At 39.0% G+C, this 72,089-nt stretch overlaps 2 protein-coding genes across 2 annotated transcripts; both read left to right on the top strand.

The window, feature by feature from the left end:
- The first annotated feature begins 28,932 nt into the window (after positions 1 to 28,932).
- Positions 28,933 to 30,043, top strand: LOC145004137 (copper-transporting ATPase PAA1, chloroplastic-like). Its single transcript, XM_078963031.1, has 4 exons — positions 28,933 to 29,270; positions 29,427 to 29,480; positions 29,559 to 29,712; positions 29,821 to 30,043. The coding sequence occupies exons 1-4, from the start codon at positions 28,980 to 28,982 to the stop codon at positions 29,826 to 29,828; spliced, it is 507 nt and encodes a 168-aa protein (XP_078819157.1). The 5' UTR covers positions 28,933 to 28,979; the 3' UTR covers positions 29,829 to 30,043.
- A 1,098-nt stretch (positions 30,044 to 31,141) lies between these two features.
- On the top strand, positions 31,142 to 32,343 carry LOC145005889 (uncharacterized). Its single transcript, XM_078965004.1, has 3 exons — positions 31,142 to 31,378; positions 31,897 to 32,053; positions 32,119 to 32,343. The coding sequence occupies exons 1-3, from the start codon at positions 31,199 to 31,201 to the stop codon at positions 32,250 to 32,252; spliced, it is 471 nt and encodes a 156-aa protein (XP_078821130.1). The 5' UTR covers positions 31,142 to 31,198; the 3' UTR covers positions 32,253 to 32,343.
- The last annotated feature ends 39,746 nt before the right edge of the window (positions 32,344 to 72,089 follow it).

Here is a 72,089-nt window from a genome sequence, read left to right as displayed (position 1 = left end):
AACTTAGTCATGTCCGGTTCTAGTCCTTTTCCCTCTTAATGCTCTAGGCATTTGGAAAATTTTAGAACGGTCAATTATTACAGCATATGCGATCGATCCTATACTCGAAGCGTATGGAACACGAAGCATAATGTCTTACATAAAGACGTGATAATTTATCAGTCTTTTTCCATAATAATTCTATTTGCCATGTTCTCAAAACTAGAATTAAGAAAAGGGATGTCGTAATCATAATCGAATTTTGAGAATGCAATTCATATATTTGACTAAATTTGATTAAAATTTCTCGATCTAAGCTCTTAGATTTCGAAACGAAGTACAATATTCTCTCCCTTAATTATAGCAAAACAACTTTTCAACCCTTGCAACTTTTCAAATTAAAACACTTGTTTTTTATAATTAATATTACTAACTTGCAACTTACCATAATTATCATGCTCCCGCTAACATGATGATTATATTCATACCAGCATAACACTTATGCCCCCACTAGCTTTGACATGTATTTAGAAAACAGTTGAACTTCTAGAAAACAATGCTTATTGAGTTTCTTAAGTTTATATTTCTAATACTAAGATGCTTAGATAAGAATTTATCAAAGCTTCTCAACATCATACACCTTTTCTTAGATAACTCATGTGTGTGTCTAAACGATTCTAGAACTTATAAAAAATAAGTCTAAAATGTTCAGACCCATTTGCCATTTCCCACAATTCGAACTATGAAGAGGGATGCCGTAATCATAGTTGAATTTGAGAAACCCAAATTACATAATGCTATTTTCAAAATCTCTTTTAGTGAAAGTGTTTCCTCACAATCATTTTCATGAAAGAGAGAAACCTTATGACATTTAGATTTTATTGTGTATGTGCCCTTATCCATGTGAATTTGTTATAACCATAATCACAAGATAATGTTAGTGACAAATCCAAACTATTATGGATAGAACATGTTCATTCTTAATTTCTTGCCATTAAGCTAGGGTCCCACCATTGCTTCCAAGTTATTGAGCAGCTCAACCCTACAATTCAATGTACTATCCATTGATCAAGGTGCCTAGATCCTATGCAGCCCATTGAGAACTCGTAGAACTCACATGCATAGTTGACTAAACGGGAATGGCATAGAAACAAGTATACGTCAACACAATAGGTTACGAACCTCAAGTCGTGTGCTAGTGATTGTTGATTAGGTTTATTCTGGATTAGTTCTTGAAAGCTTTTCAAGATCATATAGACTCCCACTGACCTCTTGACATATATGATTCTCTTGTCAAGAAACATTCCTTGACAAAACAAATATTCAAGAGTTAGCGCGAGATTCTATCAAGACTAACACCTAATTTAATTTGTTCTAGTTGGTCTTAGTCTTCTTCAAGGCATCACAACTTACAAATTTCAAATGTGTAGGAATAAGAAAACTTTCTCTATTCCACATTTAAGTGTTATAAACCCACTTAAGATGTGTCACTCAATGTCACAATCTTAATTCGATATTGGAATGCAGTATGATTCATCTTAATGTCTTAACCACTATAGCAATTCTTGATTCCTCTTATTAGCCAAACTAGTGTACTAAGGTTTCCTTAGAGGATGAATTGTAATATGGTTCTTATTCGCTCTGCCATTCATTGAAACTTTTCAATAATTCAGGATTATACTTAATTTTGTAACCATAACCATATTTACTAAGCCTTTAGTAAATCATGATGAATAATCTTATTGTTATTTATGGTAGAGTTGACTAGCACACAACATTGTGTACCAGACCTTCTAGTCCTTCACTTGACGCTTTGTCAAGGAATTAGTCTTAAAATTTCTAAGTATCAAGATTTCCATACATCATATGATTCCAATATTTTGTCCAATTGAAACTTGGGCGATGGGAATATTTCCTTACTTAGAAAACTACCATAAATAATATAAACAATAATCTCATCCACTTAATATTGCTTATAATAGAAACACATATACATCAATTCTCATAATTGCCATCGCAAGGAAATATAAATAAGACAAAATCAAAATTTATTTTATTGCGGAAAAATATATCCTTACAACGCAAATGAAAATTATGCTATTACATATCCCTAAACAATCTATCATAACTCTAAGCAACAACATAAAATCCAATCCTTGAATCCATGCGATCATAATCCATTTCTTTGCGATCAGACTTAGCTTGCACCTTCCATTAAGCTTCCTTTCTTTTCTTCGATCCTTTAAAACACCAAATGTTGTCTTATCACATAATGTTATTAAGAATCTCCAAATAAGAACTTAATGGAGTTAGATATTGGATTTTTTCTGAAGCAGAGTCATACATCTTGACTCTCCCATCTTTTAGATCTCTCAGGTAGTCAAGGCAGCTTCGTAACCAATGCCCTTTCCTTTTAGCAGCAGAAACATATGGATTCTTCTGGAATGGTACACGAGACTATCTCATACTCATCCTTCTCTTGCGTAGAGAAAACTTTTCTGGACTTCCAATGTTGCCATTTCCCATAAAAGGTTGGGATATTGATTTATCACACAAACTTTGCTCGACTAGTGCGCAAAATCATTTATGATTCAGCAACAATAAGCAAATGAGTCAAATCAATAAGGGTCATGTCGTGGTCCATCATATAGTACTCTCTAAAGAACTTACCATATGATTCGGGAAGTCACTGAAAAACCAAGTCAACAACCAACTTCCTTGAGACATCGACACCTAACAATCTTGTTAATGTGTGACTTTATCTTTAAGACGTATGTACACACAGACTTTCCATCTTTGTGTCTTATTGCCAACAGGGCTTGAGTGACATTGAACTTTTCAAGTTTTTTTTTAAACACGTGGGTCAGGGAGAATTATTGAGGAGGTGGAGAATGAAGCATGATTTCCATTTCCACAATCCAATCGTGAAACATCATCTTCATGTGGAAAACCTTTTCCAACGTATTTAGGAAGACCATAGTTGTCAGACTTTGACATTTATGAAACGGGAGAAAATTCAAGTTTAGTTGATTGAGTCCTTAATAAAACACCCAAATGAGATATTAAGGCTAGGATCCAACACAACATCCTACGAATTGGAAGAGGGATGTCTTAATCCAACTTACAGAAAATTTGAAGGTAAGTGAATGACGATTCACTAATTTTTCACCATGAAAAACGAAAAAGAAATTTAATTTTTAAATGTATTGAAAACTCCTAGATCTTTTGAGATTCATTGAACTTTTCAATGACATCTTTAAATCTTGATATTCCCCTCGATTTGTGACTGGGATGCCGAGGATCACAAAATAGGGTGTGAATAACCATGCAAATATACATGGTTCCCCCAATGTTATAGTCACCTATTCGATGTGTCAGTTAACCACACACGCTCCATCGAACTATGACAACCATCAAGTCACCCTTTGCCACCTTTGCATAGAACCCAATTAGTGTGCCGATTAACCACACATGCTCCACTAACGTCTTACCAAGGGTACAAAGTGTAATTTCATGGAATTGCATCAATTCACTTTTTCCTAAAGTAACTAAGATTGAGAATTTTGTAAAACATTTAGCTATTTTATTTTTCATTATACTTTAATGAGGAGAGGGTTTGCCCTATCCTACCCGTTCAGCTAACAACCCTCCACCAATCAAGAAAGTAGTGGGTGAGAGTGGACACCCACTAAATGGCCATTTTATAGGCCATAACCTTATACCCCCCTTATAGATCGGGTTCATGAATGGGGCCTACTAACGGTAAGACTAGCATTTAAGTTATACATATATAATATTAGACTTTTAATGTTATATATAGTATAAAGGTGTATTTTACACTTTTAAAATACTATGTGGTTTAATTTTATATATTACACTTTTAATTTTATCAAATATAAACCAAATGATGATGGATTTATTAACTTTCTTTTAATATACTTTTAATTAACTTAATAAAACCAAAAGGGTGAAATTTGAACTTTTCAAAACTAGGGTTTTAGAATTTAACATTTTAAAATTAAACTTTTAATCAAAATTTAAATTCCAAAACTTGTGGGCAAGTTTTGAAACTTTTCAAAACATAAGCAAGAACATTCTACATCAAATTACAAATAATAGTAATTAACCAATTAATTAGTAATTATCTAAATATGACCTAAGTTAATTTCTTGCAAGATAATTTATCAAATAGTTCAAATAAATCAAGTTTATCACATAAGACAATGATTATCTAATTAATTTGACAATTATCTTCTATTTTGGTAAGGAAATCTTTTAAATTAAACAATTAATTTAACCTAATCCCTTGAATCCTCTAAAATTCGAAATTATGGGATGAGATAATTCAAAATCTCGAATTACCAAATTTAAACACTTAAAAGATAATTACAAGATATGGCATTTATCTAAATCCCTAAAAAATAGGATCTTATCTTGGGGAAGGAGGAAAATTTTGAAATTCAAGGTTTGGATAACCCTAGAATTCAAAAACTTGAAAGGGTTTGGGAAACCATAACCAATTTCGAAATCTTGGAGGCTAAGGAAAGGGTTTGGGAAACCCTAACCAAATTTCGTAAATCAGGGTTCAAGAACCCTAATTTCGAAAATTCATGCCTCCTAGGGTTTATTGGCCATACACCCTAATTTTTCAAGTTCATACATTTGTATAATGCTAATTGAAAACAAAAACCAATGGCTCTGATACCACTGATGGACTTTATACAAACAATCATATGTGTGCATGCAACCCTAGAGTTGGATCTATGTTATCACTATTAGTTATACAACATTATGAACATGTGAAGAACCCTAACAAGCTTCTAGGGATTTCGAAATTCACAAAGGAAGATGAAATACATACCTCTTGTTGTTATATTGTAATAGCAACTTAAATCTTGAATCTTCTTGTCTTTGAAAGCAAGTAACACAAGTGTAGTACCTCTAATGGTTCACAAACACCAAGAGCAAATGGAGAGGAAGGAGAGAAAGAGGAGAGGTATGAAATTCAGCTCTAGGAACCCTAGATCAAGGCATGGACGAATTTCGTATGCCAAGGGGTGTTTATATAGGTGTAGAGATTAGGGTTTCAGTCCTTATCCTTATCTGGTTTCTTGCCCACCAAGCAGCCCAAAGGATAACCCTAGAAACCTTATCATGGACTAATTCTAAGGCCTTATCCCCTTGAATTTTCGTCCACCCTATCCTATAGGGCATCCATTTCCCTGCTTTGCAACTATTACATAATTACAGTTCAGCCCTCTAGTTTAGTTAACTTATTTTAATCACAAAATTAATTCTTAATTAATTCTTGACCAATGTTAACTAAATAAATATGATTTCTCCTTTAATATATTATTCATATAATATATTAATAAACCATAACAAACTCTTACTCTATTATTTCTCCAGTCAAGTCGCTTTGGTGAAGGCAACCCAAAAGGACCATGCATAACCGGTTCAAGTACTTACCAAATATGGTTACAGGATTAGACACTAATCCAACACCTAAAACCTCGGGCAATCGACTCTTTTATGGCTGGTCTAGTTACAGTGGAAACAAATCAATCCCTTCTTGGGCAATCCCTGCTCAGGTGGACCAATTGGCCACATGCGTAACATCCTGAGCCAGGTACTCAAAAAACCCCATTGTGCGGCTTACCGCACTTGGCACACCGGCCATGGCCCTGCTAGCCGCTATTAGAAGAATCAGAGGTCTTAGGCTTTTTAGCCTAACCTACATCTGTCTAGACCTGCTCTGGCTTCCACTTGGAGAAAAACTCCAATACCATCTCCCGCTCCCGGGCCTTCTCCACCATCTTATTCAGGGTTTTGCACTCTGAAAATCTCATAAACTCACAAATATCATCCCTCGACATGGAATGCTACCTCTTCCTCCTCATATCCTCATCCGTAGTATACTATGGGATCAATAATGATCGTTCCTGAAACTTGGCGGTGATTTCTGCCACAGTCTCGATGGTCTGTTTTAGCTCCTAGAACTCCCTCACAATCTATTGCACCTCAATGGATGGTGAAAACTCCAACTCAAAGCGCCTAACAAACTCCTCCCATGACATCTCAGCCACTTCAGCTGATCCCACCTGGTGGGTCACCTCCTTTTACTAGTCCCTAGCTCAGTCCCTCAACATACATGAAGCAAACCCCACCTTTTCCGCCTCGAGGCAAGAGATCGTGTGCCAAGCATTCTCCATGTCTGCCACCCAGATTCGACTAACTATGGGGTCCCTGGCCTCAAAGAACTCAAGTGCTCTGCATGCCTTGAACTCCCAGAAGGAAGGAGTCTGGGCACCAACCAAGCCCGCAACAATCTCAGCTCGGAATGACCTGAGCCACTCCTCCATAATCTCCATCATCCCTTCCTTAATGGTCCAGAAAATATCACTGGGGTAGCATCAAGAATACCCCTCGTAACCTCGGCAGCGATAAGCTCGTGCTGCCTCTCGTCAATGGGCTCAATAGCGTAGCCCAACCCATATCCTGATCCTGACCCCCCCCCCCCCCCGCTCCATGAAGTGTCATCACCATATTACACTGAAATACCATAAGACATAATGCTCAGGATATTCAAAAGGGGGATCCTTCCACATCGGTTCTCCTTAGAGTTTCTAGATCTAAAATTAGTTCGGGTACAGGTCCTGTGCTTTTAGGAGTATGGGCCCAATACTACCTTCCACACCTACATGTACCTTTCCCAAGGCTCTACCTGATAAATCTAATTCGTCCTAGTAAAAAACATATCTCACAAACTACTGCATAGCTCAAATCCTAGGCTATCCTAAGATTTGTTCAATCCCATCAAACCAAAACTTAAATAAATCATACCATGTTTCCTTATGCATGCAAATTATACCAAGAACAGGAAGAATTAGACTTTCGAATAACATAATCTACCATAGGACCACAACCAAACAATGAATAGGAAATAAGGCCAAATCAATTATTATGAGGCTGTAAGACCCTAACTGTATACAATTCTGAAAGCATACACATAGCAAGATTCATATGATTATCATATTCCGAATATCAACATAGCATGGCTACATACTAGGGAAAAAAATACTTACTTGAGCTTGGCCGATTACGAACATTGCACTCTCCCTTTTTCTTACGAGGAATTGGTTTAAAATTTTTTAACTTTGATTTTTGAAAACAATTTTAGCATTTCCTCGGTTTGAGTTATGATACACCCGAGTGTGTGCCCGAATCCCTCAAACCAAGGCTCTGATACCAACTTGTGACAACCCAAATTTCCAATAAAAATTCTTCACTTTTAATTAACCAAATCATTTTCATAAAATATAAAATCCCAATCACAGTCGTCTTCAAAAATACATAACATCAATTAAATTATTCATGATATCAGAGTGTCCCAAATAAAACGCTAGAGTGTACACGTTGCACCATCATGCCGGGCTCTTGCCCTTAGATCCTGAAGTACCTGAAACAACCAGCAAATTGTAAGCTAATTCTTAGTGAGTTCCCCAAAGCATAAGTCCCCATAATCCACATAATCATATAATACATATCAATCACATAAGTCGTGCATATAATCATATAAGGATGTCATGGGCTCCTCACATCGTCTTACTTCAGGATGTCGTGGGCTCCTCCCAAGGTCTTACACCTATGTGTTATCGGCTCCCCCATGGTCTTTACCTAGAAAGCCATGGGCTCCCCCACATGGTCTGACAACCAAGTGCCATGGGCTCCCCCCATGGTCTTTACCTGGAAAGCCATGGGCTCCCCCTATGGTACTTTCTGCAAATATCACATAAACAACTAGCATACCACATAGCATATAACCAACTAGTATACCACATATCACTACAACAACTAGTGTACCACATATCACAAAATGGGCCGGTCTTGGTGCCTTCGACCCATTAGTATGGTGAGGAGACTCACCTCTCAAAAAATGTTGAACTGATACGATCAAATCCAGACTCAAAGCTTCAAACTCAACTGCCTACAATCACCATGTGATTAATTTCGTCAAATTCCCAAAATACCAAAGATACCCTTAAAGTCAAACTTGATCAACCATGGTGAGAGTCAAATTCAAATTCAAAGTCAAGGTTAACAGTCCATGTTGACCCAACTCGTCGAGTACACTTGCTAACTCGTCGAATTCCTTCAGTTCTCAAAAAATAGGAAAAATATCAGTCAATTCGTCGAGTTATCACATCAACTTGTCGAGTTCGAACGTTGTCCAAAATATCGGGGAAACCCCGAGCCATCTCGTCGAGTTCCCTTGTGAACTCGTCGAGTTCCTTAGTCTGTCAACCCACTTAATGCATTAAACCCCTTTTTCTTGAGTCCAAAGGTTCCAAACTTCAGATCCCTAACCATAGAGACGTCTAGGAGGTTAAAGTTTCCAACTTTACCCATGGAAATCATCTCATAAGCTTTAGACCGAAACCCTAGCTCCTTTGAAGAGGGTCTTGACCCATTAAGACTCTAACTCTTTTCTTCAATGTTTCATATTGCAGATTTAAGGTCCTAGGGTGGTTTAATCATGTAAATTTTCTAACTTTATGCCTATACATGGCATTAAGGGGCTAAAACACTCCAACATTGCTTATTAAGGGATTTAGGGCATGAGGGATGGCCATGACTTAATAAAAATGGCAACTTTACGTCAAAAGAGGTCATGAGATGTCCAGATCTGAAGTCATAGCTTCAAGTCATGCTCAAATCCAAGAATGACCCAGGATAAGATAAGATGACACAAGACCCTCTAATGGAGATATCTAGCAAATGAATGATCAAGGTGTCAGCTTTATACCTCAATATGACTGCCTCAATAGAGAAGGCATTAGATCTACAACCTCTTCCTTCAGCTATGCATCTCCTCCTTCAAGCCTCTTCAAACAAACACCAAGAATGCACTCTTTAATCTCTTACACACTCATAATGATAGGAAAAGTACAAACTAGGGTTTCTTTAGACAAAGGGAGTGATGAGGGAGGCTAACAAAGGGGTTTAAGGCCTTTAAATAGGGTACGAACCCTGAAAATTAGGGTTTTCATTTCCAAAATCTACTCGTCGAGTTGGGGCTCCCCAACTCGTCGAGTAGAGTCCTTAACCCGCATCTAAATATATCTCTCCGCGACGAGTTGGAGCTCCCCAACTCATCGAGTTCCAGTCCAAAACCCTAAAATATTTAGAAATAAATAATACTTGGAGTAAGCATCACATAAAAGGGTTTTGATGTTCACCTTACTTGTTATGTAGTAATAACAAGAACACCTTGTAGATCATTGACTCTTGAAAGCTTAGTGCCTCAAATGTTACACCTCTAATGGCTTACAAACACCACTAGCAAGAGGATGAGAGGAGAGAGGAGGGAATGCCTTTAGAAAATCGATTCTTCTAGGTTTAGAGGTCTTAGACCGAAAATCCAAAGGGTTACATCCCTTTTATACATGAGGTAGCTTAGTCCCAAAGTTAGGGTTTGCAACTGGAAACCCTAATTCCCTACTTAAGGCCTAAGTAGCCCATGTACTCCTCTTTGGAAGGCCTTGGACAAAAATCTTATACGGCCACCCTATAATTTTCGTACACTCCTATCCAAGGAGTCCAAGAACCCAGTTTCACAACTATCAATGATTTGCAAAATAGCTCATGTACTTTTAATTAATTCATTTAATCCTAAAATTAATTTCTGATTAAATATTAATTAAATAACATGATTTCTAATTAATATATTATTTTCATAATATATTCATAAATAAATTTATTATTCTAAATAATAAATTCAACCACTCTCTCCAAAATTCATCATGTTAAGTTGCTAGAGTGAACGCAACCCAAAAGGAGCATGCTACTATCAAATCAAGTACATACCAATTATAATTATGGGCTTAGACACCTAATTTAACAATAAGCTGATACCATTGAATCTAGGAACTCCAACTCTCATATCTCATCCAAAATGATGTCTAGAAGGGTAAAGTTTCCAACTTTGCCCTTAGGAATCATCCCAAAAGAAGCTAACCCAAACCCTAGGCTCTTTAGAGTGATTCTTAGCCCATTAAGCCCTTGAACTCTCCTAATATACCCCCAAAACACAGATCTAGAGTCCAAAGGTCAAAGAAATCACGTAATGTTTCCAACTTTACGTACATACAAGCTAGAAATACACTTTAAAGCTTAATAAGGGACTTATTGCATGAATTGGACTTAGAACCAATAAAGTTTGCAACTTTCAGCCATGAAAAGTCATGAATGGGGTTAGATTTAACATAATAACCCGTGGAACCTTCAACATCTTGGCTAGCCCAACCAAAATCCCAAAATCATGCTAAAACTTCTGTCACACCCCCAAACCAAGGATGGCGGAAACGTCCGGGGGTGGATGACTTCATGTAGAGTATCACAACAATGAGTATAATAGTGCTCAAAGTAAATACAACCAACACAAATATAATTGAAAACGTTACATCAAAGCACATGTTTACATGATTCACATCAATTACATTATGATACAAAATGAACTGTTTGACGATTTATCGTCCCATCCTCAAAACGTTGTTGATTTCCTGTTTTCACTGAATTCCTGAGAATACAAGTAGTTTTGAAAAGTGTCAACACAAAGGTTGGTGAGTTCATAAGAGATTTCGTTAGAAAAGTAAATCGTTTTCCTTGTAAAAGCGTTAGAATATGTATCCAGAAAATCCGATATTTTCTTTAAAATCTGTGTAATGTAGTCTTATGACTGAAGACCAAAATGTATAAGTAACCTTTCTTATTAATAGAAAATGTTATGTACTTAAATGGACATGGACGCTTTTGAATTAAATGAAATTTCTGTACGTTCTCATGTGTGTTAATACATTATATATATGTAGTCCTAAATTAGAGGACCGAGTAATAACAAGTATTGACCATACTTAAAGGTATAAATGTGGTTTCAAATGATGTGTAGTCGTAACTACCAAAACCAAAAGTGTACAGTAAAATCTGTACTCATAGAGATAAAAAGTGATTTTAAATCGACATAAAACTCATTTAGGTTTTAAAAATAAAATCCCGTAAACTTATGAATTGTTATATCCTATGTGAGTCGCTATAATCATACTATGACTATGTGAACCTGCCACGACGTTCTCAGGCGTCGCGAAAACTGAAATGACATTTGTCACCCGTAGACCTGCAGGTCCAACTGTAGCTAGCAGCAAGGTGTGGGGTGTCAAACCCAATATAGATCTATATACAAGTATCACGTTCTCCCTCAAGGAGATTCTGATTATAACTACCAGGAATTATATCCCGCACTCGGACGTACGGGGAGAGAGAGAGAGAGAGAGAGAGAGAGAGAGAGAGAGTCTCACAATATAGGATAACAAGTTTACGTGAAATGTGTGAATATAAATCTTTCTTGTATGAATGTACCCTTTTTGTACGAGTGTGTTGAGTGATGTATCATAAACTATACCTATTATAGTTTATCTAAAATGTTTGTAATATGTATGAACTCTTCTATGGAAATGTATTAGTGTTATGAATTTATCAAACTATAGGTTAACAAGTTTACGTGAAATGTGTGTGAATATAAATCTTTCTTGTATGAATGTACCCTTTTTGTACGAGTGTGTTGAGTGATGTATCATAAACTATACCTATTATAGTTTATCTAAAATGTATGTAATATGTATGAACTCTTTTATGAAAATGTATCAGTGTTATGAATTTGTCAAACTATACCTTTATAGTTTAATATACGTGTTCTAAAATGAATGATTAATATTTATTATGAATTACTTAGTTTCAGTTCATGATGACAAACTAACAAGGAAACACATTCAATAATTAGAACTTATGATTATACACTTTGCTCAACATAATACAAAGTGTTATGATATTTACATGCTATTGGCTAACTTTAGCCATTCTGCCCTGTTTTGGAAAAATCATAGAAAAATCATACGAAGTCAAAAACTAGATCCGTAAATTCTGAGAGTTCACAAAATGTGTCTAGTTTACTCATAATTTTTATCACGATTTTTAACGACCTCCAACTTGGGTGAAAAAGTCCATAATCACAGACTGGTCCGGATTGTTGTTTGAAATGATAGGCAGTTTTGTAAAAATCACCATAAATTGTAGAAAAATCTTATGGAGATGTGAAAGTAGTCATTTTAAAGCTAAAAACTTGAACTATTTGTGCCTTGTACAGGTTTGTAAACAAAAATGTTTAAGATGCCCAAAACAGTCTGTGAATGGAGTTGAACTTTTCTGATGAAGGCTATTAGAAAATTTTAGTTATGTTCTTAGTGTTTTATCTTTTATTCCCCCCTGAAAACTTGAGAAAACATGAAAATGTAGGGGTATGAACTCATCTTGAGTGATTTCAGTGGATGGATGATGGAGAGAAGGGGTGTTCAACTCAAGAACACTAGGGAAGATTGCTTGAAGATTTGAAGATCTAACACAAATATGATGGAGTTTGTGTAAGATATCCATGATTTGAGTGGAAATAAGTGAGATAATCATAAGGAGAATAGATTATGCTTACCAAATGTGGAAGAACACTTGATAATCAGCCTTGAATCTCGAGTTTGGTGGAGAAAAAGTTTGAGAGAAAAGTGGTGTTTGATACTTAGTGAAATGAGAGAAAATGAGAGAAATGAGGAGAGAGGATGTTTGTTCCAGCTCTAAAAACGTAGGAATGGGTGGAAAATGAGTGCAAGGGGCATTGATGTGACTTAGGTAAGGTGGGGAGGTATGGCTGGTCATAGAGTGGGTGTGGGGTGGTTGCTTGTGACATTGGATAAGGCAAAGTCAACACTCCACATTTAATAATTCACACATTTGATTTTTATTATTTAGATAATGATTTTCATCAAAATATGTTTAAATTATGAATATTTAGGGTTTATTACGTTAAAATATAATTTCTGGAGAAAATCCCGCTTTAAAATCATGAAAAACGGGCTTAAAATGTTAAAAATATCAAAAATGGGCTAAAAGTGACAATTTTCCGAATTCTGGCCGAGGTTCGGCCTTCTGATGCTGAAACCGAGAGGAGGGAGGGTAGAAACCGAGAGGGGAGAAGGGAGAGAGCAGGAATCGAGAGTGGAGAAGAGAGAGGAGAGGAACCGAGAGGGAAAAAGAGAACAAAGAGGCGGGTAGAGGCAGAGAGGAGAGAAGGAGCAGAGACCGAGAGGAGGGAAGAGAGAGCAGAGACCGAGAGGCGGGTAGAGACAGAGAGGAGAGAAGGGGCAGAGACCGAGAGGAGGGAAGAGAGAGTAGAGACCGAGAGGCGGGTAGAGACAGAGAGGAGAGAAGGAGCAGAGACCGAGAGAGGCAGAGACCGAGGCTCGGTCTCGCATGCGTCAGCCAACAGAGGCTCGGTTCTGGTCCTAAGAGGCCTCTCTTCTTGGTTTCGGTTCCTAAAGCCTATTTTTCTCGTTTTTACCCCGTTTTAAGCCGTTTTTGACCCGGTTAAGGGCCGGAATGACCCGAATGATTCTAAAAAGTTACGGGAACTATTTGAGGGAGATTTGGGAGAGATTTCTCATACTTGGAGAGATTTAGGAGAGATTTGACATTCTTGGAGAGATTCCTCATACAAAGAGATATTTGAGAGAGGTTTCACATACTTGGAGAGATTTGGGAGAGATTTGATATTCTTGGAGAGATTTCTCATACAGAGAGATATTTGAGAGAGATTTCACATACTTGGAGAGATTTGGAAGAGATTTGACATTCTTGGAGAGATTTCTCATACAGAGAGATATTTGAGAGAGATTTCACATACTTAGAGAGATTTGGGAGAGATTTGACATTCTTGGAGCGATTTCTCATATAGAGAGATATTTGAGAGATATTTCACATACTTGGAGAGATTTGGGAGAGATTTGACATAGAGAGAGAGAGATAGAGTGAAAACGATTGAGAGAGGTTCCATGTGTGACAATTGTGAGTGTCCGGCATCGCAATGCATGGTTCGTAAACCCTGTTAAGCCTTGTTTAAGGATCTTACACACTCCCGATGAGTATGCAACATTGTTTTATCGATTTGGCTCGCCACGTACCACAGTTTTAGGTTAAGGAGATCTAGGTGTTCGCACTTTTATATTTATGATCTCTCATTAGAATAGAGAGTTATATAGAAATTTCATAATGTAAATTCTAGTACCCAAGGGCAAATTGAGTCAAATGGTTTGACTTGTTGACTTTAGTTGACTTTGACTTGACCGAAATTTGACAGTTGTCACATCATCCCCCCGTTAGAGGGAATTTCGTCCCGAAATTTGAATTTAGGAAAGGAGTAGGCATGAATAATCAAGCCGAGAAGTGAGGATACTTCCTAATCGACTGACTCACGCGCTCCCATGTGACTCTAGGTCCTTGGTTAGTATTCCAGCGAACTTTCACTAATGGGAAGTGGCGTTGTTTCATCCGCTTGACCTCGGTCCATGGTCGCCATGGTTCTTCCAAGAAGGTGAGGCTCTTGTGGAACTCGATCTCGTCGAGGGGAATTGCTAGAGTCTCGTCGGATAGATACTTCCTGTAAATTTTGGGACGTGTTGGGTAGGGTGTACTTTACCAAGCTCGCGGGAGTAGATTGAAGTAGTGAGTTACAAGGCTGATTCTGACACGAATCTCGAAAGACACAATTATTTGGGTATTGGCTTTCCATGCTTTCCGAAGCGTACTAAGCCTTCCCAGAGTGAGTGTTTCTAGAGGAATTTGGTCGGTTATACCGGCGTTCTAAAGGTTTCTTCTTCTTGCTTCTCTTCCTGTCAAGGGTTGCTCCCTTTAGGGTCAAAGTTGGGAGGGGGTCCGTATTTTTCGAGAAGTTCCAAAGGAACTAAGACGGTAGATCAGCGAGACCCAGAATTTTGGCGTATTTCTGCTAACGCCTTCGGTGCTGACTGTTTCTCAACGGTTTTGATCAATTGAAAGGGTCCTTATGAATTTCCACCTTGGTAACGATGTGTCTTGCGAATTGAACTCCTCAATTCCAAAACTCGTATCTAGAGAACTTCGGGTAATACTTCTCTGATCGTATTTCTTCCGTGGTTTGTTGTAGCTGCTCTCCTTGGTTTCCTTCTTACTACGAGGGTAGATAAATAAGTCATTTGTAATGACGATGATGAACTGATCCTAGCAAGAATGGTATATCCTATTTGTTACTTTCATGAATCCTACGAGTGGGTTTGATCCTATCCGAGGGTATCACTACGAACTTTCATCGTCCGCATCGAAATTGGAGGATTGTTCTCGGACATCCTTCTTCAATACTCATGATTGGTGATATTCAGATCTCAGGTTCAATTTCTGAGGGGTACCTCGTTCCTTGCGGTTTGTCGGCCTATTCGCCTATGTGAGGCAGATAGTAAAGGTTTCTATTGGAGATGTTGTCGGGGCCTCTAAAATTGATGGAATTATGAGCAATTTGCTTTTCTATTTGACGAATAAGACCAGAGCTTTTCAGGGTGAGAAGCTTGGTTCTTCAATTTCATTGTTGAGTAGTTCGACAGGTTTTCCCTGACAGCTCTTGTAGTTCGGTAGGAAGTATGTGGGTTTGGTTCACGCGACTAGGACTTTTTGAATGGTAGGACATTTACTCGTCCTTCTGGGCAACCTTAGCCCGAAGCTCATGGCAGGACTCGTACCATATCTGTCCCAAACTTCTATGCTTGAATCTTGTCTGATACATGCGTGACATTCCCGAAGGTCTCCTGTATATACATGTGATAAGGCTTCAGGAAGTATAACACTCCTCTGGTGCGTGTTTTGGAGTTCCACAGCGAGAGATGACCCAAAGGTCCGTGCTGGATGTTTATGAGAGACGATGGTTTCGATATTCAGGGGTTAGGCAAAAGGCCCTTTTGTAGTCGTTTAATCAGGAAGACGAGGGCAATATCAATCAAAATTGGAATACGACAACACTATCTTTTTAGATAACATGAGATAAGTTGTATTCGAAGGAAGAGATCACTAGAGTGATACAGTGTCCTGTATTTCTTTTCTGTGTGTTCCGTTTTGTTAAATGTTATGATTATTGTAGATGATTCATACCACAGTGCCTAGCACTGGTAGTGGGTGTGTTTTCGATAGCCAGTAATGATACTTGATATCATGATTCCTGACAGGTCTCCTTACGATAGAGCGGTATATGATCGTCGTATGTAAATCGACATCGTGAAATTGTCGAGTGGGTGACCCCACTCAACCCCTAATACTAGACATGGAATCGGAGCCAGGATGGAATTATCTATTTCAAGACTTAAGTATTTTGATTTTAAACTAACCCCAATGTATGGACAAGGTCATCACAACTTACAGGTAATGCTCCTAAGGTCACACATGAATGTCTTTGGTTTGATTTGTAGGAGAGAGAACGTTTTAGCTACTTTTTAGAGGGAAGGTTACTTTAGTAAGCGTACCAAATTTATTACAAACATATAGTACTTAAACGTTTTGTCGTTGGGAACATTACAAAAGTCCTAACATGGTTCCCTTGCTGCTCCTGTTGGTGTGTTCATCACATTCCTCCTGTTCCTTCGTCGTTCTTCTCAGTTGGACATTCTCTCTTGAAGTGTCCCGTTTCACCTCATAGGTAGCATACTGGGCCTACCTTGGTGCAGGTGATTGAAGGGAGGTGATGGACCGAGGCCCTACAGAAACGGACGGTATGCCCTTTCCTGTTGCGGTTTTTACAGTGCATCTCCGGGCAAGCCCCATGGTGATGGAAGCCACATTTGTTTCACTTTGGGAGTGATCCCTCATATGGTCTGGCAGGCATTTGGGTGGCAGACCATGTGGCTAGTGTCGAGGCATGCGTCATGACTGCTGTTGTAATGGTAGGGGCGGCCCTAGGTTGTTGTCTTTTAGTGTATCCTTTAGATTGGTGGCGCTCTTTCATGTCCCAAAACTTTCTCTTCTTGTTCGTAGGTTCGTAGCCTGAGGTATTTTTGTTGGTAGGTACCCATTGGTTTCCCTGATTGTTACCACAATTTGTATTGTTAGTACCGCTTCCACCCTTGCTGACGTTGTTAGTATTGAAATGCACCATGACGGCTGCCACGGCTGCCGTGACTGCAGCTTGAAAAGTAGTAGCATCTATCTGAAGTGTTGGCGCCTTGCTAGTTGGTTTGTTGCCTCTTGGTGAAGACATAGCTCTGTTTCATGACGAAAAACGACTTCGTTAGTGGAAATGATTGTCTTAAGTGCATCCTTACAATTTATATTTACGCATATAAATTTTTGCACATTACTGTACTATTCTTAGTGTTTCTGCTAACGCTCCCGAGATGGAGTTATGGCAGTAGGTAGGAGTAGGTTTCATATAGACGTTAAGCTTTACTCCTCTTAGAATCATGTTTGTCCGAACACCTTGGCTGAGGAATTTTGATGGGATCCGGTGCATTAGTGCTGGTATGATTGCACCCATAGGTCTATGAAGAAGAAACTTCTCAATAAATGTTTAAAGGTGAGACGATAATGAGTTTCTAGAATGGCTATATGTCGCGAGTTTTCTAACTAAGTTTATCTCATATCGATTTGTATCAAAGTTCGGTTGTTTAGGGTGTTCTGAAAACAATTTATAACGAGATTCTTTGTATAATAAACTCATGTATTTTAGTAGCTCTGTATCCAAGTGAAACCTTATACTTGACCCAAGCTAGGTCCTTATCACGACCTATTGATGTATGCTTAGTTATATAATTAAGGCTAGATAGACATTCGAGTCTGTTAGGTACATCCTAAGCCCATCTTGTTAATATGACTCTAGAAATCATGGTTTCAGTGAAAATTTTGACCTCGATGCAGGTCTACTTCACATTTGTGCATGGGCGGGTTTTAATAGAGGATAGATTTCTCGATTAGTATGACCACTTAATTTGTTGTGTCGTGATTTTACTTACAATAGAGTAGCACCAGCGCATACTTATGAAGCTAATTTACCAGGTCTGGTGAGCGGTACGAACTCTACTTACGATGATCCATCCCTTGTGATGCCTGAGGCAACGTCGATGTAGTTTTGTAGCTTTGCCAATCAACGCTTGGCTACAATCATCCTTTCTTTGAATGCTGTGTGACCTACCCTTTTACTCTCTTTCCTCTTCACGAGTGGCGATAAGGTCCTGAAAAGAGAGTTGGTCTCGGGAATAGTAGTATAATTCTGAGTCACCGGTACATGAGATGGTGGGATTTATAGTAGCGCGCAGTTTTCTGAACTCAGATTGTAGTCTTCCTGTTTTGATCCCCAATGATCGCGATCCGCCGGGTCTTTGTCGGGAGGGCTCAGTCCGTCAGTTCCCCCATGGTTGAGGTCATAGCACCCTCGTTGGTCTCCACATGGTGGTTGTTGTCATTGTTGTCGACATTCAACTCTCGATCACGATTGCCCAACGGGTCACAGGTTCGTTGTGACAACCGTCAAATTTCGATCAAGTCAAAGTCAACTAAAGTCAGCAAGTCAAACCGTTTGACTCAATCTGCCCATGAGTACTAAAATTCACACTATGAAACTTCTACATAACTTCTATTCTAATGAGAAATCATAAAGCAAAAAGTGCGAACATCTAGATCTCCTTAACCTAAAACGGTAGTACGTGGCGAGCCAAACCGATAAAACAATGTTGCATACTCATCGGGAGTGTGTAAGATCCTTAAACAAGGCTTAACAGGGTTTACAAACCATGCATTGCGATGCCGGACACTCACAATTGTCACACATGGATCCTCTCTCAATCGTTTTCACTCTATCTCTCTCTATGTCAAATCTCTCCCAAATCTCTCCAAGTATGTGAAATCTCTCTCAAATATCTCTCTGTATTAGAAATCTCTCCAAGAATGTCGAATCTCTCCCAAATCCCTCTAAGTATGTGAAATCTCTCTCAAATATCTCTCTGTATGAGAAATCTCTCCAAGAATGTCAAATCTCTCCCAAATCTCTCCAAGTATGTGAAATCTCTCTCAAATATCTCTCTGTATGAGAAATCTCTCCAAGAATGTCAAATCTCTCCCAAATCTCTCCAAGTATGTGAAAACTCTCGCAAATATCTCTGTGTATGAGAAATCTCTCCAAGAATGTCAAATCTCTCCCAAATCTCTCCAAGTGTGAGAAATCTCTCCCAAATCTCTCTCAAAAGTTTCCCGTAACTTTTTGGAATCCTTCGGGTCATTCCGACCCTTAACCGGGTCAAAAACGGCCTAAAACGGGGTAAAAACGAGAAAACGGGACCTTAGGATCCGAAACCCTTCTTAAGGAGCCGAAGCTCCTTAAGGCCGAGACTAAGAACCAAAAAGGCCCTAGGACCGAAGACCGAGCCTCTGTTGGCTAAGACACCGAGGATCGAGCCTCTGTTGGCTAAGACACGCGAGGACCGAGCCTCTGTTGGCTAAGGCACGCGAGGACCGAGCCTCTGCCTCTGTTCGCTTCTCGCACTCTCTGTTCGCCTTCCGCCTCTCTGTCGCTTGTCCACTTTCGGTCTCTACTCCGCCTCTCTGTCTCTTCTCTTCTCTCGGTCTCTGCTCCTTCTCTCCTCTCTGTCTCTTCACGCCCCTCTGTTCTCTCCTCCCCCTCTCGGTTCCTTCCCTCTCTCTTCTTCCCTCTCGGTTTCTGCCTCCCTCTCTCTCGGTTCAGCATCAGAAGACCGAACCTCGGCCAGAATTCGGAAATTTGTCACTTTTAGCCCATTTTTGATATTTTTAACATTTTAACCCCGTTTTTCGTGATTTTAAAGCGAGATTTTCTCCAGAAATTATATTTTAACATAATAAACTCTAAATATTCATAATTTAAACATATTTTGATGAAAATCATTATCTAAATAATAAAAATCAAATGGATGAATTATTAAAGGTGGAGTGTTGACTTTGCCTTATCCAATATCACAAGCAACCACCCCACACCCACTCTTTGACTAACCACACCTCCCCACCTTACCTAGGTCACTTCAATGTCCCTTACACTCAATTTACACTCATTCCCACGTTTTTAGAGCTGGAACAAACATCCTCTCTCCTCATTTCTCTCATTTGCCCTCATTTCACTAAGTATCAAACACCACTTTTCTCTCAAACTTTTCCCACTCCAATTTCGAGATTCAAGGCTGATTTTCAAGTGTTCTTCCACTATTAGTAAGTATAATTCATCCTCCTTATGATTATTTCACTTCATTCTACTCAAATCATGAATATCTTACACAAACTCCATCATATTAGCGTTAGAGCTTCGAATCTTCAAGTGATTCTTCAAGTGTTCTTGGGTCGAACACTTCTCTTCTTCAACACTTATCTACTGAAATCACTCAAGGTGAGTTCATACCCCTACATTTTCATGTTTTCTCAAGTTTTCAGGGGGGGAATACAAGTTAAAACACTAAGAACATAACTAAATTTCTCTAACAGCCTTCATCAGAAAAGTTCAACTCCATTCACGGACTGTTTTGGGCATCTTAAACATTTTCGTTTTCAAAACTGTACAAGGTGCAAATAGTTCAAGTTTTTAGCTTTAAAATGACTACTTGCACATCTCCATACGATTTTTCTACAATTTATGGTGATTTTTACAAAACTGCCTATCATTTCAAACAACAATCCGGACCAGTCTGTGATTATGGACTTTTTCACCCAAGTTGGAGGTCATTAAAAATCGTGATAAAAATTATGAGTAAACTAGACACATTTTTTGAACTCTCAGAATTTACGGATCTAGTTTTCGACTTCGTATGATTTTTCTATGATTTTTCCAAAAAGGGCAGAATGGCTAAATTTAGCCAACAGCATGTAAATATCATAACACTTTGTAATATGTTGAGCAAAGTGTATAATCATAAGCTCTAATTATTGAATGTGTTTCTTTGTTAGTTTATCATCATGAACTGAAACTAAGTCATTCATAATAAATATTATTCATTCATTTTAGAACACGTATATTAAACTATAAAAAGTATGGTTTGATAAATTCATAACACTAATACATTTCTATAAAAGAGTTCATACATATTACATACATTTTAGATAAATTATAATAGGTATAGTTTATGATACATCACTCAACACACTCGTACAAAAAGGGTACATTCATACAAGAAAGATTTATATTCACACATATTTCACGTAAATTTGTTTACCTATAGTTTGATAAATTCATAACACTAATACATTTCCATAAAAGAGTTCATACATATTACATACATTTTAGATAAACTATAATAGGTATAGTTTATGATACATCACTCAACACACTCGTACAAGAAGGGTACATCCATACAAGAAACATCTATATTCACACACATTTCACGTAAACTTGTTAACCTATATTGTGAGACTCTCTCTCTCTCTCTCCCCGTACGTCCGAGTGCGGGATATAATTCCTGGTAGTTATAATCAGAATCTCCTTGAGGGAGAACGTGATACTTGTATATAGATCTATATTGGGTTTGACACCCCACACCTTGCTGCTAGCTACAGTTGGACCTGCAGGTCTACGGGTGACAAATGTCATTTTATTTTTCGCGACACCTGAGAATGTTGTGGCAGGTTCACATAGCCATAGTATGATTATAGCGACTCACATAGGGATATAACAATCCATAAGTTTACGGGATTTTATTTTTAAAACCTAAATGAGTTTTATGTCGATTTAAAATCACTTTTTATCTCTATGAGTACAGATATTACTGTACACTTTTGGTTTTGGTAGTTACGACTACACATCATTTGAAACCACATTTATACTTTTAAGTATGGTCAATACTTGTTATTTCTCGGTCCTCTAATTTAGGACTACATATATATAAAGTATTAACAAACATGAGAACATACAGAAATTTCATTTAATTCAAACGCGTCCATGTCCATTTAAGTACATAACATTTTCTATTAATAAGAAAGGTTACTTATACATTTTGGTCTTCAGTCATAAGACTACATTACGCAGATTTTAAAGAAAATATCGGATTTTCTGGATACATATTCTAACGCTTTTACAAGGAAAACGATTTACTTTTCCAACGAAATCTCGTATGAACTCACCAACCTTTGTGTTGACACTTTTCAAAACTACTTGTATTCTCAGGAATTCAGTGAAAACAGGAAATCAACAACGTTTTGAGGATGGGACGATAAATCGTCAAACAGTTCATTTTGTATTATAATGTAATTGATGTGAATCATGTAAACATGTGCTTTGATGTAACATTTTCAATTATATTTGTGTTGGTTGTATTTACTTTGAGCACTATTATACTCATTGTTGTGATACTCTACATGAAGTCCTCCACCCCCGGACGTTTCCGCCATCCTTGGTTTGGGGGTGTGACATTCGTTATAGTCGAAACGGTTCGCGGAACCCTTGCTATGCATGGAGGATCGATTTCCTCCGGTCCCGCTTATAATTCTTCTCATAACCATTCACCATTCCTCGAGTTCGGATTAGGAAAGTAAGGGTCGTCCGGTAAGTAGCATTTTTGCTATGCCGTATTTGCGAGAATAGAAGTGGAGGAGATAAGTACGATGCGTCTAACTCTATTATCACTTACTTATATGGGGTGATCCTTATTAGTTACTCCTATAATGACATAGTGCATACTAATTACATATAACAAGATACGATAGACCTTTGAATAAGTGACCCCACTCTAGGTCCACATCCAAACAAGGAAAAGGAAGTAAAGTAATGACCACAAATTCTAAGTCTATAATTTCTAAGTTGTATATAACCTTAAAGTATCCTCTTAGGGACTATAAACCTATTATTAAGGATCTATTTAGTTTTCATATAAGTTATGATATTACAAAATACTCCTATAGTATTCTAAACTCATATTCTGTACTAATGTTCTCATTGTGGTAGTGTCGGTAAGTTTTAGACTTGTTGCCATATCACAACTATGCTTGGGCATGTGCTAATCACTCCTCGGACCAGCATAGTTGATCAGGCTATACCACTCCTAGGACTGACCATACATCCCCGAGCTTACCTGTGATATTCAACAATCATTACTTTTGTTTTGTTCTAGAGTGGTGCTGACCTTAATATGTATGTATGCATGTATACCTTTAATAAGAAACTATTTATTTCTAAAAGTATAGTTGTTTTGAAACTTTAATTCAGAGACTTAGTCCCAATGCATTTATAGTTTGTATATCTTATGTGGTTTGATATACTGAGTTCACTATAAACAATGCTCTGATACCAATCTGTCACACCCCCAAACCAAGGATGGCGGAAACGTCCGGGGGTGGATGACTTCATGTAGAGTATCACAACAATGAGTATAATAGTGCTCAAAGTAAATACAACCAACACAAATATAATTGAAAACGTTACATCAAAGCACATGTTTACATGATTCACATCAATTACATTATGATACAAAATGAACTGTTTGACGATTTATCGTCCCATCCTCAAAACGTTGTTGATTTCCTGTTTTCACTGAATTCCTGAGAATACAAGTAGTTTTGAAAAGTGTCAACACAAAGGTTGGTGAGTTCATAAGAGATTTCGTTAGAAAAGTAAATCGTTTTCCTTGTAAAAGCGTTAGAATATGTATCCAGAAAATCCGATATTTTCTTTAAAATCTGTGTAATGTAGTCTTATGACTGAAGACCAAAATGTATAAGTAACCTTTCTTATTAATAGAAAATGTTATGTACTTAAATGGACATGGACGCGTTTGAATTAAATGAAATTTCTGTACGTTCTCATGTGTGTTAATACATTATATATATGTAGTCCTAAATTAGAGGACTGAGTAATAACAAGTATTGACCATACTTAAAGGTATAAATGTTGTTTCAAATGATGTGTAGTCGTAACTACCAAAACCAAAAGTGTACAGTAAAATCTGTACTCATAGAGATAAAAAGTGATTTTAAATCGACATAAAACTCATTTAGGTTTTAAAAATAAAATCCCGTAAACTTATGGATTGTTATATCCTATGTGAGTCGCTATAATCATACTATGACTATGTGAACCTGCCACGACGTTCTCAGGCGTCGCGAAAACTGAAATGACATTTGTCACCCGTAGACCTGCAGGTCCAACTGTAGCTAGCAGCAAGGTGTGGGGTGTCAAACCCAATATAGATCTATATACAAGTATCACGTTCTCCCTCAAGGAGATTCTGATTATAACTACCAGGAATTATATCCCGCACTCGGACGTACGGGGAGAGAGAGAGAGAGTCTCACAATATAGGATAACAAGTTTACGTGAAATGTGTGTGAATATAAATCTTTCTTGTATGAATGTACCCTTTTTGTACGAGTGTGTTGAGTGATGTATCATAAACTATACCTATTATAGTTTATCTAAAATGTATGTAATATGTATGAACTCTTCTATGGAAATGTATTAGTGTTATGAATTTATCAAACTATAGGTTAACAAGTTTACGTGAAATGTGTGTGAATATAAATCTTTCTTGTATGAATGTACCCTTTTTGTACGAGTGTGTTGAGTGATGTATCATAAACTATACCTATTATAGTTTATCTAAAATATATGTAATATGTATGAACTCTTTTATGAAAATGTATTAGTGTTATGAATTTGTCAAACTATACCTTTATAGTTTAATATACGTGTTCTAAAATGAATGATTAATATTTATTATGAATTACTTAGTTTCAGTTCATGATGACAAACTAACAAGGAAACACATTCAATAATTAGAACTTATGATTATACACTTTGCTCAACATAATACAAAGTGTTATGATATTTACATGCTGTTGGCTAACTTTAGCCATTCTGCCCTGTTTTGGAAAAATCATAGAAAAATCATACGAAGTCGAAAACTAGATCCGTAAATTCTGAGAGTTCAAAAAATGTGTCTAGTTTACTTATAATTTTTATCACGATTTTTAACGACCTCCAACTTGGGTGAAAAAGTCCATAATCACAGACTGGTCCGGATTGTTGTTTGAAATGATAGGCAGTTTTGTAAAAATCACCATAAATTGTAGAAAAATCTTATGGAGATGTGCAAGTAGTCATTTTAAAGCAAAAAACTTGAACTATTTGCACCTTGTACAGTTTTGTAAACAAAAATGTTTAAGAAGCCCAAAACAGTCCGTGAATGGAGTTGAACTTTTCTGATGAAGGCTGTTAGAAAATTTTAGTTATGTTCTTAGTGTTTTATCTTGTATTCCCCCCATGAAAACTTGAGAAAACATGAAAATGTAGGGGTATGAACTCACCTTGAGTGATTTCAGTGGATGGATGATGGAGAGAAGGGGTGTTCAACTCAAGAACACTACGGAAGATTGCTTGAAGATTTGAAGATCTAACACAAATATGATGGAGTTTGTGTAAGATATCCATGATTTGAGTGGAAATAAGTGAGATAATCATAAGGAGAATAGATTATGCTTACCAAATGTGGAAGAACACTTGATAATCAGCCTTGAATCTTGAGTTTGGTGGAGAAAAAGTTTGAGAGAAAAGTGGTGTTTGATACTTAGTGAAATAAGAGAAAATGAGAGAAATGAGGAGAGAGGATGTTTGTTCCAGCTCTAAAAACGTGGGAATGGGTGGAAAATGAGTGCAAGGGGCATTGATGTGACTTAGGTAAGGTGGGGAGGTATGGTTGGTCATAGAGTGGGTGTGGGGTGGTTGCTTGTGACATTGGATAAGGCAAAGTCAACACTCCACATTTAATAATTCACACATTTGATTTTTATTATTTAGATAATGATTTTCATCAAAATATGTTTAAATTATGAATATTTAGGGTTTATTACGTTAAAATATAATTTCTGGAGAAAATCCCGCTTTAAAATCACGAAAAACGGGCTTAAAATGTTAAAAATATCAAAAATGGGCTAAAAGTGACAATTTTCCGAATTCTGGCCGAGGTTCGGCCTTCTGATGCTGAAACCGAGAGGAAGGAGGGTAGAAACCGAGAGGGGAGAAGGGAGAGAGCAGGAACCGAGAGTGGAGAAGAGAGAGGAGAGGAACCGAGAGGGAAGAAGAGAACAGAGAGGCGGGTAGAGGCAGAGAGGAGAGAAGGAGCAGAGACCGAGAGGAGGGAAGAGAGAGCAGAGACCGAGAGGCGGGTAGAGACAGAGAGGAGAGAAGGAGCAGAGACCGAGAGGAGGGAAGAGAGAGCAGAGACCAAGAGGCGGGTAGAGACAGAGAGGAGAGAAGGAGCAGAGACCGAGAGGAGGGAAGAGAGAGCAGAGACCGAGAGGCGGGTAGAGACAGAGAGGAGAGAAGGAGCAGAGACCGAGAAAGGCAGAGACCGAGGCTCGGTCTCGCATGCCTCAGCCAACAGAGGCTCGGTTCTGGTCCTAAGAGGCCTCTCTTCTTGGTTTCGGTTCCTAAAGCCTATTTTTCTCGTTTTTACCCCGTTTTAAGCCGTTTTTGACCCGGTTAAGGGCCGGAATGACCCGAATGATTCTAAAAAGTTACGGGAACTATTTGAGGGAGATTTGGGAGAGATTTCTCATACTTGGAGAGATTTGGGAGAGATTTGACATTCTTGGAGAGATTCCTCATACAAAGAGATATTTGAGAGAGGTTTCACATACTTGGAGAAATTTGGGAGAGATTTGACATTCTTGGAGAGATTTCTCATACAGAGAGATATTTGAGAGAGATTTCACATACTTGGAGAGATTTGGAAGAGATTTGACATTCTTGGAGAGATTTCTCATACAGAGAGATATTTGAGAGAGATTTCACATACTTAGAGAGATTTGGGAGAGATTTGACATTCTTGGAGAGATTTCTCATACAGAGAGATATTTGAGAGATATTTCACATACTTGGAGAGATTTGGGAGAGATTTGACATAGAGAGAGATAGAGTGAAAACGATTGAGAGAGGTTCCATGTGTGACAATTGTGAGTGTCCGGCATCGCAATGCATGGTTCGTAAATCCTGTTAACCCTTGTTTAAGGATCTTACACACTCTCGATGAGTATGCAACATTGTTTTATCGGTTTGGCTCGCCACGTACCACAGTTTTAGGTTGAGGAGATCTAGGTGTTCGCACTTTTTGATTTATGATCTCTCATTAGAATAGAGAGTTATGTAGAAATTTCATAATGTAAATTCTAGTACCCAAGGGCAAATTGAGTCAAATGGTTTGACTTGTTGACTTTAGTTGACTTTGACTTGACCGAAATTTGACAGTTGTCACAACTTCCATTAAAGAGATCTAGATGACTTTGACAAAAATACCCTTTGTTTTTTTGCACAAATGGTCCTTTCTCTCTCCCCCTATCTCTCTCTCTCTCTCTCTCAAGAAACAATAAATCCGTCTGAAACCCTAGATTTTCTTTATTTCACCCTCATTGAAACGCACCACCTCTATATTGTCCTTACTAGAATCAACTCATATACATCACCAACAATGATTAGAGTAAAATGCAAATGCAGTAATCGAATATGGTGATTGTTTCATAGATCTGACTGAAGTGCGGCGGATCTTCCTGTGCTTCTCCTCCGACAAACCACCGCCACCACTTACTCTTCTTCATAAAGACAGTCGCCAAATAGGTAGATCGGAAGTCGGATCTATGATTCCATCATCGTTCTCCACCTCCATCCATCACTGCAAGGAAAACCTAACCCTCATAAATGAAAACCCTAGCCCTCATAAATGTAGATCAGAACCATCGATGAATGAAGAAGGTTAGGTCCAATGAATCAGAGAAAAAAATCCAGGAATCGATTTTCACATCTTTTACTCTACCTCTCTTTGAAACTAAAATCAAAGCCAACACCCGCCTCCCATCCCTCATTTCCACTTCTCCCATTAATCTAGAGTCGACATAGACTAAATCGATGTCCCCATTGAAGAACTTCAAGTGAGATATTTTTAGAATATTTTGTTGTTGTTGTTGCAGGTTGGTTCTTGAGAGATCGACAGTGGGTGAATCTTAACAGATTCAAAAATCGATTTCGTCCCTTGGAACAGAGAGATACGGAGAAGACTAACAGTCGTTTCCACCGATTGAAATAGAGTTGTAGTGTATGCGATGAGTAGAGTTTGTCCAGAAAGATGTGTAGATCTGGTAGTGTGAAGAAGTTATGAATGCGATGAATGGGTAAGTGAAGTAGAGGGTTTAATGATGTGGTTGGATTTAAATCCATTGTGTTCAATCTGCGACAAGGAAAGAAGCATCCGATCAACCACTTTTGAGTTCTCCGGTTACATAGAGAGAGAAGCGTCGGAAGAAGATAATGAAGAAGAGAGAGAGAGAGAGACACTTTTTTAATTTCTAATTAACAAAATATTAAAAAGAAATAAATAAATAAAAATAAAGGGAATTTTTGTCTTTTCACACACACTTAATAGAATCTATTAAGAATGTTAGTCATAAGAATCATTTGTGTGCAACATTTGCTCCGTAGGTACCTTCTGAGCGAAAAAAAGTTTCGTAACAACTACTTTAGGGGAAAAAAAGCAAAACCTTAAGGACCATTCGTGTAATTTGTTCCTTTTTAACTTATGACTTTTTTTCAAAAGAAGTTTTTAAAATATATTTGGATTAACTTTTAAAAGATAAAAACCAAAAGTTAAAAGTCATCAAAAGTTACAAATTCCTTACTTCTAAAACAATTTTATTTTTCTTACCAAAAATCAATATAAAATGACTTTTGGAATTTCAAAACATCTTTTTAAACTTTCGGCTTTTTGAACAAGACAAAAATCCAAAAATTAGTTTGAAAACTAATTTCAAACAAGCATAAAATCAAAAACTTAATTAACCAAATCAAAAGTTAAACGATTAAATAAGAACAAAATAAAAATTGGATGACATTTTAAGTGACTAGATGAATAGAAAAACAAAAATCAAGTAAACCCTAAAACAAACCGTTTAAATAAATAACCACAAACAACCTTTACTTCATTATTGTCGAAATTTTAAAAATACTTAAAAAAATCGGCTAAATTGATAGTAATATTTTCCATGGATAAAATTATAAAATAGATTTATAAGCAGTGGATAGATAGTTTTCTCAAACCACTACCCTCTCCTTGCCAAAAATGGAGGTGACCTTGTCTGCAGCCATCTCCAATACCCTCGATTGCTCCGGCCAAACGTTCCGAAATCAATTACCTCTCCTCCACCCTCGACGAATCAACCCCAACCCGAGCGCTGCGATTCGGAGATCATCAGTCAAGTTCGGCATAAGGAATGCTGGAGCTGCGGTGTCTTCCGCTACTTCCTTCGCCTCTCCTTCTGCTAATGGTCGCAAGGTCAAGGCGAATCCCATCGCTGCTGCAGCTGATGATGTTTCTCCCTTATCACCCGATGTGATAGTTCTTGATGTTAGTGTAAGTAATTTTCTCCCAAATCACTTTTGTATACTCCCGTTTTTGACAATCCATCGATAAAAAAAAAACACACATTTTCTCTTTAATCTCTACAAAAGTTGGAAATCGCAAACAATATTGATCAATTTGTCAACTTATGAGCTTCATCTCTGACAGGGAATGACTTGTGGAGGATGTTCATCAAGTGTACAAAGAATTTTGGAGAATCAAGTATCTACTTCTTCATTCATTCATTCCTGTTTTAATCTTCTCGAATTGTTTGATTTAAAAAGTTCTATACATGAATAGGCACAAGTGGCTTCTGCCAATGTGAATCTTGAATCAGCGACAGCCATTATATTGCCTGTATCTGAAGCTACAGCTACACCAAATTGGAAGAAAGTAATTGGGGAAGATCTTGCAAAGCATTTGACAACTTGTGGATTTACCTCTACCCTTAAAGGTAAAAATTAAAATTCCTTTTCACTTTAATTAAAGAAATCGACTTTCATATTGCAAATTTGCAATCTGCTAAATCTTGAATTTTGTCTCCTTTTTCTATTGTTTACAGAAGGATAGCCATCTTAGAAATGCAAGAGAGTCTTGTAAGAAGCAAACTTTTTTTAGTCTTTTTATAAACTTTTAAAAAGATATGTTGTTATAAATACTGTTAAGATGTGTTGGCATATCTATTGGTGATTTAATTGGATGGGTGCAATTCTGTTAAGGGGGTAATCTTAAAATGGAATATTTGGTGTAAGTTTTATGTTGTGTAGGATTTCATTTCTTTACAACTATTTGTCTACATTTGTAGTTGTTGTTGATGATATTTAATTGAAGAATGTTGTAGATTCTATCATTTGTTGGTTTGTGTTAAGATTTTTATTTTTTGTTTATATTTGGTAAAAACTAAAAACAACTGCCTTTTGTTGTAATATCAAATGGGATGTGTGTGTTTCTGTCTATTATATATAGGGTTTTATGTAGAAAAGTTTTTATTATTTTGAGAAAGTTTTAAATATAAGGTTTTATGTGAAAAGTCTTATTATTTTGAGAAACTTTTTAATAAAGTCCTAAAAAAAATTTAAATAGAAAAATCCCGATTATTTAACATTTTGCCCAAATTAATGAAAGAATCATTTTTTTTTTTAATTTTAATAGGAAATACCATATTATGAACTTTTAGAACTTTATCAAAAAATTTCAAAAAATAACAGAGACATTTCCCCATAAAACCCATTATATAGCACTTTCGGTGAGAACATCTTATTTATCAAAATGAATGTGTATATGTTGCATCATATTTTCTACATATTCTATAAAAATATAACACTTTCTTCAAAAATCTAGCCTCTAGAAATGAACAAATACTTCTTCAACAATGCTAATTTGCATGAAAAATTAGTCTCCAACACACTTTCTTAAATTTTAAACATTTTATATCTCAGGTCTTCAATCTACCACGCTTGTAATTAAAACAAACATCAATGCTTAATTATTACATCTCATTAAATGTTTTGGAGTGTTTGTTTTGGGTTGAAGTTAATCATTTCTTAAATCATTTTTGGCTAATAGAAACAATTAAATTGTTTCTTGACATCTCTACTATTCTTCAAGCTCCATGCCTTTTCTTGTTGTTTGATGGCAATTCGGTGGCAACTTAACAATTAAGTTGTTTCTTGGTCTTTGTCATCTTCCAACTACATGCCACTTAATCGTTAAGACAGAGGTACATTGACCTACAAGTCGATGTTTAGGAAACTATAAAAAAAAAATACATATAAATAGATCCAACATAATCAAGTTTGAATTTGGAACATATTTCCTCTAAATAATAATAATAATAATAATAATAATAATAATAATAAAAATAAAGCAAACTCGAAATCAAGCTTTTGTAACAAGACGAAAAGCCGGCAGTTGTTTTCATTCATTGTTGAGGAGCAACAATGGAGGACACAGAGAAAGGCAAAGGAAACCAGAGATGGAATTCCGCCATCGCCAATCTCAACGACTTATCTCACAATCTCACCTCCATTGAAACGCTACTCCTCAAGAGCTCTGTCTACGTCGATCCCAATACATACAACAGAGCCTCCTTAACCTCCGAACAAGCCCGTACAATCAAGGTTCCGTTTCCGTTTCCCATTACCTGATTTCAACGATTTTTACAACTTCGCTTGTCAAATTAAGAGATTCAACCACATTTCTCTGCCGATATATGATTTGATTGATAAATGATAATCGGTAGTCCACATGTTGATGATCTCTTATTGCAATTGAATTGTTTGAGTTTCAATCGTTGGATTTCACAATCTGTTCAAATCAGAGAAAACTCGTATGATTTTCGATATCAGTTTCTGTGGCTGATTTGATTGGTGTTGTATGTTTGAAATTAACATGATTCCATCAGTTTTTGAGCTAAAATTCGACTTAATAACAAATCCAGCAAGGCTTCTTATCAATGTTTGATTATGTATGATTGAAATTCAACAGTTAAGAGGTTCAATTTCTACATCGTCATTCTACTTCTGATTGAATTCAATTCCTCGGGGATCAACTGCTCTTTTTGTATTTCATTTCAAAAACATTGTGAGAAAATAACTTAATAAATCCTCTTTTTCACATGACTTTTTTTCGGGTGCAGATTCTTGAGCAAAGAGTAGAGACATTAGAACGAGAGGTAGATGCTGCCATTTCAGCTTCAGCTCATGCTCGTATAGAGAAAAGAGAAGCTGAAGCAGGACAAAAGGCTGCTGAATTACAAGCAAAAGAGATGATAAAAGAGCTCGAAAACACCACAAGTATGCACACTCTATAACTTTTTTAATTTCTTGTTTTTATAATATTGTATTCTTCTTCATTGTAGAGGTGTTTGAATTGCACATGGAAGAATTAAGAACAAAACAAGAAGAAATTTCAAAGAAGGACAAAGAGATTAAACTTCTGAAAACTGTTGTTAAGACACTTGGAGGAAACGATTTGCTTGAATCAAAGTTTTGATATTTAGTTTATGTTTTATAAATAGTAACACGAATTGAAAGGTGTACAATATTGATTAAACTAATTTTAAAAGCTTTAATTATTGGAAGAATGACTTACAAGCGTAACAAAGTATCATAAATGACATTTTATTGGGAGAATGACTTACATTTTTTTATTGAATACCTATCACTTCTACAAATCAAACAAATTGGTATCGTAACGTTTGATGATGAATTCGAATAGTGATTCAAATGCGAGGTTTTTGGTTGGTTTTCTCAAGTGGGCAAAACGAAGCAATTGAGTGATAATGATTGCCATTTCACAAGTGATTCTTGATTAAGAAAATTATAGAGTCTGATGAAATATAATGTGTGACTCCATCGCTTTATCAAAATTCAGTTCTTGTAATTAAAGGCAATGCCGATTTTTTGCTTGCTCATTGTGAATTTCTATGTTTTCGATTTGTTTCGGTATGTGGAATGTGTCTATGAAACAGTTTTATATAGAGGTGGATTTTTGTGTCGCATACCAAGTATTTGATTAAAATCTTCAAAGAAATTAAATGTTTTATTGGATAAATAGTAGAGGCTAATGAGCATTTTGTACACAAAGTTGTATTTGGAAAACCCTAAGCCTTAGTATAAAGAAAGAATATTACTTTTTTTTTTCAATATTTCATACAACATTGGGGAGAAACATATGGTTTAGGTATGAGTTATCCAAGATATGATAAAGCCTCGGTAGGAAGATTAGTTTTGTTAGCAATGATTGTTAGCAATGATTGAAATTTTGGCCCCACGGATTGTGATATTAAAAAAAATGTATGTGGCTTTCTCATCTCTCGTACCCTATGATACCGTTTTTTTTTGGGTTGAAAGAAGTGAATTTTCAATCAAAAAAATTGGCATCTAATATATTAGACCAATGAGGTAGGTTATTTGGATGAGGAAGGTAAAAGTTTTTGACCAATAATTGGTATTCAAACAAAATAATTGTCATAAGAAACACTTTATCAGTCAGTAAAAATACATATTACATTAAAATATATGTATTTTTGAATAAATTATGTAAGATTAATGTTAAATGTATACATAAAAGTTTAATGATATAATGTGTACAAAAAACATTTAATTGTACAATATATACATCATCAACACTAAAATCTATGTTAGTTGTCACATGGGATGCCACGGGTCATGCCACATGGCTGGTAACATGTTGTGCTAATAACACTAATGATATTTTTTGAGCAAAAGATCAACTTTAATGGTCATACATGTAGAAATCCTATAGTTTGCGAGTAATAAGTATACAAAGAAAAGTTCATTGGTATTGTTTTGTTCTTTTTTTTAATACTTTGTTACCTTTGTAAATCATTTTCCAAAAAATGTATGTATATTTTTAAGATGTGATTTTTTAATAGAGACCTTAAATGAACCATTAATGATGTGACATATGTGTGTTTGGGGGGGGGGGGGGGGGGGGGGGGGGTTCTACGCATCCATGTAGCATTGTACCATAAATACAAGTTTATTTACCAACACCTTTTTTGAAATATATTTTGAAGTATATTGAAAAATTATGTAACATACCAAAAATTGAAAGTAAAAATTTTCTTTTAAGTCGACGAAAACAACCTTTCATTCGGTTGGAAAACTCATCATAACATAAAATGTGTCATACAATCATCAGAGTACAAAATCAATCAAAATTCAAATCATGCGGAATACTGGTGGATGTGGTACAATCATGACGAATCCTTCTCCTTGGAACCGAAAGTAACTGAAACTATAAACATAAAACTGTAAACAAAAAACTCACGCAGTTCCCTAAAATACCTTATATCATACATACATATCAATACGAAGTTGTACCGAGTCTATTTCACCCCCAAGCCTATTTCATCCCCGAATCTATTTCAATTTAATCGGTATTTTTCAATCGAACAAATCTATTTCACCCCCGGACCTATTTCATCCCCGGGTCTATTTCAACTCAATCGGTATTTTTCAACCGAACGGGTCTATTTCACCTCCGAATCTATTTCACCCCACATACAATCAGCATATAGTCATACCAACAAAAGTTACAAAGATAACAACCATATGCAGACATATCAACAAGTGTCACAGAGACATATATCATCCTACAAACATAATCCAGTGGTTCGGCATTGGAGCCTTCGACCCATGAGTACAGTGAAGAGACTCACTTCTCAGTCGATACTCAGTCGCTACTGCTCTCATTGCCAAAAATACTGATGTTATGCACCACCTATATTGTTACACAAGGTAAGCCCTTAACTCTTCTTCCAAAACTACTAGTTTGACCAAAAGTAAACTTAAGTCAAAAAGTCAACGGTCAACATTGACTTCAGTCAACTGCCACATCGTGGGCATCTATGACCATGTCGTGGCCTCATACAACAATACAGACAACTATTTCCTATTCGTCACGTCGTAGCGACCTAAGGTCACACCGTGTGCACTAGGTTTATAACAACTTAATATGTTAAGCCATTTTTTTCGATTCTAAGAGCTCCAAAGCTGAGTTCTGGTCCATTCTATGGTCTAAATGGATAAAGCTTCCAACTTTATCCATTAAGACACCTAAATAGATCATGATCCCAAACCCTAGGTCCAAATAAGGAAAAATACAATAAGGACTTAACAATTAGTCCCTCGATCTGAAAAGTCCTTAACCCAACCACTCCAGTAGAGTTTCCAATACCAAATCTAGCATAAAGGTGGGTGCTATATAGACATGCATGTCCAATGCATGTCTAAAATCCATTTTAGGTCAAAATGATCTGAAAGTGACTAAAAAGTCATGCAAGGTCAAGAACCCCAACAAAAGTCTAGATCCATAAGATATATTGTTTATGAGCCTTAGGAGAGTCATAAAGTTGCAATATTTATCACTTCAAACCAACCAAACATTTCTTATGGACCAAAATATGATAAGAAACTAGATCTACAACCAAAGAATCATCAAGATAGAAACTTGAGGACTTATAAATGGTCCAGAGAGTGATTCCAAAGATGGAGAGGAGTTTGTTGCTTGATCTTTAGGCTAACACCTTCTTCTTTTTCCTTCAAAATGAAACAAAACACCACAAAGAGCTCAGCACTAAAGAAAGGAGGCTAGGGTCAGGGTTTCTGATCTTGAGAGGGTAATGGAAGCTGAATGGTCCTAAAACCCTAGCCATAAGGTCCTTTAAATAGGACCCAAAGCCTAAGGATTATGTAACACCCAAAAAATTCATGCCAAATTAAAAACTTTTTCAAAACATTTAAAACCATTCATCATTACAAAGTTTGTCTTCAAAATAGTAATTATCAGAGTATCCCAGTATCAATTCATACAAATCATGATAGATATTAGTTTTTCCCCAGAAACATAAACAAATCATGAGGAGTGGTACGATCAAGCATTTGCCTTCCCTCGACCACCAGAAGTACCTGAAACAACAAACTAGAATTGTAAGCCCGAAAGCTTAGTGAGCTACCCCAAAATACCAACTCCATACCAATATAATCATAGCATATAACTGATGGGTTTTGGTCATAAGACATCCTATGTGCTCATACAAACCCTAATGCTTGGATCTAGGTTTCTCTAGAGCCTTGGGGTCTTTATATAGGCGTAGAGATAGGGTTTCAGTCATTATCCTTATCTAGTTGCTTGTCCACAAAGCAACCCATAAGATAATCCTTGAATCCTTATCATAGTCGAATTCTAAGGCCTTATCACCTTAAATTCGTTCACCCTATATTTAAGATAATCCTTACCTTATTTTGTAACTATCACATAATTACAAATCAGCCCCTCTAGTTTAATTAATTACACTTGATCACAAAATTAATTCCTAATTAATTATTGACCAATATTAATTAAACAAATATGATTTCTCCTTTAATATATTATTCTTATAACATATTAATAAATCATAATAACCTCTCTCTCTCTCTTTATTTATTTCTCCAATCAAGTTGCTTTGGTGAAGGCAACCCAAAAGGACCATGCACCATTGGGTCAAGTACATACCAAAATAGTTATGGACTTAGACACTAATCCAACAGTCTCCCACTTGGATAAGTCTAATAACTATTATGCGTATGACTTCAAATCCTGATCTGCAATCGTAGCTTTCCAAAGCCGCTGTCAACTCTGATCCTATCAGATACGTGTGTCCTTAGATAAGGGATCATATATTCCTCCATTCTAGATATCATATGAGATATGATTTCAAACCATTCTCTTTGTACTACTTCTCGATTTCTGATTTATGACAACAGACTAATTGAACAAATCAAATTAGCCCTAGCCCGGCCGAGCATTTACGTTTGTCATCACTAAACCATCGAGGGGCCCAAAAGATATCGCTTTTATTCTTTGAATAAAAGGAACAGATAAACTTTGATACAATGCTTGCTTTCACTCACTCACCGAATCACACACAACAATATGTTTTATAACACCAAGTTACTAGTGCATTTACATATTATCAATGTGCAACCGATTCGCAAGATACAACTCACACATCTCAGTTTCAAGAATATAAGATGTTATCGTCTCACCAATCACTCGTAATACAATTCATGGAGTGATCCAAGCAAGCGTGGGTTTAATCCAATGCTCAAACATTATTCATAAGCACTCATGAACGTTTCAGCAAACATTTGCTTATGTCTAATACTCTTCTAGACAATCCACACACCGATTTACGACAGTCTTCATTCATATCTACTTCCAACATATGAACGACTGTGGCCCGTTTGAATAATTCGATTATTCTTAATAAACTCAATTATTCTGGAAGTCAAAACATGCAAGGTGAAACACAAGAATAATACTAATCCCATATGGCCTCAAACCTTTGAGTATAAATAAAACTTCTTTTATTTATCACCATACCGATTACTCATTATTTGTCGTTTCGGGTAATCAACTTCTTACTTGAATTGCAACACTTGTCCCATGCTCCTAGCATGCACACAATGTTTAACTATGGTTCTTACTTTTGTGAAATAGACAAATTGAACACATTTCCAATCATTCTCATTTTACAACTCCAAATCCTTTTTCATAAGTGTAAGAATATCAAATTCTTGCTACTTATAGAATATGCTAGATTCTAACACTTTATGCAACGATCCTTTCGTAATGTCACTGCACCAAAGTCACAAAGACTATTGCCAATGATATTACAAAGTCCTCTATCGGAGATTGTTACAAGACAATTCCTTAGATATTATGTCTTTCACTCAAAGTACATTCCTTTGAACATCCTTTTGCATAAAAGTTTCTAATCTAGTCATAGATTTACTTCCCAATATGGACACGCTTCCATATTTTCCATATGACAACTTATTCTTAATAGAATCTTATCTATTCATAATAATGTCAATATGGTCCATCCAATACCATGCTTTCAACTACTCACAAGCAACCAATCCTCGTCGAACTTTGGATTGTTCTTTGATAGTTGTTTAATTATTTTAGTCAAAACCGATTCTAGTCCCTTTTCCCTCTAAATGCGCTAGACATTGGAAAATTTTAGAATGGTCAAACATTAAAGCATTTACAATCGATCCTATACCCGAAGCATATGGGACACGATGCACAATGTTTTATTTGCTATGTTCTCAAAATTCGAATTGTGAAAAGGAATTCCGTAATCATAATCGAAATTTTAAGAACACACTATGTACCTTTGACTAAATTTATTAACATTTCTCAACCTAAGCCTTTAGATTTGAAATGAAGCATAATATTCTCTCCCTTAATTATAGCAAAACAACTATACAACCCTTACGACTTTGCAAGGTATTATACTTGTTTTCTATAATTAATATTGCCAACTTGCAAAACTTTCCATAATAATCATACACTCATAACATTTATGCTCCCACTATTATGATGATTACTATAAAACATAACACTTATGCTCCCACTAGCTTTGACATGTATTCATAAACATCTTAACTTTCAGAAAGATAATACCTATTGAATTTCTTAAGTCCATGTTTCTAATACTTAGTGCTTTGATAATCTTTTATCAAGGCTTCTTGAACTTATACACTTTTGCCTTAGATAGTGCATATGTGTGTCTTAACAATTAAGACTAATTGCCAAATGTAACAGCCCGGAATTTCAGGTATTTCTTTAAATTATTTTTGGGGCACATTTAGGAGGGGACTCGGCGAGTTGGTGCATGACTCGCCGAGTAGGGCCATGGTCTTGGTCGCAGTCGCAGATACGCGACTGGACTCGACGAGTCCAAATAGGGACTCGGCGAGTCGACGCTGATTCTGCTGAACCCTAGCCGTTTCATTTCTGAATCGTATATAATGATCTTATGGCCGTCATGTCGCGTCTTTTGGCCGATTGAAGATACCTTGGGAGTTTGTGGGCATCTGGAGCAAGAGTGAGGGCTAGAGGAAGCTTGAAGAGATTTTTAGACAAGGAGGGGCAAGGTGGTGATCAAAGGAATCGAGTACTGGAAGGTTGGGGACACAGGGAACACGTTTCCAGGTAATCTTCGGATCAAAATCTGTAGCTTTTACGTTGTATGCGAATTTAGGGTTTAGGAAACCCATTTAAGGAATTGTTAGATTGTAGTGTTGTTATAAGTGTTTAAAAACCCCTGTAATAGTATATGTGAAAGTCCAGGAAGCCCCATATCTATATACTTCGAAATCATGTGAAATACAGGAGGCAGCGGATTGACTGCATGGCGAGGACTCGCCGAGTCCAATGATCAGACTCGGCGAGTAGCTTGAAGTTTCACTAGGACTCGCCGAGTTGTTCTTCAGACTCGGCGAGTAGCTTGAAGATTCACTAGGACTCGCCGAGTTGTTCTTCAGACTCGGCGAGTAGCTTGAAGATCTACTAGGACTCGTCGAGTCGTTCTTCAGACTCGGCGAGTGGAGTCAGGGTGTCTATACTCGCCGAGTTGCCCTTTGCACTCGACGAGTCCGGTCAAGATTGACCGTTGACCTGTATGTAACTTAGTAGGGTCAGTTGTCTTGTTTGATAAGATCATTAATAAAGGTATGTGGTATTATAGGGAACCTGCGGATTAGCGGATCGAGTGCGAGTAGCTCGAAGGGTTTATAGCTTGCATACTACGAGGTGAGTCTTCTCACTATACTTCACCCGGAAGGGTTTGACTGTGAGACCGGAAGGTCGTATGTGTTATATTTATGCTATGTCTAGAGAGGTAGATGCTTTATATGTGATGTATGCTTATATGTGATGTATGCTTATACGGGCCGGAAGGCGAGACCTTATGTGACAGAAAGAACGGTATGATGTATGACTTATGTGTTATGTGCATTATGTTACATGTGTTATGTTTTATACTATTATGGGCCGGAAGGCAAAATACTATGGGCCGGAAGGCAATCTAATACGGGCCGGAAGGCGATATGTTATGGGCCGGAAGGCGATTATATTACGGGCCGGAAGGCAATGTTATGTGGACCGAAAGGTCCGGGCCGGAAGGCGTATGTGGGTAAGTCGTATACTGGGGAACTCACTAAGCATTTATGCTTACTAGTTGTGTTTATGTTTTTCAGGTACTAGTGATGACCGTGGGAAGGCGCCGACGTGACACGTACACACTGCCACTGTTGAGGATCCTGGAGATTTATTATTTATACTTTTGAAATAAACTTGGAATAAACCCTTTTGTCGAATAATGATGTTTTGTTTAAAATGAAAATTTTATTTGAAAATTTGAGCTGTTACAATTGGTATCAGAGCCTTGGTTTGAGGGATTCGGGTGTACTTTTGGGTGCAACTGAACTCAGACCGGGGATTTGAGGAAAAACTTTTTTTTAAATAATAAGGACACAACATTTTATAAATGGTAAGGCGGTTAAACAAGGATGGAACAGTGTGTACGTGCAGCCAGCGTCCGAACGGTAAAGATCCCCAGAATACCTTACGATATTATGTTATGCACTGAATTATGAATTGTTATGCATGCTAGAAGACTAGGTATACATGATAGGACTAGAATTGCCTGTTTTGTGATGCCTTAGTCTAGGGAGATTGCTTATATGAGATAATTGGTAGCGTGCAAGTAGATAGTGCATACTAGAGGTAGAGTACTCATTATTCGGGATTTGGGGAGGAAGATTTGGGACGAATACTGATACGGTGTGGTCGGTAGTATTGGGCCCGTACTACCGAAGGCACCGGATCAGTGGAAGACTCAAGTAAGAATCCTTGGAAATCGGAGACTGGGTAGGGCGCGTATCGAGTACAATTGTACTTGGTGGAGTCTCTGATGATTTTATGTTGTATTTCAGAGACATCATGGTTATCACACGCAATGGGGCGAGTTCGAGCGGTGCGAGTGACGAGGAGATTCGTCAGATTATTCAGGAAGAGGTAGCTGCGGCGGTTCGGGCTGAGATCCCGGAGATGTTTGAGTCTATTAAGACCACGCTGATGGAGGAGTTTGAGGAGCGGTACGCCACACTTACTGAAGCTGCAGTTGCTGCCGCTACCGCAGCTGTGGCTGCTGCCAGGCCGCAAGGGGGTGATTCATTACTATTCAGGGAATTCAGCAACACGAAACCCCCTGAATTTGATGGGACGCAGGATCCGATTGTAGCTATGAGGTGGATCGCCGACATCGAGGGGTGCTTCTATACTTGCTCATGCCCGGAGCACTTGAGGGTACGGTTCGCCTTGAACCAGCTCCGTCTGGGAGCGAAGGATTGGTGGAAGTTCGTGACGGCGAACTTCACTCAGGCATAGATTTCGGCGGTGACATGGGAGAGGTTTACGGAGATGTTCAGGGACGAGTACGTTCCCCCGGTAGAGAGGGAGCGATTGATTCAGGAGTTCTTGACCCTTAAGTAGGGTACTGATTCCGTGGCAGTGATCACACGGAAGTTTCATGAGAGGGCAATGTTCTGCCCCGAGCTGGTATCTACGAAGCAGTCGCGGATGAGCCGCTATTTGGGTGTTTTGAAGAGGGAGATCCGGGAGTTTGTGTCAAACTCCACCTATCGTACTTTCACTGAGCTTCAGGCGAACGCCAGGAAGCGCGAGATCGAGTTGGAGACTCAAGCGAGGGAGGAGGCTGAGTCTCGGCAGGTGGATCGACGGCTGGCCCAGTCTCAGCCGGCAGCCAAGCGGACTAAGTTCGCTGATTCGAGGATGGGAGGTTCGAAGGGTCGCACTTGCGCGAAGTGCGGCAAGAGTCACGAGGGGACGTGTCGAGCTGGTGGTTGCTACAAGTGTGGCAAGGAGGGACATATTGCCAGGGATTGCCCTAAGGGGTTTATGGTTTGCTTTCACTGCAACCAGACAGGCCATCAGAAGGCCGAGTGCCCGCAACTTCGTCAGGGAGCTACACCTACTACCCGGACTACTGAGACCCGACCGGCGAAGGTCGAGGCCCCGAGGGCTCGCGGGAGAGCCTTTCAGCTGACTGCGGAGGAGGTCCGCGCTGCGCCCGATGTTGTGGCAGGTATGTTATCATTCACGTATTTACTTAAAGGTCGAAATGCTATGCTTATGTTAATGTATGTGTAGGTACTTTTCTTGTGAACTCTATGCCTGCTCTAGTGTTATTTGATTCGGGTGCGAGTAGATCGTTTGTATCGTTAGCTTTTAGTCAGCACATCGGCATTAGTCGTGAGCCGTTAAGTCGGCCTTTGAGCGTTTCTATTGCGGCTGAGAGGGTGATTTGTGCTACGGAGGTTATTCGGGGATGTGTGCTAGAGATCTTCGGGGTCGCGTTTCCGATTGACCTAATTCCTATTGCGATGGGTGATGTCTGTGTCATCGTAGGCATGGACTGGTTGAGCCGATTCAGCGCTGTCATCGACTGCGAGCGTCAGCTGGTGACTATACGAGACCCTAGTGGGGGAGTTCTTACGGTATACGGCGAGGGTACCCGTTCGAGATCAGCTTTTTGTTCGGCCGCTAGGGCGAGGCAATGCCTACAGCGGGGATGTAACGGCTTTGTGGCATATGTGATGGATACGCGGGAGAGTTCCGAGAGACCGAAGACATTGAAGGAGGTTCCAGTGGTGCGCGAGTTTCCAGATGTTTTTCCCGAGGATTTGCCGGGAATACCTCCTGCGAGGCAAGTGGAGTTTGGTATCGATCTAGTTCCAGGGGCTGCGCCTATTGCGAAGGTGCCTTATCGTCTTGCACCTCCAGAGATGCAAGAATTGTCCTCGCAACTTCAAGAGTTGTTGGGGAAGGGATTTATTCGGCCGAGTAGCTCGCCGTGGGGAGCACCGATTATGTTCGTCAAGAAGAAGGATGGTTCACACCGGATGTGTATCGATTACCGGGAGCTGAACAAGGTGACAGTTAAGAACCGCTATCCGTTACCGAGGATCGATGATCTATTTGATCAGTTGCAAGGGGCATCTTGGTTTTCCAAGATTGATTTGAGATCAGGGTACCATCAGGTAAGAGTGCGGGATGAGGACGTCCAGAAGACAGCCTTTAGGACGCGGTATGGGCATTACGAGTTTGTGGTGATGCCTTTTGGGCTCACCAATGCCCCAGCAGTGTTCATGGATCTCATGAACAGGGTATGCAGGCCGATGCTGGATCGGTCTGTGATTGTGTTCATCGACGACATTCTGGTGTATTCGCGGTCTAGGGAGCAGCATGAGGGACATTTGAGGGAGGTCCTTGAGGTACTGAGGTCGGAGAAGCTATATGCAAAATTCTCCAAATGTGACTTCTGGTTACGGGAAGTTCAATTTCTGGGGCACGTTGTAAATCAGGCAGGGATATTGGTCGATCCGGCCAAGGTGGAAGCGGTGATGAGTTGGGAGGCACCGAAGTCACCTTCGGAGATCAGGAGTTTCCTTGGGTTGGCGGGGTACTATCGAAGGTTCATTAGGGACTTCTCCAAGATCGCGGTGCCGCTTACCAAATTGACCCGAAAGGGTGTTACATTTTCATGGGGACCCGAACAGCAGACTTCCTTCGAGACACTTCGTCAGAGACTGTGCGAAGCACCAGTATTAGCTCTTCCGGAAGGGATGGAGGACTTTGTCGTATATTGCGACGCATCGATTTCAGGACTGGGTGCAGTGTTGATGCAGAGGGGCCATGTGATAGCCTATGCATCGAGGCAGCTGAAGCCTCACGAAGCGAGATATCCCACGCATGACTTAGAGTTGGGGGCAGTAGTGTTCGCCCTCAAAATTTGGCGTCACTACCTGTACGGGGTTCGTTGTACCATATACACGGACCATAAGAGTTTGAAGTATTTGATGGATCAACCCAACCTAAACATGCGTCAGAGGAGATGGTTAGACGTGGTTAAGGATTATGACTGTGAGATCCTATACCACCCAGGCAAGGTTAATGTGGTAGCTGATGCATTGAGTCGTAGGGCGGAGAGTACTCCATTGCGGGACGTATGTTTGAGAATGACGGTGATGACTCCAGTAGTAGATGCTATTCGTGGGGCACAGGCCGAGGTTGTGAAGTCTGGGATGCAGAAACAGGAGCGGGTCGTCGGATTGATTTCAGAGTTCGTTACGGATGGGCGGGGACTTCTGACATTTCAGGGTCGGATCTGGGTGCCATTCGTGGGCGGTACGCGTGTTACTTTGATGGAGGAGGCACACAGATCGAAATTCTCGATCCATCCCGGTGCTACAAAAATGTATCTGGATTTGAAAAAGGAGTACTGGTGGCCTTGTATGAAGAGAGACGTTGCCTGGTTCGTTGAGAGGTGTTTGACCTGCCGTAGGGTTAAGGCCGAGCACCAGAGACCGCACGGTAAGTTGCAACCCTTGGAGATTCCTGAGTGGAAGTGGGATCAGATCACGATGGATTTCATCACCAAATTGCCGAAAACTGCCAGGGGAGTCGATGCGATTTGGGTGATTGTGGATAGGCTAACAAAGAGTGCACACTTCCTTGCCATTAGCGAAAGTTCATCAGCAGAGAAGTTGGCAGAGTTATACGTGAGAGAGATAGTATCTAGGCATGGAGTGCCGACCTCGATTGTTTCGGACCGCGATGTACGTTTCACTTCCAGGTTCTGGAAGAAATTCCATGAGGAGTTGGGTACTAAGCTGCATTTTAGTACCGCATACCATCCCCAGACCGACGGTCAGAGCGAGCGGACGATTCAGACATTGGAAGACATGCTTAGAGCGTGTGTGTTAGACTTCAGGGGTAGCTGGGATGCGCATCTGCCGTTGGCTGAGTTTTCCTACAACAACAGCCATCATTCGAGCATTGGTATGCCACCGTTTGAGTTGTTGTATGGTAGGAGGTGTCGGACTCCCATTTGCTGGGGAGAAGTGGGACAGAGAGTGATGGGCAGTACAGAGATTGTACTTCAGACGACCGAAACGATTCAGGGAGTGAGGCAGAGGTTATTGACCGCCCAGAGCCGACAGAAGAGTTATGCGGACAGATGCCGGTCCGAGCTCGAATTCCAGGTCGGCGACTTCGTTCTCCTAAAGGTTTCTCCTTGGAAAGGGGTGATCCGGTTCAGGAAGAGGGGTAAATTGGGGCCCCGGTTCATAGGCCCATTCCGGGTAATTGCAAGGGTAGGTCGGGTAGCTTATCGGTTGGAGTTGCCAGCGGAGCTGAGTCAGATTCACAATACCTTCCATGTATCCCAGTTGAGGAAGTGTATAGCCGATGAGGCAGCAGTGGTTCCGTTAGAAGATATTCAGGTGGATGCGAGCCTGAATTACGCCGAAAGACCAGTAGCTATCAGGGATCGGAAGATCAAGGTTCTACGGAACAAGGAGATACCTCTGGTGTTGGTTCAGTGGCAACATCGGAAGGGATCGGAGATGACTTGGGAGCCAGAAAGAGAAGTGCGGGAGCAACATCCGGAATTATTCGCAGAATGAGACTTCGAGGGCGAAGTCTAGTTCTAGTGGGGGAGAGTTGTAACAGCCCGGAATTTCAGGTATTTCTTTAAATTATTTTTGGGGCACATTTAGGAGGGGACTCGGCGAGTTGGTGCATGACTCACCGAGTAGGGCCATGGTCTTGGTCGCAGTCGCAGATACGCGACTGGACTCGACGAGTCCAAATAGGGACTCGGCGAGTCGACGCTGATTCTGCTGAACCCTAGCCGTTTCATTTCTGAATCGTATATAATGATCTTATGGCTGTCATGTCGCGTCTTTTGGCCGATTGAAGATACCTTGGGAGTTTGTGGGCATCTGGAGCAAGAGTGAGGGCTAGAGGAAGCTTGAAGAGATTTTTAGACAAGGAGGGGCAAGGTGGTGATCAAAGGAATCGAGTACTGGAAGGTTGGGGACACAGGGAACACGTTTCCAGGTAATCTTCGGATCAAAATCTGTAGCTTTTACGTTGTATGCGAATTTAGGGTTTAGGAAACCCATTTAAGGAATTGTTAGATTGTAGTGTTGTTATAAGTGTTTAAAAACCCCTGTAATAGTATATGTGAAAGTCCAGGAAGCCCCATATCTATATACTTCGAAATCATGTGAAATACAGGAGGCAGCGGATTGACTGCATGGCGAGGACTCGCCGAGTCCAATGATCAGACTCGGCGAGTAGCTTAAAGTTTCACTAGGACTCGCCGAGTTGTTCTTCAGACTCGGCGAGTAGCTTGAAGATTCACTAGGACTCGCCGAGTTGTTCTTCAGACTCGGCGAGTAGCTTGAAGATCTACTAGGACTCGTCGAGTCGTTCTTCAGACTCGGTGAGTGGAGTCAGGGTGTCTATACTCGCCGAGTTGCCCTTTGCACTCGACGAGTCCGGTCAAGATTGACCGTTGACCTGTATGTAACTTAGTAGGGTCAGTTGTCTTGTTTGATAAGATCATTAATAAAGGTATGTGGTATTATAGGGAACCTGCGGATTAGCGGATCGAGTGCGAGTAGCTCGAAGGGTTTATAGCTTGCATACTACGAGGTGAGTCTTCTCACTATACTTCACCCGGAAGGGTTTGACTGTGAGACCGGAAGGTCGTATGTGTTATATTTATGCTATGTCTAGAGAGGTAGATGCTTTATATGTGATGTATGCTTATATGTGATGTATGCTTATACGGGCCGGAAGGCGAGACCTTATGTGACAGAAAGAACGGTATGATGTATGACTTATGTGTTATGTGCGTTATGTTACATGTGTTATGTTTTATACTATTATGGGCCGGAAGGCAAAATACTATGGGCCGGAAGGCGATATGTTATGGGCCGGAAGGCGATTATATTACGGGCCGGAAGGCAATGTTATGTGGACCGAAAGGTCCGGGCCGGAAGGCGTATGTGGGTAAGTCGTATACTGGGGAACTCACTAAGCATTTATGCTTACTAGTTGTGTTTATGTTTTTCAGGTACTAGTGATGACCGTGGGAAGGCGCCGACGTGACACGTACACACTGCCACTGTTGAGGATCCTGGAGATTTATTATTTATACTTTTGAAATAAACTTGGAATAAACCCTTTTGTCGAATAATGATGTTTTGTTTAAAATGAAAATTTTATTTGAAAATTTGAGCTGTTACACCAAACCTCACAATTCAAATTATGGAAAGGGATACCGTAACCATGATTGAATTCGAGAATGCAACTTTACAATCACTATCTTCTTAAAATCTTTCTTAGTGAAAGCATTTCCTCACAATCATTTTCATGAAGGAGGAAATCTTATGACACTTAGATTTTAAATGGTGTATGTGTTTCTATCCATGTGAATTTGTTGAAACCAAAGTTTACGACAAATTCAAACTCATATGGACCGAACTTTCTTAATCTTGATTTCTTGCCTTTATGGTAGCACCGCTGCCCACCATGTCTTCCAAGTAGTTAAGCAGCTCACCCTTTCCTATCAATGTACCTTTCATCGATTAAGGTGCTTTGCCATTTATGCGTTTAAAATGAGAACTCATAGAGCTCACATGCATAATTAACTCAATTTGGAACAGCATAGAATCAAAATATTCTCAACACGATATGTTGTAAACCTCAACTCGTGTGCTAGTGATGATCGATAAGGTTTATTTGATTTGTTCTTGAAACCTTTCAAGACCATTAAGACTCCCACTGACTCCTTGACATATAAGATTCTCTTGTCAATAAACATTTGTTGACAACCAAATATTCAAGAGTTAGTGTAGCTTTTATCAAAACACTTCATAAATTGGTCCAAGTTGGTCTTTGTCTTATTCAAGACATCACAACTTTCCACATTTTATGAATGTTATAAACCTTTAATGCTTTTCACTCATTGCCACAATCTTAACTTTAAGACTTGTTATTGGAACGAAGTATGATAGACTTCTTGATTTTTCCATTTCTTCAATTCTTGATTCCTCTTCTCAAACATACAATTGTACTAAGACTTACTTAGAGGATCAATTGAGATATGGTTCTTAATCATTAAGACCTATCATAAAGCATAAAAGGTACTCTCCCTTCTTCTTCAAAATGGAGAAACTTTTATCTTTCTGCCTACTTGACTCTTCTTATTCGTTCTGCTATTGATTTAAACATTTTCAATCAATTCAGAATTACACTTAATCATATTTACTAAACCTTTAGTAAATCATGACGAATGTCTTTGTTACTCTTATGGTGGACTTTGATCAACACGCAACTTTGTGTACTTGATCTCCTAGTCCTTCACTTGAGACTTTGTCAATGAATTAGTCTAATTTCCAAAATATGAAATTTCTAATTCATCGTGCAACCAAGTTGCATGATTCCAAGTTTCTGTCCAATTGAAACTTGGGCGATGAGAAACTCTCCCTATTTGGTAAATTCTTGACTTTCCATAACACAATAAGAAACAAATCCATTATTGCTAATAATTTTAACATCAATTTTTCATACACGCCATTGTAAGGATAAATAAATAAAATTTAAAATCAAAATTTATTTTATTGCGGAAAAATTTGTCCTTCACAATGCAACTCATTGAAAAGCTTATGCTAATACATATTTCTTAGCAATCTAATTCTAACTCTAAGTAGTAGCTCAAGAATCTAATCTTCGAGAAGCGTGATCGAAATCCATTCCTTTACGGTTAGATTCTGCTCACTTCTTCCCTTAATCTTCCTTTCTTTTCTTCGATCTTACAAGACATCAATTGTAATCTTATCACTTTATGTATTAAGAATCTAGAATAGAAGCTTAAAAGAGTTAGTTAATGGATTTTACCTATATTAGAGCCATACGTTTCGACTCTCCCATCTCTTAGATCTCTTTGGTAAATAGGGCAGCTTCGTCTCCAATGCCCCTTCTCTTGGCAATAAAAGCAAATTGACTCTTTTTGGAACAGGACATGGAACTACTTCAGACATCACCTTTCTCTTATGATCAATCTTTTCAATCATAGCAAGTATTTCATTTCCATTGTCTATATCCATAGAGGTCTCGAAGGCAGATTCACCAATCAACTTTGCTTTTCTATTGCGCCAAACCATTGTTGATTCAGCAGCAATAAGCATATAGGTGAGATCTATAAGGGTCACGTCGCGGTTCATCATATAGTACTCTCTTACGAACTCACTATATGAGTTAGGAAGTGACTAAAGAACCCAATCAACAACTATTTCCTCACAGACAACGGATCCCAACATTCTTAACCTATCAATGTGTGACTTCATCCCTAGGACGTGTGCACACACCGACTTTCCTTCTTTATGTTCACTTGCCAAAAGGGGTTGAGTGATGTTGAAATTTTCAAGCCTTTGAACTTGTGGGTTAGGGAGAATAATTGGAGGAGGAGGAGGAAGTGAAGCATGATCTCTTGTTCCTCGATCGAATCGTGGAATATCATCTTCATGTGGAATGCTTATTCCACGGGATTTGGGAAGACCATAGTTGTCGAACTTTGACATCTACAAAACGGGAGAAAAACAAATTCAAGTTAGTTGATAGATTGAGTCCTTAGTAAATCACCCAAATGAAATACTAAGGCTAGGACCCAACACAATATTCTACAACTCGGGAGAGGGATGTCGTAACCCTAATTGCAGAATATTTGAAGGTAAGTGAATGACGATTCACTAATTTCCACCACGAAAAACGAAAAAGAAATTTAAGTTTTAAATCTATGAAAACTCCTAGATCCTTTGAGATTCATTGAACTTTCAATGGCATGTTTAAATCTCGATATGCCCCTCTTGTTTGTGACTGGGATGCCGAGGATCACAAAGCGGGTGTGAATAACCATGCAAACTTACATGGTGCCCTCACATGTTACAGTCACCTATTCGATGTGCCGGTAAACCACACACGCTCCACCGAACTATGGCAAACATTGAATCACCCTTTGCTACCTTTGCTTAGAACCATTTAGTGTGTCGGTTAACCACACACGCTCCACTAATGTCTTCGCAAGGGCACAAAGTGTAATTTCATGGAATTGCATCAATTCACGTTTGCCTAAGTAACTAAGATTGGGAATTAGAAAAACATTTAGTTACTTCAGTAATTCATTATACTTATAATGGAAGGTTTCGTCCTATCCTACCCGTTCGGCTAACGACCCTCCACTAGTCAAGAGTGCGGTGGGTAAGAGTGGATACCCATTCAATCGCCATATTATAGGCAATTTCCTTAAACACCCCTTATAGACCAGCTTCGTGAATGAGGCCTACTAACGGTAAGACTGAATTTTACTTATACATATATATAATGTTAGACCTTTAATGTTATATATAGTATAGGGTGCATTTTACACTTTTAAAATACTATGTGGTTAACTTTAACAATTACACTTTTAATTCAATTAAATGGTTAACCTAAACTTTTATGGATTTATTAAATCGCTTTTAATTATACTCCTTAATTAATTAATAAAACCATAAGGGTGTATTTGAACTTTTCAAAATATTACTAGGGTTTTAGAATTTAACATTCCTAATTAAACTTTTAATCAAAAATTAAATCCCAAAACTTGAGGGCAAGTTTTGAAACCTTTTTCAAAACATTAGGGTTTTAACTATTTAAATTTCAAAACAACAAAACTTTTGGGTTCAAATTTAAACTATAAAACCTAAAGGGGAAAATATGAAACTTTTCATAACAACAAGGATCAAATAACAAATAATTTTAAATTAACATTTAATCACATAATTATCCATATTTGATTTATTTAATGATTTCTTGCAAAACAATTTATCAATTTACTCAAAATAATTAATCAATTATATTATAAGGAAACAATTATCTTATTAATTGATAAATATCTTCATTTAGATCAAAAATATAGTCAAATATATCATATAATCGGATTAATATTGATCTAACATGATAAGGTAACTATCCATATGCAAAAACAGCAAGAAATCCCGAGATAAGCACTATCCGACGAGTTGACTCGTCGAGTCAAGCCTGGACTCGTCGAGTCACCCTGGACTCGGCGAGTTCAGCTATGGACTCGGCGAGTCCAGCCTCTAGAACATCAAAAATCGAATTTTTTAGATATACAGTGCATCAATACAATTGAAACCATCCTAGGCTCTGATACCACTGATGGGTTTTGGTCATAAGACATCATATCTGCTCATACAAACCCTAATGCTTGGATCTAGGTTTCTCTATTGTACATGCTTTGAATCCAAGACTATAAACCCTAATTCTAGCATATGGAAATCAATATTAACATATAATTAGGTTTAAGATATTACCTTGATTGTTATGTAGTAATAACAATCCCAATTCCTCCTTGAATTGACTTTGGAAGGCTTAGAGTCACAAGTGTCACTCCTCTAATGGCTTACAAACACCAAGAGAAAATGGAGAAGGTATAAAGAGAGAGGAGAGAGGTTAGAATTCGTCCTTAGGACTTCTTGGGAAGGGATACACGAATTCATGAGCCTTGGGGTCTTTATATAGGTGTAGAGATAGGGTTTCAGTCATTATCCTTATCTAGTTGCTTGTCCACAAAGCAACCCATAAGATAGTCCTTGAATCCTTATCATAGTCGAATTCTAAGGCCTTATCACCTTAAATTCGTTCACCCTATATTTAAGATAATCCTTACCTTATTTTGTAACTATCACATAATTACAAATCAGCCCCTCTAGTTTAATTAATTACACTTGATCACAAAATTAATTCCTAATTAATTATTGACCAATATTAATTAAACAAATATGATTTCTCCTTTAATATATTATTCTTATAACATATTAATAATTCATAATAACCTCTCTCTCTTTATTTATTTCTCCAATCAAGTTGCTTTGGTGAAGGCAACCCAAAAGGACCATGCACCATCGGGTCAAGTACATACCAAAATAGTTATGGACTTAGACACTAATCCAACAATAACAATACAGAACAACTTGCTTAATGAGCCTTCAGCCTGACTGGACCGCCTCGCAGGGCCTACATCCTATCTGGACCACTCTCGAGCCTTTGGCATGACTGAAGCACCTTGCAGGGCCTACAGCCTATTCAGACCGCTCACCGGGTATGTTGGCCTACAACACAAAGCAGGACCGCCTCAATCCAATCCCCAATCAACAAACAAACATGTGCACATAAATATTATACGCTAGCTCATATCATATAACAGTCAACCCGATCTATCAGATCACTAATTATATCAACATCCCCAATAACCGAGGTATAGACCTAACCGGTCACTTACATAGCATCATCCTATAACCAGAACATTGACCTAAACAGGTCACTACGCATAAGCATATCACCATCCTAACTACCAGGATGTAAACAATAAACATATCATGCCATAACCAAATACAATCCATAAAGGGCCGACATTGGTGCCTTAGACCCTGTTAATATAGTGAAGATAACTCACCTCGCAACTATCCACTCGTAAGATAAGCTCAAACTCTCGGATCACTGCCACGAACTCCGCCACCTATATTCATCGTAAACCATACTTGTAAATTTCCAATCTTACCAAAATGTCCTCCAAAAGTCAACTGGCTAACCCATGGTCAAAGTCAAAGTCAACTGTCAAGGTCACAGTCCATGTTGACCTCAACTCGTCGAGTACCGCCAGCTACTCACCGAGTTCCTTGTAATAATCGTCTGCCCACCGAGTCACCGGAGTGACTCATCGAGTTCCTAAGGCTCGCGGTCGAAGCTCCATGGCCACTCGTCAAGTTTTTCCCCCTTGCAACTCGACAAGTTCACACGCATCCAACGGTTGGGAAAAACCCTAACCGACTCGCCAAGTCACTTTACTCACTCGCCGAGTCTTCGACAATCTTCATCGGAATCACCGAGTTGTTCATCCAACTCGTCGAGTTCTGGACCATCTTCATACGACTTGCCGAGTTGACCATGCGACTCGCCAAGTCCCTTCTATCCTTCATCCATACAGATGTTTTTTAAGCCATGCAAAGGTTCCAGGTTGCAGATCCAACCTCCTTAGGCATGCTTATCACATAAAGTTGCAAACTTTACGTGCATGCAAGGCTTTAAAGCCCTTAAATGACAAAACTAAGCTTTCAATGAAGTCTCACACTTGAGGAAAGGTTCATACTACGCAAGGCTGATAACTTTATGGATCTAGAGTCCAGATCTGAAGTTACAACTTCATATCTTAGATCAATCATAAGAAGCCTTTCATGAAACCCATCTAAAAGAGATTTTTGATGAAAATGAGACAAGGAAAATAGTCTAATACCTTCAAGAGAATGTTCACTGATGTAGATCTTGAATCCCACGAGTTCTTGCTTCTACTTGCTTGTTTTCCCTAGGTGCTTCCTCTTACAAAATTCCACCTCCAAGGTTGAACATACCAAAAGAACACACACACTCGATTTAGGGTTTGAGAGGGACAAGAAGCAGTAAAGGTGAGGCTGGGGGAGGCTAATGATCCTTTAAATAGGGTGAAATGCCCCAAAATCTAGGGTTTCATCTGCCAGCTCCTACTCTTCGAGTCCGTTCTTGGACTCGGCGAGTAGATCACTAAAACACGCGGACCAACCCGCTACTACTTGATGAGTAGGGCGGCCAACTCCGTCGAGTAGACCCAAAAACCAAAAATATTCATACATAAATCAATACCTGAGAATCGGGGCGTTACAGATTAGGGTTTCCTCCAAAAACAACTGCCATGTTGTGGCACATATGAACACATCGTGGCGGGTCATTTAATTCCCGCGATCATAAAAATATTACCACGTCGTGGTGAAGCTCCACCACCGTGTGGCCACCTAAAAATGAAAGTTTAACATTAATAAATTATCTCATACCTGGAACGGGTGTTACAACTCTCCCCCAATTGAATCATGTTTCATCCTCGAAGTTCTCTACTGTAAATAACTTGGGGTAGTGCTCCCCCATATCCTCCTTAGGTTCCCATGTCCATTCGGACCCCTTCCGGTGTTGGCATTACACCTTAATCAACTCCACTACATTGTTGTGCGAGGTCTTGGTCTTCTTGTCAAGATTTTCCACAGGTCTCTCCACATAGTTCAGGCACTCATTTATTTGAATATCATCCACCGATACCACTAAGGACCCATCGGCTAGGAACTTCCGCAGCAGAGACATGGAATGTGTTGTAGGGCATAGCTTTCCCAGCTCTTAAACTCGGATGAGGATCCTAAAAGGACCAATGAATATGGGGCATAGATTTCCACGCTTCCTAAAGTGAATGGCGACTTTCCAAGGTGGCACCTTTAGTAGCACAAAATCCCTGACCTGGAACTCAGGGTCTGAACATCGTTTGTCTACATAGCTCTTCTGACGGATCTATAGGGTCTAGAGTCTCCCGTACACCTGCTGAATCAGCTCGGTGGTATTGAGTACCATCTTGGTACTCCCCATGACTCGTTATCCCACCTCGCCCTAGAAAATCGGGGTACAACAGTTCCTCCCATAAAGCATCTCAAAAGGAGCTCGGTCGATGTTGGCGTGATAACTGTTATTGTAGGAGAACTCGGCCAATGAAAGATACATATCCCAACTCCAACCAAAATCAGTACACATGTCCAGAACTCCCTGAAGGTTAGTGAATGTCTCCCATTCAAATCCATCGTCTTAGAACGGAAAGATCCCAAACGCTCCTCCAACACCTCCATAATGCCCTCCTTGATCATACCATAGATCACAGGAGTCTGCTCAAGTATGCTACGGGTAATCTTAGACAAAATGAACTTCTGAGTCTGATCATCCAACTGCCCAGCTCCAGAACCTGAGCTCGAGCCCTCACCTGCACCAGAACCACCAACGGTCTGCCTCGAAGAGTCCCCATACTAAAAATAGACCATATAAACCATCAGAATAAGCATCAATATATATATATATATATATGTGTGTGTGTGTGTGTGTGTGTGTGTGTGGAGGAGTCTCATACTCTACAAGCTCCTTGAATTCTTCACAGTCCTCCTTGACTCGAGTATGGATCCTCTGATTCCAGTAGTACAGGCTCATACTACCTTCCACATAAATTCATACTTTCCTCAAGGGTCTTTTGAATCCTCCAAGTCACTCCTTATCCACACAAATAGTTCTTCACAAGACAAGTCTCCTAGCACTAAATCTCTTCCTATGTTTTCCTAAGGCAACCACCACGCCACTCTATGCCATCAGCTGCAGAAGAAACTCCTATTAGTACCCTCTAACTAGCTTATGAATACAATTACATATCAGTGACACCAGATAACTCTTCGAATGAAAGGTCTCACACTACAACGGTTGGACTCAAACAAGAGCAGCGTAATAGAGTTAAAACCTAACCTTCTAAAATTATTTAGTTTCCATAATATGTAACTTAACATATTCGATTACTAGTTATCTGAAGTTAGTGAGAACTCCTAAAAAGCACAAAGCAAGCAACATTCGAGCATCGAGTAATCGGAATCAAGCACAACCTAATCAGGTCATCCTATCACTAACTAATCATTACTAGTATGTAAGTATACAATCTCATACAATAAGCATAAGAAGGCATTCCTCCTAGCATTCTATCATGCAAATCCTGAGCAGATCCTTAGCCCTACACCCTTTTCTTTTATTAGAAACTCTTTTTATAAAACATTTCTGTTTGAAAATTTTTACCAAACCCTCAGTTTGAGTTCAGACATACCCGAGAGTACATCCAAATCCCTCAAACTAAGGCTCTGATACCAACTTGAAACGACCCAAAAATTAAGACCAAAAAGTTTTATTTTTAAATTAAGTAAAGCTGTAATCCAAAACATCATCATAAAACCAAAGTGGAACAAAGTGAATCAAATATATCATGAAACATCAGAGTAATCATAAAATGATAAAATGCAGAACAAGGTGGTATGTGCACTGCAATAATCTCGGGCTCTTCCCTTTCGAACCAGAAGTATTTGACTCATAAACTGAAAACCATAAGCATACAGCTTAGTGAGTTCCCCAAAACACCACATGCCATATATAATAAACACATAATAACCCCGCCCAACATCGAGCTCTGCTCGGTATAGAGATCTGTCAAACATCAGGCCCTGTCTAGCATTGGTCCCCACCCAGTATACATATAAACATATAATCATACAACACATGTGATAATTACAAAGATAATAACATACATAATAGTCACTGGGCCCCGCCCGGTAAGCATACAAACACATAACACATGCAAGAGTCATGCAAACATCTATCACCCAAACATAATAAACCATGGGACGGCATTGGTGCATTCGACCCACTAAACACAGTGAGGAAACTCACCTCTAGCTGTTGAATCACTCAAATGAATCTCGAACTGTTGACCTGGAAAATCCTTGTGCTATCAAAATCAATAGCATCCAGTTATTATCTGGGTTTTGACCCAACACCCAAATTCTAAGCTATTTGGCCCATAACCAGGGTAAAAGACCATTTTATCCTTTATCTAACTATGCCCAAAGCCAAGGCCTAATTCAACTATCCAAAAGGCCCAAATCCTAAAGCCCAATTTATGTCCTAATCTTCCAAATTGGGCCCAAAACCCATCATGGGCTTAATATCCAAGGAAGCCCAACATGCTAGCCCCAAGCTCAAAATAGAGGTTTAATGGCCCAACCAGGACAAAACTTACAAACTCAAACTATGGTCCAATACCGAGGATGTCAAGCCCAAAATCCCATCTGCTAAGTACGCCTGGCGTACTCAGCTCGTATGCTTAGCGTACTCCATCTGGGGCTAGTATTCACATCGTACCAGTTGGGTACACCTAGCGTACTCCCCGGTGTGCCAACTTACTCCATTAAGCACTTAAAATGTTAAGACCTTTCTCCAAACTCTCAGATCTGGTCCCTAAGGATGAATTATCATATAAAGTTGGCAACTTTACACTCATACATGGCTTAATGGGACTCAAAAGCTTAAAAAGAGCTTAATAAAGATCTTAATACATGCATGGATCAAAATAATCCATAAAGTTAACATTTTTATGAACATGGGGACTGAATGGAGCTAAGATCTAGCATACATTGCTTCTAGAGTAGATCAAAAGCTCACCTTTAACAAAAAAGACTCAAAAGTACACACAATAAACTAGATCTAACATATATGATCATCAAGGTGTGAGATCTTTACCTCAAAAAGCTTGAAAATGAGAAGTTGATCATGGATCTACAAACCCAAGCTACTCCTCCAAACGTTCCTTTTCTTTTTCTCCTTCACAAACCACCAACAAACACTTTTTCAAGCTCAAAACTCACCAAATCACTCTAGGGTATCGATTTTAGGGTAAGGGGCAGTGGAGCTGGTCTAAAATATCCAAGAGATGATTTTAAGTTGTTTAAATAGGGCACAAACCCTAAAAATTGGGGTTTGTCCTAGCCTTGCGTACACCATGTGTACTCTACGTACGCCATACGTACGTGGGTGGAACCTGCGATCATCGAGATGACTAGTACGTTAAGCGTACTCATGGAGTACGCCCCGCGTACTAACCAAGGGACCAAATTAACAGGAATTTGCATCAAAGGTTTAAAAATACACTTACCAAAACTTGAGTGTTACACATGGTTATAAGTTCAATAGTGAAAACATAGTTCCTTTTAGGTTGCATGTGAACTTAAGGGTTTTAAGTTTTTTTTTTTTACTTAAATCCCATCAAGAATAATAGTAATGATTATTTAATATAAAAATGGTTATTGAAATAAAAGTCCTTAAATTTTTCAAGTTTTGTCGGTTTTGTTCTTTTGACGATTTTATGTGTGTTAATGCCTAATAATTAGGAAAACTTGTTCATATTTACAATTCAACCATTTTTTACCTTCTATAGAAGGTGATCACCACCACAATCGATTACCTTCTACCTCCATATTCCCTTCCCCCCTCTATCATTTATTTCGTTCTCTCTCTCTCTCTCTCTCTCTCTCTCTATATATATATATATATATATATATATATATATATATCAGAAAATCGTTACTACCGATGCCGAAGCTACTTACACCACGATCCTCCATCCACCGGAAAACTGAAAACTCAACCTTGCACTGTTACTGTCATCAAAACCCATCAACAACCACTATTGTTCGACCATCGAAGCTACATACGTCACCCTCCTCCCTCCACTGGAAAACCGAAAACTCGACCTTGCACTGTTACCGTGAACCTTAACTGTTGTTGTAACACTCGAATTTTTCAACCAATTTTTGTATTTTAAAAATTCCCAAAAACATAGTTTTAATACCATCTCATGTCAAACATAATTTTTAAATACATAACACCACAAAACAAAGTCATAATATCCCAGAATCCACAAATATCCCCATCAGCAGATGAGTGTGTACAATCATGTCGGTGCCTTCCCGCGATCCTGAGATGTACCTGAAACATATTTACACCAACATTGTAAGCACGAAGCTTAGTGAGTTCTCCAAAATACCACATACACAAAATAATTATCCTTTCATGGTTGTATCACGATAAGGACCCTCCGGTCATGTGTCTCAGTGAAGACCCTTCGGTCTCACATCTCGGTATGGACCCTCTGGTCATAACTCAATATATACACATAATAATATAACAACATAAGTCACAAAGATAGAATACATAAAACACATATCTCAGTATAAGCAAATAAGACCCTCCGATCAATAATACAAATAAGAGCCTTCGGTCAATACATGCATCAACACACAGGTAAGTATAGTAAGAAGACTCACCTCTCCTAGAAAAGCAATTAACCTCACACCCGAACTGCCGGTCTAGACTCCTCCCAAATGTGTCACATGTAACTCTAATTAATAATAATATCATTAACCTCGAATTACTAGACCAAGCCTCCCAACTAAATCTCAGGAGGGTAAAAGACCATTTTTCCCATCCTTAGTCAAAAGTCCATAACTTGACCTAAAACTTAAAAGTCAACAAAATTCAGCACCTAGCGCGTACATCTGGATAAGCATGCGATGGGGATTCTCCACCCTACGTTGCACGTAGCTGGGAGTACACACATCGTACTCCTCGGTCTCCCTCTTCTCACTTCTTTTGGTCTTAACTCGTTAAGACAAACATTTCAACCATAGATTTGGGCTAAATAAGACTTATTCCTTCATAAAGTTACTGACTTTAAGCCTTTGCATGGCTAGTGAAGACCCAATTTCAAAAACTCTATTTTTCTCAACACAAAAGGTAATACAACTCATTCATGAAGAAATTAAGATGTCCAAGTACTCATTTTTATGAACTAAATCACTCTAATACACCTAAAAGGATAGAAGAATGCCTCTGGAGTTCACCAAACTCACAAAGTTCCAAACTTGGGACCTAAAACCCTAAAAAGAACCCAAAACAAGAACTAAAACATACAATGAACAAGTTTTGAACTTGATACCTCTGTAGGATGCACCAACTGAAGTAGAACTCAAATCCAAAGGCTAGAAAGCTATCCTTCCTTCAGGGTACCTTCTCCACCAAAAGCTTTACAAGAACACTCAAATGAGCCATAAGCACTCACACAAGCTATGAAAACCAGATTAGGGTTTTAAGGAGGTTGGATGTGTTGGATAAGGTGTCTAAGTCCATAACTATTTCTGGTATGTACTTGACCCGACCCGGCATGGTCCATTTGGGTTGCATGGCACCATGCAATTGGATAGACTAAATGAGAGAAATAACGCTTGGAGATTATTAATATATTATAAGTTCTAATATATTAATAATATTATTTGATTAGTTTGATCAAGAATTAATTTAGAATTAATTAAGTGATCAAAAGATAACTAATTAAATATATGGGTTGATTAAGTAAATCATCCATATCTTGTATAGTGGGCTAAAAGGCTCCATGGACTATCAAGTTGGGTTACACCCATAGGATGCTCCATGGATGCTCCATGGGAGTTACAAACCCATGGGTCATGGAAATGAAGAGTCATGACACATTAGGGTTTAACCCTAAGTGTGTCAACACTATATAAGTAATATGATCTCCTCCCAAATCGGTTACACACTAAGAAATAGAGGGCTTGGCCGATTTTGTGAAGTGAGTATTCTCTCATAAGTTCTTCCAAGAGCATTTGGTGTTGTGTGAAGCATTTGAGGCATCACACTTGGGGTGCTAGGCTCACAAGGTTTCAAGGAACACAAGCAACAACAAGGTAAGTTATTCTATCTATACTTTATGTTAAAATTGTTCCCCATGTATGCTAGATAGGAATATAACCTTGGAATACAACTTTGCATGACAAATTAGACAAACATAGATCCAAGGTTATTAGGGTTGCATGTACACTTAGGAAGTGTTAGAATGCTCAAAACCCATCAGTGGTATCAGAGCCTAGGTTTGTTTGTTCTTATTTGTGCTTAAAAGTTGAAAACAGAATCGGAAATTTGCTTTCTGCGAATGGACTCGTCGAGTCTATAGGGGGGACCCGTCGAGTCCATGTGTATCTTCAACCAACTCGGCGAGTCATGTTCATGCACTCGGCGAGTAGGGTCGAATGAGTGCAGAATTTCGATTCAGTTGCTGGAAAATGAATTAGAAACATTACCCTAAACTGTTTTAGTAAATGTAAACTTGTTTTTGCTGGTGTAATGTCTTGCTAATTCATTTACAACAACTAGTTATCAAAATTACAAAGTTTTATGTAATTTTTGATTGTGTTCATATTCATGTTCTTGTTCTTATGATGTTTTAGATGATCATAGGAATTATTTGTAACCAATTTGGTAGTTTAATTCTTGATCATAATGTGTTTTAATGGAGTCCATAACTTATCCTTAAGTTATGGAAAACCAAGAGTCACACTTGAGTTAAAACCATTAAGAAAACACAAGAGTTATAAAAATGAAGAGTCTTCATTTTATGACTCTATTAAACTCATAAGTTACAAGAAATGAAAAGTTTTGAAAGTTACAAAATTTGCCCTCAAGTTTTGGAACAAGTAAAGTTAAGTTAAAACTTTAGTTCCAACCCCTAGAATTTTAAAAGTTAAAATTCAACCCTTATACTTATATTATGATGATTTAATAATTATATATATATGTATAAGAACAAGTCGTCTTACCGCTAGTACGCCTCATTCACGAAGCCGGTCTATAAGGTGGGTATAAGGTTGTTGCCTATAAAATGGTGACTTAATGGGTGTATATTCTCACCCACCGCTTGCTTGACTGGTGGAGGGTCGTTAGCCGAACGGGTAAGACAAGGACTTATAAATTCTCATTCAAAGTATGATGAATATATAAAGTAACTAAATGTTTATTAAATTCCCAATCTTAGTTACTTTAGGAAAAATGTGAATAAGGTGCTAATCCATGAAATTACACTTTACACTTTGTCTGAGTCGTTGGTGGAGCGTGTGTGGTTAACCGGCACACTAACTTGGACTTAACAAGGTAGGTAAAGGGTGACTTAAGGTTTATTATAGTATCGGTGGAGTGTGTGTGGTTTACCGGCACATCGATTGAGTGATAAACTTTAAGGGTACCAAGTGATTTGCATGGTTACTTCACACCTCGTTTTGTGATCCTCGGCATCCCAGTCACAAAACCTGGAGGGCACCCCCGAGATTGAAACATGCCTTTGAAAAGTTCATTGGATCTCAAAGAATCTAGGAATTTCTAAAACCAATAAAAACTAAATATTTAATATTTCGGTTTTCGTGGTGGAAATTGGTGAATTGTCATTCACCTACCTTTCAAATATGGTATAGCTTAGATTACGGCATACCTCTTCTAAGTTATATTATATTGTGATTGGATCCTAGCCTTAATATTACATTTGGGTGTTTTATTAAGGACTCTCTTAAATCTAAACTAAACTTGTTCTTCTTTTTCAGATGTCTTCAACTAATGCTTCTGGCTCGAATCCTAATGGCTCCTTTACTCTTATGAGTCTATGTGGGAAAGTCACCTTTGATGGATCCAACTTCAATAAGTGGATCAGAAACATCAGGATGATTACCCGCTACGAGGACAAAGAATATGTCCTTGACAAGGAGCTTAAGGAAATTGACGAGTCCACTGCAACTCCCCAGGAGATCGCTGACTTTCATACTCATGAAAGAGATGCAACCAAGGTGGCTTGCATCATGTTAGCCACCATGACAGCTGAACTCCAAAAGTCTTATGAAGACTTCTACCCTTATGAAATGCACCAAGATTTGATGGAAAGATACCATCAAAGTGCACGACAAGAGAGGTACGAAGTCATCTGCTCCATGATAACAACCATGATGAAGGACGGAGAGTCCGTCACGAGCCACATGCAGAAAATGCAAAGGTATGTGGATCGTTTGCTGAAGCTCAATGTGAACTTCCCTGAGGAGCTTGCAATAGATATCATTTTGCAATCCTTACCATCGTGCTATGATCAATTCCGCATGACATATCACATGAACAAGGAAGAGGTCACCCTCAGCAAACTTCAGGGACTTCTCAAGACCGCAGAAACAGGTCTTAAGGGGAAGTCGGTTGCTATCACTCCTACTCCAGATTCAACTCCGGTCTTGGCAATCGGGCAAAGTCGAGGGAGGAAGAGAAAAAGATCTTCAAAGGGTACCAAGGCTCGGACCCTTGATGGCTCTTCTTCAAGTGGAACCAAGAAAGGTTTCATTACTCCTTCTTCTGACCCAAAAGAGGCTGAATGCTTCTATTGCCATGAAAAAGCTCATTGGAAGCGAAACTGCCCAAAGTACCAGCACGATGTGAAGGATGGGAAAGTCAAACCCAACCATGCAGGTATTTACACTATCATTTCTAATAACTCACCCCATTCGAAATCTTGGGTCCTTGATACAGGTTGCGGTATTCATATTTGTTGTGACTTGCAGGGACTAGGAAGAAGTGAGAATGTGGAGCAAGGAAGAATAAACTTAATCATGGGGAATAGGAAAGTTACACCTGTCACCAAGATTGGAGTTTATACTTTATCGCTAAGTAGTGGGTTAAATTTAGATTTGAATAAATGTTGTTATTCGCCAGAAATGGCATGAAATATTATTTCCTTTCATGCATTGTACAAACAAGGTTTCACCTTTTCGTTTGATAATGAAGTTGGTTCGATTAATGCTTTCTTTAATAATGTTCTTTATTTTAAAGCATTACCTTGTGATGGTGTGTATGAAGCTGTATCTATTGTAGATAACTTAGGAAATAATGTTTTGTGTATTGATTCTACTAATAATAATAACTTGGATAAAGCATCATTATGGCATTGTCGTCTTGGACATATGAGCAAGAAACGCATAGGCCAACTCCAAAAGGATGGAGTCTTGGAGTCGTTTGACCTAAAGTCAAATGATAGTTTCGAATCATGCTTACTTGGAAAAAGGACAAAGTCACCCTTCACAGGCTCGTGTGAAAGGGGTGAAGGTTTGTTGGACCTTATACACACGGATGTGTGTGGACCATTCAAACATGCCACAAGGGATGCTAATCGTTATTATTTGACTTTTACCAATGATTACAGTAGATATGGATATGTCTACTTAATCAAGCATAAGTCAGAGACTTTCGAGAAGTTTAAGGAATTTAAACAGGAAGTCGAGAATCAATTGGGCAGGAACATTAAGATGCTTCGATCCGATCGAGGTGGTGAGTATCTTAGTTCAGAATTCCTCGACTATCTAAAGGAATGTGGGATTGTCTCACAATTGACACCTCCCAGGACACCGCAGTTGAATGGTGTGGCTAAGAGGCGTAATCGAACCTTGTTGGACATGGTTCGTTCCATGATGAGTCGAGCTTCGCTACCAATCTCATTCTGGGGGTATGCCTTAGAGACTGCCGCCCATATCCTTAATCTAGTCCCTACAAAGAAAGTTGCCAAAACTCCTCACGAGATGTGGACTGGTAAAGTACCTAAACTAGACCACATCAAGATTTGGGGATGCGAGGCTTTCGTGAGACGCGAGACTCATGAGAAACCCCGAAGCGAGAGGTGTATTTTCATCGGCTACCCACAGCAATCCTTTGGTTACCTCTTCTACAGACCTAGTGACAATGTGGTCTTTGTAGCAAGAAGAGGAGTCTTTCGAGAAAGACAGTTTATAAGCCAAGGAGACAGTGGGAGGCAAGTTGATCTTGAAGAAATTCAAGAGTCAAGTGGTGAAGGAACTTCAAACTCTAGCCCTCAACTTGAGGAGGAAACTCCTGTTGAGCCAATTGACGAATCTGTACCTCTGAGGCGTTCCACGAGAGTTAGGAGTGCACCTGAGCATTACTATGGATTCCATATTACTGCAGAAGGTGAGACACTTATTAGTTATGAGACACTAGTAAGTCAAGATGACCCTAACAGCTACGAGGAAGCCATGGCGGGCCCCGAGTCTGCTAAATGGAAAGAGGCTATGGATAGCGAGATACAATCCATGTATGACAATCAAGTTTGGAACTTGGTTGAGAATGTACCAGGTCGAAAGACTGTAGGGTGCAAATGGGTCTTCAAAAAGAAGACCGACATGGATGGTAAAGTACACACTTATAAGGCTAGACTGGTTGCAAAGGGCTTCTCTCAAATTCCTGGAGTGGATTATGATGAGACCTTTTCTCCGGTAGCCAAGATTAAGTCTATTCGGGTTCTGTTAGCCATAGCCGCATTTCATGACTATGAAATTTGGCAAATGGATGTCAAAACCGCTTTCCTTAATGGGAAGTTGGCTGAAGATGTTTACATGAGTCAGCCAGAGGGTTTTGTCAGCAACGAGTACCCTAATAGAGTGTGTAAGCTTGAGAAATCCATTTATAGATTAAAGCAAGCACCTCGTAGATGGAATCTTTGCTTTGATGAAAAGGTCAAGGAATTTGGCTTTTCTAGGAGTGAAGATGAATCTTGTGTATATGTCAAGGCTAATGGGAGTATAGTTAGCTTTTTGGTATTGTATGTGGATGACATACTACTCATAGGAAACGACATTCCAACCCTACAGGAAGTAAAGTCCTGGCTTGGAAAGTGTTTCGCTATGAAGGACCTTGGTGAAGCTGCCTATATTTTGGGGATAAGAATTTTGAGAGATCGGAGTAAAAGACTAATTGGACTTAGTCAAAGTACCTACTTGGAGAAGATTCTGAAGAGATTCAGAATGCAAGACTTCAAGAAAGGAGAGTTGCCCATCCAGAGTAGCGCCAAGCTGAGTAAGACACAAAGCCCTAGCACTGAGGCTGAGATAGCAGAAATGAGTCGAATACCTTATGTTTCGGCTGTAGGTTCGATCATGTATGCTATGACGTGTACTCGACCTGATGTAGCCTTTGCCTTGAGCATGGTTAGCAGGTTTCAGGGGAACCCTGGCAAGGCACACTGGATTGCGGTAAAGAATATTCTCAAGTACCTACGAAGGACTAAGGACTGGGTCCTTACCCTCGGTGGGAGTGATGACTTGAGAGTTGTAGGGTATAGTGATGCTAGCTTCCAGACTGATAGGGATAACTTCCGCTCTCAGTCGGGCTGGGTCTTTACCCTAAATGGAGGAGCAATTTCTTGGAAGAGTTCCAAGCAAGAGACAGTGGCAGATTCTACTTGTGAATCAGAGTATATTGCAGCTAGCGAAGCGGCAAAGGAGGATTTATGGCTGAGGAACTTCATTGGAGACCTTGGAGTTGTACCAGCTATTAAAGAGCCAATGGAAATTTTCTATGATAGTGAAAGTGCTGTTGCCTTAGCCAAGGAACCAAGGGATCACGGGAGATCCAGACACATCGACAGAAAATACCATTTCATCAGACATCGGATCGAAGAAGGACTCCTCGTGGCAAAGAGGGTATCATCAGATGAGAATCCGGCAGATCCCCTCACGAAGGGACTGACTCGGGTTAAGCATCTCCAGCATGCTCGGAGCATAGGGCTGAAGGATGATATTAGATTTAGTAGTTAGATAATCTCGAAATTTGTAAAGTGTAATTGACATTTGATGATGAATAAAAGTGTTTTATTTATGAGTAAAGTGTTGCTATCTCTTGTCGATCGTTTACTATATTTCTTTTGCATGTTTTGACTTCCAGAATAATTTTGTTTGGTATAACATATTATTCAAACCTCCACAGTCGGTCATATGTCGGAAGTAGGTATGAATCAAGACTAACATGGTTGGTTGTAGAGGTCTGGGACAAGGCTACAACAATCATGAGTGCTCATAAGTTCTGAGCATTGGACTCAACCCACGCTCACCGGAATCACTTCATGGAATTCTATCTCGAGTGATCGTGAGACGGTAATATCATATAAGTCTTTAAACCTAGAGATATGATTTGTTACTTACAAGTTGGTTATGCATTGATTGTACGAAAAATGCATTGGTAACTCGATGTTATAAAATCGCGCTCTTATGTGTAATTCAATGAGTAATAGAACAAACATATGAGTCGAAGTTTATCTGTTCCTTCTTGGATTAGAAGCTGATATCTGGGCCCCTCGATGATTTTGTTTTGACCTATGTACCGGGCCCGGTCAGAACTAAATTGATGTGTTCAATAAAGTTCTTTGTCAAACAAATCGGAAATCGGGAAACAAATGTTGGACAATAAGTAAGACATTGTTCCATGTATTTGTCTGACTGATATCTAGAACAGAGGATTATATGATCACTTATCTTAAATGGCGTACCATCATCTTCTCAAGTTTCGAGAAACCTTGTAAAGAGCTACGATTGCCGATCGGTTCCTGAAGTCATACTTGCAGTAATAGTTACTAGACTTATCCAAGTGGGAGACTGTTGGATAAGGTGTCTAAGTCCATAACTATTTCTGGTATGTACTTGACCCGACCCGGCATGGTCCATTTGGGTTGCATGGCACCATGCAATTGGATAGACTAAATGAGAGAAATAACGCTTGGAGATTATTAATATATTATAAGTTCTAATATATTAATAATATTATTTGATTAGTTTGATCAAGAATTAATTTAGAATTAATTAAGTGATCAAAAGATAACTAATTAAATATATGGGTTGATTAAGTAAATCATCCATATCTTGTATAGTAGGCTAAAAGGCTCCATGGACTATCAAGTTGGGTTACACCCATAGGATGCTCCATGGATGCTCCATGGGAGTTACAAACCCATGGGTCATGGAAATGAAGAGTCATGACACATTAGGGTTTAACCCTAAGTGTGTCAACACTATATAAGTAATATGATCTCCTCCCAAATCGGTTACACACTAAGAAATAGAGGGCTTGGCCGATTTTGTGAAGTGAGTATTCTCTCATAAGTTCTTCCAAGAGCATTTGGTGTTGTGTGAAGCATTTGAGGCATCACACTTGGGGTGCTAGGCTCACAAGGTTTCAAGGAACACAAGCAACAACAAGGTAAGTTATTCTATCTATACTTTATGTTAAAATTGTTCCCCATGTATGCTAGATAGGAATATAACCTTGGAATACAACTTTGCATGACAAATTAGACAAACATAGATCCAAGGTTATTAGGGTTGCATGTACACTTAGGAAGTGTTAGAATGCTCAAAACCCATCAGGATGATGATAATGGTGACTAGAAATGAGGCCATCATGTTCTTTAAATAGGGATACAAGAAGATATTAGGGTTCCATTTTGAGCATAGTATGCCCAGCATACCCTCTGGTACACCCAGTGTACTAGGTGGCCTCCGCATCCATGCCATATACATGAGTACGTTGAGCGTACACATGCTTACGCCCTACATACTCAAATGTCACCTTTTCTACAATAAGTACTAGTCATGACGTACACATAAAAGATTAAGGTTTAAGAAGTTATACATCCTTGTGGGGATGTTACAATTCTCCCCCACTAGAATCAAACGTCGCCCTCGAAGTCTTCTTTCGGAAATAGCTCTGGATACTGCTTACGCATCTCGGATTCCAGCTCCCAATTCAACTCCGAGTCTCTACGGTGCTACCACTAAACTCTAACCAAGTTCACTGCCTTGTTCCTCAACGAATTCTCTCTCTTATTGAAGATCTTCACCGACCGCTCAATATGATTCAGGTGATCATCAACCTGAATGTACTCTAAAGGAACCACGGTCGTCTCATCGGCTATACACTTCCTCATATGGGATACATGGAAGGTGCCATGAATCTGACTCAGCTCTATAGGAAACTCTAACCAATAAGTTACCTTTCTCACTCGAGCAACCACCCTAAGAGGACCAATGAATCTGGGACCCAACTTGCACCGCTTCCTGAATCGGATCACCCCCTTCCATGGTGATACCTTCAAGAGAAAAAAGTCACCGACCTGAAATTTTAGCTCCATATGTCATGATCTGTGTAACTTTTCTGACGACTATGGGCCATCAGCAACCTATGTATGACCTGTTGGATATGCTTTGTCGTCTTGAGCACTATCTCAATGCTCCCCATAACTATCTGTCCGAACTCCCCCTAATAGATAGGAGTTCGACACCTCCTCCCATATAAAAGATCAAAGGGAGGGATCCCAATGTTGGAGTGGTGGTTGTTGTTGTAAGAAAACTCAACAAAATGAAGGTAGGAGTCCCAACTCCAACCAAAATCAATAACGCAAGGACGTAGCATATCCTCGAGCATTTGAATATTCTGCTCACTCTGCCCATCCATCTGCGAATGGTACATGGTGCCAAAATGTAGCCTAGTACCCAAATCCTCATGAAATCTCTTCCAATATATGGAAGTAAAGCGTACATCTCTGTCGAACACAATATATGTTGGCACCCCGTACGGAGCCACCACCTCTCGAACATAGATCTCTTCCAACTTCTCCGCGGAAGAGTTCTTACTTATAGCTAAGAAGTGAGCACTCTTTGTCAACCGGTCCACTATCACCTAGATAGTGTCCACACTCATCTCAGTCCTCGGTAACTTGGTAATGAAGTCCATAGAAATCTATCTCCACCTCCAAAGGGGAACCTCCAAAGGCTGCAACTTGCCATAAGGGCGTTGGTGCTCTAACTTGACCTTAAAACAGGTCAAACATCTTTCTACAACCTATGCCACATATCTTTTCATACATGGCCACCAATATGCTATAGATATAGATACATCTTTGTGGCCCTCGGGTAGATATAAAACCTCGACTGATGGGCTTCCTCCATCAAAATCCGTCTGGCTCTACCCGTATACAACACCTAAAGCCGCTCATGGAGAGTCAAAAGCCCCCTATTATCTATCTCAAAAACCAAGACATGCCCGATCACCCGCTCCCTCTTGCAGTTTTCCTGTCTCATGGCTACCGCTTGGGCCTCCCTGATGACATCTAAGACTAGAGTCAACTGTCATCCTCATACATACATCTCGAATCGGGGCACTCGTTGCTCTAAGACTCAGGGCGTTAGCCATCACATTATCCTTGCATGGATGATACAAAATCTCACAGTTGTAGTCCTTCACTACATCCAACCATCTTCTTTGCCTCATATTCATGTTAGGCTGATCCATAAGGTACCTCAGGCTCTTATGGTCGGTGTAGATGGTATAACGGACACCATAATAGAGCCATATATCGAGGGAAAATACCACCCCCAACTCCAAATCATGGGTGGGATACTTCGTCCCGTGAGGCTTTAGTTGCCTCGATACATATTCGATGACATGTCGTCTCTGCATCAACACAACACCCAATCCTGATATCGATGCATCATAATAAACCACGAAGTCCTCCACCCCTTACAGGAGGGCTAGCACTGGAGCCTCACACAATCTCTAGCGAAGGGTCTCAAATGATTCTTGTTACTCAGGCCCCCAAACAAAAACAACATCCTTCCTGGTCAGCTTGGTGAGAAGAACAACAATCTTGGAGAAATCTCTGATAATACCCTGCCAGGCCAAGGTAACTCCTAATCTCGGATGGGGATCTCGACACCTCCCATTGCATTACCACCTCAATTTTGGTTGGGTGAACCAAAATACAGTTCTGTTTGACGAGATGTCCCAAGAACTAGACCTCTCATAGCCAGAAATCACACTCGGAGAATTTGGCATAAAGCCTTTCCATCCTCATCACCCCTAAGAATCTCCTGAAGATGCTGCTCTCTGGTCTTCGAATATATCAAAATGTCATCAATGAAAACAATCACTGATCGATCTAACATGCTCCAACACACATAGTTCATGAGATCCATAAATGTTGTCAGTACATTGGTGAGCCCGAAAGGCATGACCATAAACTCGTAATGCCCATAACGATTCTGAAAGGCAATCTTCGGAATATCTTCCTCTCGAACCCTCATCTGATGATATCCAGATCTTAAATCAATCTTGGAAAACCAAGATGCCCCTGCAACTGGTCAAAAAGATCATCAATCCTTGGCAACGGATAACAATTCTTCACCATCAACTTGTTCAACTCCTGATAATCTATCCACATCTGGTGTGAACCATCCTTTTTCTTGACAAAAAGGATTAGGGCTCCCCACGACGAACTACTCGGTCGAATGAACCCCTTCCCAAACAGATCCTGAAGCTGAGAGGATAACTCCTACATCCTAGGTGGCGCAAGACGATATGGTGCCTTGGCGATAGACACTGCCCCCAGAATCATATCGATCCGAAAATCTACCTGCCTCTCAGTAGGTACACTAGGTAACTCCGTGGGGAAAGCATCAGAAAAATCACATACCACGTGAACATCGAAAATAGAAATCGACCCCTTCTTCACAACCCTAGTATCTACCACATAGGCCAAAAAACCTATACACCCTTGCTTCAAACTCTTCCTTACCCTGGTGGTAGAACAGAAAGTTGATCCCGATCTAGTACCTCTACCATAAATAGTAAGCATTCCACCACTTGGATCTCTAACCTTCAACAACTATTGTTCATAGTCAATCAAAGCCCTAGATCGGCTCAACCAATCCATCCCCACTATCATACAAACATCCCTCATCACTATCGGCACCAGATCAATCGGAAACTCGACACCAAAATTCACCAAAACATAGCCACAAAAAACATTGGTAGGAGATACCGCATGCTCTTCAGCTATGTAAACCCTCAATGGCCGACTCAAGGCCTCACGCTTGATGCTAAAGCATCGACTAAAGGATAAGGACACAAAGGATCGACTCGTACCCAAGTCAAATAGCACTAAAGCAAGCACAAAATTAACAATAAAAGTACTGACATGAAACACAAGATAAGCATAAAGAGATCAAATCAACAACATAAATAATCGAATACATACCAGCAACAACATCAGGTGTCGCGTGGACCTCTCAACAGTTAGTTGAAAAGCTCTCCCGCAAGCTCTTAGAGCCTTGGCCTTCCCTAGTCGACTATCAGTAGTACGCAAGGTAGCAGGAGCAGGGGCCTGATCTGAACTCTGAGTGAGCTGAGGACACTTAGGCTTTCTGTGGCCAGTCAGGTTGCAATTAAAGCAAATAGAAAATACCTTGGGACAATCCTTTTCCATATGCCCCTCCTTGTTGTTGGATTAGGTGTCTAAGTTCATAACTATTTATGATATGTACTTGACCCGGTTGGCATGGTCCATTTGGGTTGCATGGCATCATGACAATTGGATAGACAAAATGAGAAAAGAACACTTATGGTTTATTAATATATTATAAGTTTTAATATATTAATAATGTTATTTAATTAGTATTCATCAAGAATTAATTTGGAATTAATTTTGTGATAAAAAAGAGACTAATTAAATATATGGGGTTGATTGTGTAAATCATCCATTCTTATATAGTGGGCTAATCATCCATGGTTTATTGAATTGGGCTAAAACCCATAGGGTGCTCCATGGATGGTCCATGGAGGTTAAAACCCATGGATCATAGAGGAAATGAAAAGCCATGTCAATTAGGGTTTACATGGTGTAACCCTACCTGTGACACAACTATAAAAGGACCCCATGAGCTACCAAAATCAGCACTAAGTGAAGAACAAGAGGGCTAGCCGATTTTGAGTGATAATGTACTTCTCTCAAAGTTATTCCAAGAGTTGTGGTGTTGTGTGAAACATTTGAGGCGTCACATTTAGGGTGCTAGGCTCATAAAGTTCTTAAGGAATCCAAGCAACAACAAAGGTATGCTCTTCTACTAGCTTTTATGTTTCAAGTTCCCCATGTCATGCTAGTTAGGTTAAGAACCTTGGAAAAATCAAATTTTCATGTATCTTAGTAAAACATAGATCCAAGGTTTCTAGGGTTGCATGTACACCTTAGGAGTGTTAGAATGCTTAAAACCCTTCAGTGGTATTAGAGACTAGGTTTGTTTTCTTGATACTTGATGCAAATTGTTGAAGAAACTCGAATTTTTTGCATTCTGCTGAGTGAACTCGCTGAGTCGATGGGGGGACTAGATGAGTCCATGCTTATATTTATCCTACTCATCGAGTAGGTTCATGCACTCGACGAGTAGGAGGCCTAGAGTGCCGTTTTTCAAGTTTTGCTGCTGGAAATGGACTAGAATCATTACCATAAACTGTTTTGGTCTTATAAAACCTGTTTTTGATGTGGTAATGATTATGCTAATCAATTTACAATGGTAATTATCAAAATTTCAAGTTTTATATGTGTTTTTATGATTC

The sequence above is a fragment of the Lactuca saligna genome, chromosome 7, assembly GCF_052625555.1.
Source record: "Lactuca saligna cultivar CGN05327 chromosome 7, ASM5262555v1, whole genome shotgun sequence".
Taxonomy (NCBI): domain Eukaryota; kingdom Viridiplantae; phylum Streptophyta; class Magnoliopsida; order Asterales; family Asteraceae; genus Lactuca; species Lactuca saligna.
The sequence above is the reverse complement of the archived record's forward strand: the minus strand, read 5'-3'. Positions and strand labels throughout refer to the sequence as shown.

Excerpts from the sequence above, each read along its gene's own strand:
- LOC145004137 (XM_078963031.1), top strand. The coding sequence starts at position 28,980 with ATGGAGGTGACCTTGTCTGCAGCCATCTCCAATACCCTCGATTGCTCC. Across the intron at positions 29,271-29,426 it reads TGATAGTTCTTGATGTTAGT|GGAATGACTTGTGGAGGATG; the intron begins GTAAGTAATTTT and ends CATCTCTGACAG. Across the intron at positions 29,481-29,558 it reads AAAGAATTTTGGAGAATCAA|GCACAAGTGGCTTCTGCCAA; the intron begins GTATCTACTTCT and ends ATACATGAATAG.
- LOC145005889 (XM_078965004.1), top strand. The coding sequence starts at position 31,199 with ATGGAGGACACAGAGAAAGGCAAAGGAAACCAGAGATGGAATTCCGCC. Across the intron at positions 31,379-31,896 it reads AACAAGCCCGTACAATCAAG|ATTCTTGAGCAAAGAGTAGA; the intron begins GTTCCGTTTCCG and ends TTTCGGGTGCAG. Across the intron at positions 32,054-32,118 it reads AGAGCTCGAAAACACCACAA|AGGTGTTTGAATTGCACATG; the intron begins GTATGCACACTC and ends TCTTCATTGTAG.